This window comes from Amblyraja radiata, chromosome 20, assembly GCF_010909765.2.
Source record: "Amblyraja radiata isolate CabotCenter1 chromosome 20, sAmbRad1.1.pri, whole genome shotgun sequence".
NCBI classification, from domain to species: Eukaryota; Metazoa; Chordata; class Chondrichthyes; order Rajiformes; family Rajidae; genus Amblyraja; species Amblyraja radiata.
The window spans coordinates 13,858,463-13,930,551 of NC_045975.1; the positions used below are offsets into that span (position 1 = coordinate 13,858,463).

General features: G+C 41.9%; 2 protein-coding genes across 4 annotated transcripts; both read right to left on the bottom strand.

The window, feature by feature from the left end:
• Nucleotides 1-5,385: 5,385 nt before the first annotated feature.
• Nucleotides 5,386-7,684, bottom strand: c20h11orf96 (chromosome 20 C11orf96 homolog). The gene has a single exon (XM_033038885.1). It carries the CDS (start codon nt 7,567-7,569, stop codon nt 7,201-7,203), a length of 369 nt encoding a protein of 122 aa, XP_032894776.1. The 5' UTR covers nt 7,570-7,684; the 3' UTR covers nt 5,386-7,200.
• Nucleotides 7,685-28,791: 21,107 nt separating this feature from the next.
• alkbh3 (alkB homolog 3, alpha-ketoglutarate dependent dioxygenase) lies at nt 28,792-59,763 on the bottom strand. 3 transcript variants are annotated; one of them, XM_033038886.1, is made up of 10 exons: nt 59,658-59,761; nt 54,798-54,914; nt 52,573-52,670; nt 50,151-50,185; nt 46,209-46,256; nt 44,695-44,798; nt 42,710-42,798; nt 42,387-42,596; nt 33,901-33,999; nt 28,792-29,535 (listed from the first exon to the last, which is right to left on the bottom strand). In XM_033038886.1, exons 2-10 carry the CDS (start codon nt 54,874-54,876, stop codon nt 29,449-29,451), a joined length of 849 nt encoding a protein of 282 aa, XP_032894777.1. In that variant the 5' UTR covers nt 54,877-54,914; nt 59,658-59,761; the 3' UTR covers nt 28,792-29,448. The 3 variants fall into 3 exon arrangements, with proteins under 3 accessions (XP_032894777.1, XP_032894779.1, XP_032894778.1); XM_033038887.1 differs by lacking the exon at nt 28,792-29,535 and adding an exon at nt 31,260-31,345 and having other exon boundaries at nt 59,658-59,763; XM_033038888.1 differs by lacking the exon at nt 46,209-46,256.
• Nucleotides 59,764-72,089: the final 12,326 nt, after the last annotated feature.

Genomic DNA, 72,089 nt, shown 5'->3' on the forward strand with positions numbered 1-72,089 from the left:
GGTCAATTTTGTAATTAGCTACAATTAGGTAACTAACTAATTATATGCTTTAATTTCAGGTCATCCAAGGAAGATGTTTTATATTTGTTTCAGAATACTTCAATCTATAATAACTGAAAATTTCATTCAGTTCTCTTAATTTTTAAGAAAGTTATTGTCTTTTGACTGTCCTCGATCACAGCTTTTGTGTTAAGTAAATGGAAAAGCAATTAGCAACAAGATGCTAATTTCAGAGTATGAAAATGGCCATAACTTTTATAATACTGAAGATATGAAAGTGAATTAGGTATCAAATTAAAGCTCTTTTTATGCTTTATCTGATGGGATAAATTACATGCTTGATTTTTAAAATCTCAAAATTTTGTAACATCCCTACTAACTTCACACAGGAGGGCTGGTCCCCCAACGCAATATTCCACCTCCACCCATTCTGGATCACTAGCATGGGTGTTGTGGACCGAAGGGAGTGATTTCCATAGGGCTGGTATATGGACATTGTGGGCCGAATGGATTCTTGGGCTCAGTCACTCAGGCCTGGCAGCTCGGTCACTCATGCCCAGTGGGATAGCAGCTCACTTACTCTTAGCAGTTTCTCTGCCAGAAATTCTGCCCAAAACAGGTGACAGACTCTGTGAGAGAGAAGGGGAAGTGGGTGGAGAATCAATTTTAGACATTTTCATCTTATTTTACAGACCACAGCAATGAAGGAGGAAAGTCTATCCTTGCGTGGATCTCTGGAGTGCTAGTATGGGCGTTGTGGGCTGAAGGAACTGGTTTCCAGAGGGCTTTATGGACATTGTGGACTGAATGGATTCTTGGACTCACAGTTCAGTGAGTCACGGCTGGTGGGCTGGCAGTTCACTCAGTCACGGCTGGTGGGCTGGCACTTTAGTCACTTACAGCTGGTGGGCTGGCAGTCCAGCGACTTACGGCTGGTAGTTTACTCAGTCATCCCTCCTCCCTTCACCCCCCACCGCCCCCCCCCCCCCCAACTCAGCTCCTTGCCATTTCCATCCCCGCCCCCACCCCATGCATTCAGTCCATCTCCCCAAAATCTCCCCACCCCCCCCTCATGCACTCCATCTTTCCTCGGCTAAGAGCCACATATAGTTGTCCATGCTGAAATACCGGTTTGTCGAGGTAGATCAACACCTTCTGCATTGTTTGTCCTTGCGCTTTATGGATCGTCATAGCAAAACTTGATTGAATGGGGAATTGGGTCCGTTGAAGGGTAATGTCTTCACCTTCTGTTAAATTGAGTGCTATCCTAGGAATGAGAACAATGTCATCTTTGTAGGCTCCCATGTTGATTATTGCAATGATCAGATGATTGTGTAGCTATTCCACAATCAACCTCGTTCCATTTCATAGCTTTGGCGGTTCCACGTTTCTCATTAATATGATTGGAGATCCTTTTTTCAACTCCAATTTTTGTGGTGGTAATCCAGAGATCTTGAGTGAATCGAGGAATTCTGTTGGGAAATGAGTAGCACGAGTTCCGTCAGTGACAGCATTGAAAGAAAATTACTCCTTAATGATTCCAGGGAAGCGTCTGATGCATGTAGAATTGATCCTTCTCATCGTATTGTTGTGTGGAACCAAGATACAATTGTTGGAGAATAATTCTGCAGGGTTGTCAAATGTGGGATAGATGAAATCAATACAATCCTCCAATGTTTTTGCTGATTGAAATGCCATAGGACATGCTTCTATTTCATCATCTTCATTCTTTAAAATGTTGTCTTCTCCAACATTCAACAAAAATTGAGAATACTCGCCTTGTCCCTCTGTCAATCGCATATTTGTCTGCAATTGAAACTTGGTGAAAGGTCTCCACAAGTAGGATTTCTTGATGCAGGCATTTTCAACATCAGCATCGGAGCCCCCTTTTCACCACAGGAAGGAGTTGTCAAAAATCGCCACAACAAACGATAAGAATGCCACCAAAAGGCTTAGTTGCTGCGTGCATCTTGAAGAGTTCTGTCCACTGCTTCAAAGCTTTCTCTCCTAATCATTGGACATTCATCCCAAACAATGAGTTTCGCTTGCCTCATCAAATGTGTCGTGTTAGAGTTCTTCTCAATGTTGCAGAATGTACCCTCGGCCACTTGGATGGGAATCTTGAATCGAGAATATGCAGTTCTTCCACCAGGCATTAATGTAGCTGCTATCCCAGAGGATGCTACAGCAATAGCCACATCACCTTGACCTCTAACTTTGGAGAGGATCAAATTGGTGATACATGTTTTTCCTGTTCCTCCTGGTGAATCAATGAAAAACATTGAAGGGAGATTCCTTTTCAATGAGTTGCACACCTGGTCATACACTGCTCTCTGCATTCAGCAGAGACTCATTCACCTCAACAAATTGCTGTTGTTCAGTTCTATCGTGTTGCAATTCCTGCAGCAATTCTGGATTGTCATCATCAAGGTGTATACATCCATTTCCTGGTTATGGCAAATTAAAGAATTCCATTGTTTTGTTGTAACTCCCAAGCTTGTCTTGAATATACAATCGAGCCTGATCATGATGTTTCTCATCAATGTGATATTAGGATCATTCATTGTTCTCCGTTCTTTATCAAGGTAATCTTCAGACATTGAATTCTTGAAGTGATCCCATAATTGTCGAGGATTGTTGATCTCAGTATTCGTCAGCAAAACAACAAACACATCTCTCATTGCACTGGGGAGTCTTGTGTTCACAGCATCTTCCATTGTTAGTTGCCAATGGTCATCAGTCTGCAACAAACCTCTTTGTCTGAAGATGTCTTTGAAGAAAGGATGAATTTGTCCATCATGTGCCTTCAATGAATCAAAGGATACTGGCCCCTTTATGTGATGGAGAAGCAGTCTCAAGTAGTAGTGGTCACCACATTTTGGAGACACGGTATACACTCGTCCCAGAACGTTAGATTAAAAAATACCTGAATGATCTTCCACTCTCTTACCAACCTTCCTTCTTTGCCATCTCTTATTGTTCCATGTGTAAAATTGGTTGAGTCCTTGTCCTCAACTTCCACCCCATCAGCCATCGCATACAGCATATAATCCTCCAACATTTTTGCCACCTCCAACGGGATCCCACGACTGGCCACATCTTCCTATCTCCACCCCTTTCAGCAGAAACCGTTCAATCCGCAACTCCCTCATCCCTTCCCACCCAAACCACTTCCTGCACCTTGCCCAACAATGTTATGCAGTCATACCTTTGATATTACCAAAGATTCACCACTGTCTGCGAGAAGAAATTTCTAAATGATTGGCCCTTATCTTGAAACTGTATCCCTCATTAAAGAATTTCACACTGATGAAAATATCCAAACATCTCTCCTGTCATGCCTCCTTAGAATCTGATCTGTTTCAACAAGATCACACCTCATTCTTCAAAGCTCCAGAATAAAAATTATCAATGTGACACGACTCCATTTAGCTTTTAGTGACCAGTTATGTACTTATGGCTTGTCACACATTGACATCACCCATCAGCTGGATTATAACCCATGACAGAAATGTTACTTGCTGTACTCATGCAGAATAATGGAGGGATGCAGTTACATCCTATATCATATTACACAGACTGTTAAATGTGCTTAATGTCTAAATACGAAATAAATCAATGAATAGGTTGGCACTGTAGCCTTGTGATGTAACAGACATTTCCAGAGTTAAATTATTTACAAAAAATTGTGGATTATGCACAAGTGCATAGTAGATGTCAGGATTAATGTTTGAAGATGCATCTGAGATTACACAACACTTAGTTTATGCATTTTACAAAAAAATTATTGTATGAATTTACCATTTGCTGTCATGGAACTAATACATCAGAAACTATGTTCATTACTGTATTAGAATAGAATAGAATGTTATTTATTGTCATTCAAAACCTGGGTTTGAACGAAATTCCATTTCTACAGTTTTTTTACATTACAAACACAATCCAAGATCCACACTTAACACAGTTTACATAAACATCCATCACAGTGAGTCTCCAACATCTCCTCACTGTGATGGAAGGCAAAGTCTTTATCTCTTCCCTTTGTTCCTTCTCCCATGGTCCAGCAGTCCAACTGCAATGTCGAGGAGAACTGGGGCTCCGATGTTAAAGCCCCCGTTGGCGATGGTAAGTCCTGAGGCAGTTTAAGCCATGCCGGGCGATGTTAGGATCCCGGCTCCATGTCCCTAAACCCGCGATTCCAGTGGGAGAAGTCGCCGTTGCGGAGCTCGGAAAAGCGGTTTCCTACCAGGGACCTGCGAGCTCCCGATGTTCCCGTCCACCAGGTCTGCGGCCGGTGCCTCCGAACTCCAAAAGTCAGGTCGCAGCCGCACGCCACCACAGCTCTTCCCGCTCCAAAGTTGGCCAGCTCCGCGATGTCAGTTCCGCAGGCTCTGCAACTGGAGCCCTCAGGTTAGTCCCGGCCGGAGGTCGCCGCCAGCTCCACGATGTTAGGCCCAACGACATCCGAGACCCGACAGGGAATAGTCGGGTCCCCGCACAGGGAAGAGATTAACGGTTTCCCCAACAGCCCCCCCCCCCCCCACATACACAGCTAAAAAAAATAATAAAAACAGACTCAAAGACATACATTTAACAAGACAAAAAATAAAAAAAGACAGACGACTGTAGTGGAGCCACTGCCATTAGGCGTCCCCACTCCCAAATTCATCACACACCATTGGATTGTCCAACATAAGTTTATGGAGAGATGCTTAAATATAGTCTAGATTTAAGATATTTTGCTGTTTAGGCAAAACTACAGTTTCTCAAACATACACAATCCGACAGTTCAAATTAGTTTGTACAAATTTTGCCTTGTTGAACATAAACAAATGCTACCCACAGTCAGCTGTGAAACAAAATCCATCATTTACATTTGCTACAATGATATTCAATGGAATTTGCCGATAGTAGCCACAACTAAATAATTCTTTAGATAACTGAACTATAATATTTTTGTTTTAAATCAGAAATAATTTTAATGCATAATTAGAAGGAACTATTGTCCACATGCATAAAAAGAATTTATAGCTGTAGAATTTGGAAAGCAGTAATTACAACTTAGTACACCATTAAAAATACAAATCCCATGCAACGGAAAGTAACATTCACCGTATGGTACTGTAAAAGGAGTTCATACATACTTTAAGCTTACATTAATTTTACATTTCCCGATTTTACACACGGCGTCTGCAACACAACTCAGCCAGCAGCTTGAGATTTTTTTTACCATTATTGCAACTGCAAAATATGGGACATTACATAATATTCAGGAATACATTCCTTAGGGATTCAGATAACAAAGTTATGTAATCATTTAGCTCAGTTTACAATCACAGGAAGTCTCCAATTTCTCCACAGGAATTAAGGGTTTTTTTAAAATATAATTTCCCACAGGGATGAGGTATAGATACACAAAATGGCAAGAATCCATGGTGAACATTAGGAGAGTGAGCAAATTTGAGTTATAAAATGCTCTTGCAGATTATTTGATTTAGCATTTGGTCTTTAAAAAAAACAGTATTTGACATATTAGTATTTTGACTGGTTATAAACACGCCCTGGCCATATCCTTCCAATTTAGCTATTACATGCGAATGATTCAGACAGGTTTAAAGCACTATTTTTAATGGGGTTGCAAGTTTTTACCTGTTACCTGCGGTAATGTCTGTGGTGGAAAACTACAAATCCCGGCGAGCCTCTCGGCGGCCACATGATCCTGGGATGACGTCAGCGCGGGGTTGGCGGTGCGGGGTCGCTCCATATTAGGGATGGGTCGCCCGTCACTGGGGTCGATCTCATGCCCTGCACCGTCCAACATGGTAGCAACCAGGCAGCACCTTGGTGGGGCTGCACCCACCCACCCAACACTCGTCAACATCAGCCGGATTAATGGGAGAGGGACGGGGTGGGGAAGTCAAACAGACTTCAGCTGCATTTCAATGGGAAACATTGCACACGTTGCAACAGTGCAATGTGTAGAGAAGGAACTGCAGATGCTGGTTTACATGGAAGATAGACACAGAATGCTGGAGTAACTCAGCGGGACAGGCAGCATCTCTGGAGGGACAGTGGGGTGGGAATGAGCGGAGGGGATCAAGGCTGGAGCCGGCTAGTGGACAAACGCGTATCTGCAGTGATTTCAATCTCTAAAAATCTTTACAGCACACACACACACACACACACACGCGCCATTCGGCCCTACTGCTTTAGCCTTCCCTCGTCTGCTGCCCTCACCGAAAGCAGCGAGTTACACGGGAGTCAATGCAAGAGTGACAAGCTACATTTCCAACACTAATGAGAAACACGCGATTTTAAAAGGCAGACGGTGGAAGTTGGGCGAGAGTGTCGCGCAGATCCAAAGTGCATGCACCAATTCTAATGTTATCGATTGCCACCAAGTGGAAAGCGCTAATCCGGCAAAACATGATCTAACTGTTGGCTCTAGAGGAAGACAAATTCTCACGCCATTATAAACGTGAAATCCAAGCCCGTGACGGTGGTCGATACCCATCAATTTAAACGATCAGAGTAGGTCATACTCATCACAGACTGGTCTCACCGAGATAAACCTCAAACGTCTTCTTTGTGCGAGCAAAAGGAAAAAAAATTTTAGTACGATTTTAAGTGTGCAATCATTTTTATTAATCACGAGGCAATACAATTTCGGATTGTTGCAAATTTCACAAAGTACAAACATATAAATTACTGATTTGAGTAGTAAAAGCATTACATCGGTGAAATTTGGCAAGAGCCGAGCTATTGAGTCACGCTTCGAGCATCTGCTGTGCAATCCGACAACGTTTAGGAAGGAAACGTACCGCGAATTGCATCTCGCATTTTAATAACTCTATAGCGGAGGGAAACAAACATCGGTTAAAACTTGAGTTGCATTTATATCCACATCGCAACTTCGGTGATGTCCTATGAAGGAATCGGCGGCTCCTTTTCCAACGCTGCCCTCTCTCCGTCGACTCGGATAGAGGCCACAGCGATTCTGCGAACAGCTTTCACCCGCGGCTTCAAACATCCAGCACAGAGCAACATCCCACATCAGTACTTATTCCTGGTTTGCGCCAGGCAATGCGTAAACGTTTCCCCTTTGAAAATAGATGTCTTTTTATAAAATAGCTTCTTTTTTTAAAAAAACACTTCATTGTGAAGCACAGTACTTTTAAAGGCGACTCAGTCCTCAATCTATCAGTGTGCCGAGTCCGAATCGCTCGAGTCCAGACTATATCTCAGCTTTGAGTTGCTTAAAGTTGCCTTCTGGGCGCAGGAGTTCTGGGCGCTCCTCCGGAGACATTCGAGCGACTGCAGGAACGACTTCTTGGCTTTCTCCTCCTCCAGCGCCGAGACCCCTTCCTCCTCCACCTCTTGGATCTCATCGAAGGTGACCGGCTGCGTTTTGAACCTGGCCTCCCGGGGTCTCCTCTGCTTCAGCTTGGACTTTTGCAGCTGGCGCCGGAGCGACTGCGGGAACTCCTCCGTTATTCCGGCGTAGTTGGGCATCACCGCCTGGTAACTGGTGCAGATTCCCACCACCTCGCCCTGCTTGCCTGATGCCATCCGCTCTCAATCGCCGCGCTCTGCTCTGCCTTCGCCGGGCTCCGTCTCTCAGAGTTGCCGCAACTTTGACTCAATCTGCGTTGGGGAGACAATATATACAGGCACTCCGGCCCACGTGGGCGCAGACTCTGATGACACAGTTGCCTTTTAAAGCGATCCTGTCCTGCCCGCACACGTTTTATTTTGGTTGACGTACTTGAAATGATTTTATTAATGCCCAAGCCTTTTTGTTTGTGGACGCGATTTCCCGCTGACCCTGAAATGGAGTGATTGTTAGCAAAGCGCGGCGTTGCAAAGACAGCTTTATATGTGGTGCGAAGCTTCGTTTAATACATAAAACGTTCTGCGAGGCAGTAACATGGGGAAAGAGGCTGAAATAATGCAAGATCAACTCCATATGGGTTGGAAGGAACTGCAGATGCTGGTTTAACCCGAAGATAGATCCAAAATGCTGGAGTAACTTCAGACTGAAGAAGGGTCTCGACCCGAAACCCGAAACGTCACATATTCCTTTTTTTCCAGAGATGCTGTCTGGCCCGCTGAGTTACTCCAGCATTTTGTGTCTGTCAACTCCATATGAGTTTTGCTGAACAGTTTCCTAAAATACAGCCATATTCTATTTGCCAACAGACACAAGTTGACACCGTACTGACCATAACCAAAGTCGAACCTGCCAGCCAAGTCGGATGAAGCCGTCGGCATCCCATAGTATAGGAGTACCTTGCAGAATGCATTATGATGTTCATCTTGCGGCTTCCTGTGGTGTTACAGTGAGGGAGTTTCGCTGATGTGTTGAACCCGCTGGTGAGTGCAACAAGAACGGTAACGGGAACTGCTTCACTGCAGGCCAACAATATTTATCCACACCATTGCTTATTGTAACCAGCAGATGTTCCGAAGCACTGTTCGAGCGAGCTTCAAATCTAAAGGGAGTTGAAATAATAATGACTATCGCAGGAGTCGGGGAAAAGGCAGAAGGATGGGGTTAGGAGGGAGAGAGATAGGTCAGCCGTGATTGAATGGCGCAGTAAAGTTGATGGGCCGAATGGCCCAATTCTGCTCCTACCACTTATGAATATAAACAACTTCTGATGCGTGTGACGTCCCCTCTAAAATGCAAAGTATCGGCGCTCTAGTGTTTCGGGCGAGATTTTTCTGAACATTCTTTAGGTCAAACTCAAATATCAATTTTGAGTGTTCTCAGTCAATTCGCCAATGACCCAGGGAACAGTGTATTTTTGCCCTGTTAATTGGTAAATCTGCCTTGGAATTCGCTGCCATTGTCTGCTAATAACATCTGGATGTGCACATAGGGAATTTCCTCTGGGAATTCGATTACCTCCTTTATGAGCTGGACGCATATGTCTTGCCGTAGCTTACATCAAACCTGGTGTTCATGTTGATTGAAGGAAATCCCTGTGCACACGGACAGTTCATTAGTTTTGTTCAAATCTCTCCAGCCCCACAAATGGCCAGATGTGAATGGAAGCTTACATTCCATTCCCGTCTGAGAAGGCCACCTCCGAGCAGATACAAGACACATGGCAAATAGCGAAACTCAGGCTCATGACATACTTCTTATTCCATTGTATTTGTGGTCAAATGAAGAACAGGAGAAGAATAGCAGGTGTGAGATTACACCTCAGTAATATCACCCCAGTCAAGTGCCTGGTTCAATTGTGTACATTACAACTGCAGCTGTCGACATTGAAACGTGGTACAGTCCCATCTTGCTCAATTTCCAGTTAGCGGGAGATCTCTTCACTGCCATGATTCCGTTTTCTGTTTACTTGGAAGATTTTACATTGTTTTCAAAGCACACGAGAGTGGCACACTGAAGCAGCAATTGTAAAGCACTTTCACACGAAGAGTGGTGGGTGTATGGAACCAGCTACCAGATGAGGTGGTTGAGGCAGGGACTATAGGGTGATTTCACGAAAGGTCACTGGATCATAGATCCTCACCCACGTGACCGCAAAATCCAACTGGGGTACAATCGTCACTTCCGGTACATGTTATTGATGCTGAAAACACGAACATTCACACCCGTTAAAAACTGCGAAAACGGCCCGTTTTTGAGCTGTAAATAACTGTGCCAGTCGGGGTGACCGTGAGACACAGTTATCTTACTTTACAGTCCAGAAGATAGATAAAAACGATGGTAAATACAAGAGGGAGCTGAAGGGGCAACAACAGCGGAAGTGGTTAGCGGACATTCGCCGTGGAGATATAAATATTGAAAATATCGGGAATTATCGCGTTTGCTCGCTGCATTTCATCAAAAGTAAGGCATTATTGACGTTTTATCTTTATTCATTTGTTATATGAAAAGTTGTAAAAGTGAAAAATCCGTCAGTAAAATAAATAAGTAGTTTGGGTGATTGTGCAGGCTTTAAACAAGAAACATTGAGAAATATATTTTGGCAAATAATTAAATGTCCTGATTTTGTCCAATTAACAGCTGACAATTATCCCATTCCTTAGCTTGCATCTGAGTAAAATTTATTTCAAAACGCATTGATAGTTTACGATTATTTAAATGGTAAATGTAGCTTCAGAAGCGTTTTCATTTTGCATGTTAAAACCCACCTGAGAACCATGGGCGATTTTGCAATTTTACTGACGGATTTTTCACTTTTACAACTTTTTATGTAACAAATGAATAAAGATAAAACGTCAATAATGCCTTACTTTTGATGAAATGCAGCGAGCAAACGCGATAATTCCCGATATTTTCGATCTTTATATCTCCACAGCGAATGTCCGCTAACCACTTCTGCTGTTGTTGCCCCTTCAGCTCCCTCTTGTATTTACCTTCGTTTTTATCTATCTTCTGTACTGTAAAGTAAGATAACTGTGTCTCACGGTCACCCCAACTGGCACAGTAATTTACAGCTCAAAAACGGGCCGTTTTCGCGGTTTTTAACGGGTGTGAAAGTGCGCGTTTTCAGCATCAATAACATGTACCGGAAGTGACGCTTGTACCCCAGTTGGATTTTGCGGTCACGTGGGTGAGGATCTATGATCCAGTGACCTTTCGTGAAATCACCCTATTGCGACATTTAAGAAACAATTAGACAGGTAGTTGGGTTGGATAAGTGGAGAGGGATTTGGGCAAACGCAGGCAGGTGGGACTAGTGTAGATGAGACATATGAGCAAGCTGGTGTGGGCAAGTTGTGCCGAACAGGGCCTGTTTCCATGCTGCATGACTCTGCTTCCATTCATTTGGTTAATGCTCTTTAGTCTTTGCATATGTTGGGTCTGCATATCATACGATGGTATAGAGAAGCAGCCAAGAATATTACCTTTCTTAGTTAAGACAGCATTTTCTAACGTTACCATATAATCTGAAAATCGGCAATTTCTAACATTACCAATGTGATCTCACTGACTTCTTAATTCTGAAGTGATAATATTTACTTCTCAGCACCTTGCTCACCAGATCATTTTTCTTTCATGATCAAGAATCGGACACATACGATTCATTTATTTATAAATATTGTTTATGACACTTTATAAATATTCTTGTTTTGTTTTTTGTTTTTTATGCTGTTTCACACTTGCTTTTTATTTTTTTAATCTGTTCAAAATAAAGAAGAATATTATTATTATTATTATTATTATTATTATTATTATTATTATTATTATATAATTGTTCTATTTAACACATCCATGTTAACCAGAAATTTGAGGAAACTGTTGCATTAACTTCTTCCCAAACATCATTACAGTTAAAGGTGTCACATGAAATTGAGTTTCAGGAAGGGTGATTAGTGGGATACTTTGAGAACCATGGGTCAATGTAACAGAGAGCCAGGATAAAGAGAGGGAGGTTCATACCCACCCACAAACTAGCTGCACACCCATTCCACCTTGGAAGAGTTTGCAATGGGTCTCAAGAGTCATATCAGAATCCATGCAATCAGAGTGGAAGCAAGTCAGACACAATCCCAAGGGAAGAAGAAACATCTGTCTATGCCACCTGATATTCTACATTCTTCACTCCAGGCTCCTGGCTCCATTACAATCGAACGGCATTGAGAGAGCAGCAGTGTAAAGCACACTGAAAGGGAAGGTCACCAAATCAGAGAGCTGGAGGAAAAAACATGCACAATGGTCCATCTTTTAAAATAAGACATGCAATAACTAATCCATCCTCGCTATATTTCTGTACATGTAAAATGAATAGTTTTATTAATTCCACATCAGTTATTTGTTCAGGAAGCATGTGCTAGTATGAATTGTTATATCTCTGATTTATATTTTTTTGAACTACTATTTTTTTTTTTAATTGCCATTGTTGAAAGGAGTATGAAAAACATTAAACCTTTAAACTGGTACTAAACCAAGTTGCAGCTGATAGTAATCAGATGTTTTACATGAATCAGTAACACTTGCAACATACTAGATCAGATCCTGTTTTGGTCTCTCATTCAATAACATTTTTTTTTAAATCTACATATATGAAAGGACATTTTATGGACAGCAGGATTATCAAGTTATCACCAACAATATACAGAACTTGCTTTAATAAGTAGAATCTGAACAGGGGTGTTTCCATTAATAAATAATTACAGATTCCAAGAAAGAAAGGTAAACGCTGGAATAAAAACAGCATCCCCAGGCTATCCAGGCATGGGCGTATTTCATTTTTATATTATTGCTGGCTATTGATATTAACAGAGGCATTCTTTTGAGGTACATCGTAATTTCTAATAAACGAGAAAGAGAATAGGTTTAGGATTGTGAATTAAGTCAGCCCACAGTCAGTTCATTGACAGTCATGCCCTGCATTTGTCAGCCTGGTAAGTCCATCTGCTCTCTCACAAAGCTATCACCTTACGAAAGGAAATCACCCTAATGACAGTAATAATGTCAGCATCTAAAATTAATCATCTTACAAGAAGACACCCAGGGGGGTTTTCTTAGTTACTGTCAACACTGACCTAATATCCATAAATAATTGAAGTATAAATCATTGAAACATTCAAAACTGATCCACAAAAGAGAATTGCAAATATAAATTATTTGCTTCCACTCAGGTGAAGGTGTAAAGTAATCAGACAGTTTCAATGAATGATGATATTCTGAATTCAACCATTATTATTCTTCAGCTAAATACACTTATGGATAGAGTTATAAAATATTTGCAATATGATGGATTGTATTAAATATAAATAATCTTTAGCAGGACAAGAACAATCAGCATTTTAAATATGAACATATTCTATATATAAATTCTCCTGCATTGTAACACAGCTTTGCTCATAAATACCCAAACTTGAAAAATTAAGTTTTCAAATCTTTTACACTGTCAAGTATTTCCCCCCACACCTACTTATGAAAAGAGCTCCATCTATTGCTCAAGAGAAATAATTCATATTTTTTAAGTGTATGGGTTTCTTACTTTAACCTCTCTCCCCCCCGAACGTACAGCCCTCCACTCACTCTGCAACAACCCCGACAGGGTGATCAAACATGCCGACAAGGGAGGTGCCGCGGTAGTCTGGCGCGCTGATCTCTACTGCTCTGAGGCCAGGCGCCAACTTTCAGACATCTCCTCCTACTTATCCTTGGACCATGACCCCACAGACGAGTACCAGGCCATTATCTCAAACACTATCACTGGCTTCATTACTTCCGGCTCCCAGCCCTCCCAAGCCTCCATCCTCATCATTCCCCAACCCCACACATCCCGATTTTACCATCTCCCCAAAATCCACTAACCTGACTGTCCTGGCAGACCCATTGTTTCTGCTTGTTCCACCAAACTTATTTTCACATACCTCAACTTCATCCTATCCCCCCTGGTCAAATCCCTCCCTACCTATGTCCAAGACACCTCACACGCTCTTCATCTCCTCCATGACCTGTTTTTCAGACCCCACTCCCTCATCTTCGCCATGGATATCCAATCACTCTATACCTCCATCACTCAGCAGGAGTGTCTTAAAGCCCTCCATTTCTTCCTCAACCGCAGAACCAACCGATCCCTGTTACCAATACTCTCCTCTACCTAGCGGAGCTGGTCCTCACCCTTAACAACTTTTCCTTTAACTCCTCCCATTTCCTCCAAATCCAAGGCGTAGCCATGGGCACGCACATGGGCCCCAGCTATGCCTGCCCCTTTGTAGGGTACGTCGAACAATCCTTGTTCGAGGCGTACCGTGGCCCTATCCCGAACTCTACCTCTGATACATTGACGGCTGCATTGGTGCTACCTCCTGCACCAATGTAGAACTCACTGGCTTGCCACTCCCTTGCCACTCATGTGGCCCACTGGCGTGGAATCCCTTCCCTTATTTCGAGGGGCGTCTCCACCACATCCAGCCCCCCATGTCCAGCAGCGGAAGGACCCTAGACTGTGGTCCTCCCCCACTGAGCCTTGGCGTTGGCTGCACCGAGCTTCAGTGCGTCCCTCAGCACGTACTCCTGCAGTCTGCAGCGGGCCAGTCGGCAACATTCCCCGACGGACATCTCGCTCCGCTGGGTGGTCAACAACGCTCGGGCAGACCAAAAAGCGTCTTTCACCGAGTTAATGACATCCGTCACAGAAGACTCTGTTTGCATTAACCAACCTGATCTCCCGGTGGCTCAGCACTTCAACTCCCCCTCCCATTCCGAATCCGACCTTTCTCTCCTGGGCCTCCTCCATGGCCAGAGTGAGGACCACCGTAAATTGGAGGAGCAGCATCTCATATTTTGCTTGGGTAGTTTACACCCCATGAACATTGACTTCTCCAATTTCAGGTAGTCCTTGCTCTCTCCCTCCTTCCCCTCTCCTCCCGAGCTCTCCCACAGCCTACTGTCTCCGCCTCTTCCTTTCTTCTTCCCACCCCCCCCCCCTCCCCCACCCTTACATCAGTCTGAAGAAGGGCCTCGACCCGAAACATCACCTATTCCTTCGCTCCATAGATGCTGCCTCACCCGCTGAGTTTCTCCAACATTTTTGTCTACCTTCTTCTAAGTGTATGGGTGCTCTGTTTCAATTTTCTGCCATCTCAGTAAATCCCTGGTTTAACTCGGTTGCAAGCTTTTTCTCAGCTAATGACACATTTAAAATCCACGTGTTGCAGCAGAACATTGAGGGCTGTATAGGATCAGCGATGGCGGTGGATGCTGAACGAAAGGCAGGTGAGGAGAACCTTCTGCGTCCTCATGGTCGGCTGTTGGAGCCCCCCCCCCCGCCCCCGCCCCCCCGGGGCACAATGGCTGAAGGCTACAGGCTGGGTGAAGAGAGGGATGACAATTCACTGGCGATCCGGATGCAGGCAATGGCTGCAATGGGCCCTCATTGAAAATGGCGTAAAAACCAGGGCGAATCTTGCTAATGGACTCAGTGGGCTGTTTCTATGCATTCTGTACTTAATCAGGGATTGTACTTATGTATGGCAAAAATCTAATGGGGCTGACCCACTGTACGAGCTAATTCAAGAGTTCTCCCGAGTTTCGCCTGATTCGAACTCGGAGAATTATGGTAATAGCCGCTCGTTGGTACTTGGAGTTCTCGTGGACATTTTTCAACATGTTGAAAAGTCTTCACGAGTCTTCACGAGCTTACCGCGTTTCCCGAGTACCTGCCGTTAAGAGACATCCCGAGCTCCGACGTACCCGCTATGTACATTCTACGTGCCTACCACGAGTTTGATTTTATTTTAAACTCAGGAGAGCTCTTGAATTACCTCGTACAGTGGGATAGACCCTTTACTGATCTGTATGCAAAACTAAAGAATTTCACTGTACTATAGAACTAATAAAAGAACTATTGGAAAGCATAGCAGTGGAGGCGTTTCTTTGATTAAAAACAAAATGCTGTGAATATTCAGCAGGTCAGGCAGCATCTGTGGAGAAATACAGGGTTTATGCTTTCTGTGCAGAAGGCTGTCAAGGAGAGAAATCAATGTTACTGGTACTATAGTTATAATTGGTTAGATATGTGGAATTCATTAAGGGCAGTCATATAATTTTACAGCACGGAAAAGGCCATTCGCCCCTCCACATTTATGCTGACCAACAAATATATCTTCTAACACTTGGCCTGATGCCTTCAATGCCACAATGATTCAAGTGCTCATCTAGTCCCCTCTTGCTGGATAATGATGTGGGTTTTGAAGTGAGCTGACTCTTGTCAAGCGCTGTCAAGAGGCAAGATGTCTGAGGCGCCTTCACGCCCACGTTGGTTTTGCTTACAGCCTGTTAGCGCTGGCGACTCGCCAGCATCCTCACGTGGAGGTCCAGCCACAAGAGCTGCAATAACAACTCCAAGGTCAGACGCACTAATTGGGCTTATCTGTACACAGGTTATGATTAGTGAGAATGAAGGTAATAGAGGCTTCTGGAATAAACGAGCCACAACGTGTCTGGCTCAGCTAAGTATCGTTTGTTCATTACTTTCTGTCGTGGGATTTAGTAGATTCTACATGTCCAGTTGGATAACCTGGACTGATTCATCACTGTGAAAGAGATACATTCCCAGTGATTTTAAAAAATCCAACATGAGAACTGAGGGCATAAGTTGGGGAGAAGACAACACAATATACCACTTTAGAGTGGAGATGGAGTGGTGGTTAAACAAAATGGCTTCATTTTCAAGGGAGAGGAAAGCTCATTAATGTCAGCTAGAATGGAATTTGGATACATTGAATAAAGTCTTACAGAGAGGGGGGAAAAACCCCAAGTAGGAGGAGTTCGCGGAAGCAGTCACGGACTTCATCGCAACAGTAAACGACAACATCGTCCCCACGGTCAGGGTAAGCACCTTTCCGAACCAAAAACCCTGGGTAGACAGGTCTGTTCGTGTGGCCCTGAATGCTCGCACCGCTGCCTACAACTCGGGCCTGGCATCAGGAAACATGGACGTCTACAAGGCAGAGTCCTACCGACTGCGAAGGGCGGTGAAGGACGCAAAGAGGAGGTACAGAGACAAGATGGAGTTACAGATGGAGCAGCAGGACACCAGAAGCCTGTGGCAGGGGCTACGGATTGTAACCAACTACCGGAGCACCCCTCCCTCATTCGCAAGTGCCGGCACCTCCCTAGCTGATGACCTGAACTCCTTTTACGCTCGTTTCGAGAGGGGCAACACCACTCCAGGTCTGCCGACTATCGACAATACCGCCAGCGGGCTGGCTACCGAAGCTGAAGTGAGGAATGTGCACATATTCTCGCTGTCCGAGCACGAAGTGAACACGGGTGAACACGAGAAAAGCTGCAGGCCCCGATGGCATCTCGGGGCGAATACTCAAGTCCTGTGCTACGCAGCTAGCTCCAGTGCTCACTACATTATTCAACCTCTCCCTGGACAAGTCCGTGGTCCCTGCCTGCTTCAAAAAATCCATCATTGTACCGGTACCAAAAAATGCCTCCCCAGCCTGTCTGAATGACTACCGTCCGGTGGCCCTTACCTCGGTAGTCATGAAATGCTTTGAGAGGCTGGTGAAGAAACACATCTGCTCCTTCCTCCCTCGGAACATGGACCCGTTGCAGTTCGCATACCATCCGAACAGATCCACGGACGATGCGGTCTCCCAGGTCTTGCACACCGCTCTCTCCCATCTGGACAGCCAGAAGGGGGGCTACGTGAGGATGCTGTTCATAGACTACAGTTCAGCCTTCAACACGATAGTCCCCACCAGACTGGCCGAGAAGCTAATGGAATTGGGGCTCAACACCTCCCTGTGTGCCTGGGTCCTGGACTTTCTCACCGCCAGGCCCCAGGTAGTCAAGATGGGAGGGAATACATCGAAGTCCCTCACCCTGAGCACAGGATCGCCCCAGGGTTGCGTCCTCAGCCCCCTATTGTACTCCCTGTACACACATGACTGTGTGGCTAGGTTCAGCTCCAACTCATTAATTAAGTTTGCTGATGACACTGTGGTGGTGGGCCTGATCTCAGACAATGATGAGAAGGCCTACCGGGAGGAGGTGGCTGGTCTAGCACTCTGGTGCCAGGATAACAGCCTCCTCTTGAACATCAAAAAAACGAAGGAGCTGATCATGGACTTTAGGAGGGCACATCATCCGAGGACGTACACTCCATTGAGGATAAATGGGGATCCTGTGGATAGGGTGAACTGTTTTAAATATCTGGGAGTCCACATCTCCGAGGATATGACATGGGCATCACATGCCTCAGCACTCGTGAGTAAGGCAAGGCAGCGCCTTTACCACCTCAGGCAATTGAGGAAATTCAGAGTGTCTCCGAGGATCCTCCAGTGCTTCTACGCAGCGGCGGTGGAAAGCATCTTGTCCGGGAACATTACCATCTGGTTTGGGAATTGCTCTGCCAAGGACAAGAAGGCTCTGCAGCGAGTAGTGCGTTCGGCCGAACGCACTATGGGAACTTCACTTGCCCCCCTGCAGGAACTATACATCAGGAGGTGCAACTCCAGAGCCAACAATATCATGAGAGACCCCTTCCACCCCTGCAACGGACTGTTCCAGCTGCTGCGGTCAGGCAAACGCCTCCGTTGCCATGCGGTGAGAACGGAGAGGTTGAGAAGGAGTTTCTTCCCAGAGGCTATTCGGACTGTAAACGCCTATCTCACCAGGGACTAACTCTACTGAACGTTTTTCCTTCCATTATTTATTATGTAAAAGAATATGTGTGTTATGATTGTGTTTATAGTTTGTTTGGTTGTTTGGTTGTTTGTCTTTTGCACAAAAGTCCACGAGCATTGCCACTTTCATTTCACTGCACATCTCGTATGTGTATGTGACAAATAAACTTGACTTGACTTGACTTGAGATACTAGAAAATGACAGGAGAAAGCCTGCGGAGAGGTTTGGGTCCATGGGCTCTGTAGCTTTCAATCAGCTGAATTCTGGAAGAGGATATAGGATAACAAATGTCCATCATTGTCACAAATGTAACGCAAGCAAAATACACGTCCAGTTTATCAGCAACTGTGAGGTAAAACACGGACAAATGCACAAAGAGCAGTGTTTGATAATGCTGACAGCTTGATAGAGAAGCAGGGCTCTGATAAGTAATCATGTCGATGAGAAAATTAAACATCATTAATTTTCTTTCCATATTTAGGGACTACATCCAAAATATTTTGTACCAGTGAATATTTTCTAAATATTTCAATCATAAATCCAAAAGCTGGAGTTTTATATTCCATGCTTTGAACAGTTTATTTTGTTGGGAATAACATTGTTTTATTGGGAAAACCTGTCACGTATTTTGAGGTTTGCTATTTCTCCAGCTACATCACCAAGAATAAATAAACACGCTTGGAAAACACGATAGCTTAAAAATGTTCTGGATCATTCTGCTGCCAAACCAGCTATTTCCAAGCGTCATAGCAGAAGGCAGGATTTGCTGCAATGAAGGAGACCTTGATATTTGGAGTTCTCCTAATGCTTTTAATTAAAATAACTGATACAAGGACATGTTTGAGAATGCCAACGATGAAGTCATTATTAATAAGCTGAGACTTGAGCAACATGTGCATGCCTGACTCACGTTGTTATTGCCCAGTAACATTTTTAAGTGCATATCCGAGCAGCAAGTGATTTCATATATTGCATGATAGCAATTTGATGACGTTTGCCAGCTGTTAGAAAATGTTTAATGTAGAATTTTAGCACAGCCAAAGTTCGCCAGACTGACCGCTGGAATGGTGGGCTTGTTGTATGAGAGCAGGTCAAGTTCTTAGAATAAAGGGGAGGTCATTTAAGACTGAGGTGAGAAAAAACGTTTTCACCCAGAGAGTTGTGAATTTATGGAATTCCCTGCCACAGAGGGCAGTGGAGGCCAAATCACTGGATGGATTTAAGAGAGATAGAGCTCTAGGGGCTAGTGGAGTCAAGGGATATGGGGAGAAGGCAGGCACGGGTTATTGATATGGGACAATCAGCCATGATCACAATGAATGGCGGTGCTGGCTCGAAGGGTCGAATGGCCTCCTCCTGCACTTATTTTCTATGTTTCTATGTTTCTAAGTAGACTAGGCTGGTAGGGTCATAGAGTCACAGTCTTACAGCGTGGAACCAGGCCCTTCAGTCCAACATGCCCACAATGGCCAGCATGTCTCATCTACGCTAGTCCCACCTGCCTGTGTTTGGCCCATATCCCTCTAAATCTGTCCTATCCATGTACCTGTCTAAATGTTTCTTAAACATTGTGACAGTCCCTGACTCAACTACCTACTCCAGCAGCTTGTTCCATACACCTACCACCCTTTATGTGAAAAATTACCCCTCAGATTCCTATTAAATCATTCCCCCCTCACCTTAAACCTATGTCCTCTGGTTCTCGATTCCACGACTCTGGCAAGAGGCTACATCTACCCCGATCTATTCCTCTCATGACTTTGTACACTGTATACCTGATTGAATGAGAAGCAATCTCATTGAAAAGTACAACATTCTTTGGTAGATTTGGTAGGGCAATTTCAGTGATGATATTTCTCTTGGTTTGAGTATCTAAATCCAGGAACCACAGTCTTAATATGTGGGATCAACCATGTCGGATGGATATGGGAAGACATTTTTGTGGGCAGCGGATAGTGAATATTTGGGATTCTCTACCCAAGGCTATATATATATGATATATGCCTGGTTGAGGTATATATTCTAGAATATTTTAGATATTGTGGAATAGTGCAGGGAAAGAGGTCAAAGATCAGCAATGGTCTTAAGGGCCTGTCCCACTTACGCGACCTTGGCTCGCAAATTACGCGACCTCGTGGTCGCTTGAGGCGTACGGGCACTGTATGGCCGCGCGTGGCCGGTCCCACTTAGAAGCGCGGAGGGTTATGGAGTTAAGCGGGGCTGGTCCTGACATCATGCGGGGCTCCGAAATTCTAGCAGACCGAAATCTTTGCGCGCCAATGGCCTGTCGGCCCGCGTACACACGCAGGCGCATTGCGGTTGTACACAGCGTCTTGACGTCGTACGCAGTGTCTTGACGGCGTACGCAGCGTCTTGACGGCGTACGCCTAGCGCGTGGCGTTGCGTGATGACGTCATCGCCCGAAGCCGTGCGGCGCCCAAATTCAGTTGGCACGCCTCCCGCCCAGCTGATTTGTAAGCATGACGTAAATGACATCATGCGCGCACTTAGCGCGACCTCCGCTTCTGGTTGGTCGGCCAAACGCACGCAATCGCATGCAAGTGGGACAGGCCCTTTAATGAGTGGTAGAGAAGGTGTGAGGGACTAAATGCTTCTCTTTCATACGTCCAGGTAACTGCAGCTCCCAACATACTGGATGTTTTGGAAAGACTGGGCAATTGAAATGTTTATTATCAAAAACATTCTGCCAGGGCTCCCTTGTGTGCAGGAGATCTGTCAATTCTTTGTCTACCTGGGTTAAGATGTGATTCCCCACTGCCTACACTACAACAGGTTTATGCTTGAAACAGGAAATATCACCAGGAAACTATTTAAATATCGAAAGATACTCTTTGCTGCAAGACCGGGAAGACTGCTGCAGTGAATGTTATAATTCAGCTGCAGCAAGAACACTGCAGTAAGAATTTAAAGCCAGAATTTCAAAACGCTTGTGCTCCAGTTTGTAATGTGGAGGCTAAACATTACCACCACCTTTGAAATAAAAATCAAAACCAACACAAAACTAATTACAATTAATTAATCTACCAGTATTGTTCACAGCACAATGAACACTTTCCTTCAGTGTTTAACTGAATTGACAATCTGAAGTAGATGAACCAATGGCAAATATAATAATTAACTAAGCATGGCTTTTGTTTCACTGCTGATACGAATTGTTAGGCTCACCATCCTTTCAAATCTTAAAATAAATATAATAAGTCCAAAGATTTATAGTTATTTAAATTTTTTTAAATAAAGAACATGATAAATAAGAGCAGGAATATACAAGTTGATCCCTCGTGGCTGCTCAGCTGTTTATATCATGGCTAATCTTTTAACTCCATGCCATCGCTCTGCTCCAAACATGCATTTCTTTACTTGTTTAATATCTAAAATTGTATAAAGCCTGTTATGAACATACTTGGTAACGGAGCCTCAACAGCCATGTAGAGAAACAAATTCACTGCCTTCCGTGCAAAGAAACGTCTTAATCCCTGCCCTAATGGCCGACCCTTTATTTTGAGAATGTGATACTGGTGCCAGATCCCCAGCTACGGGAAATGTCAATTCCACAATTCCTGTCAAGTCCCTTAAGGACTTTGGGTTCAAAAAGGAACTGCAGATGCTGGAAGATCGAAGGTACACAAAATTGCTGGGGAAACTCAGCGGGTGCAGCAGCATCTATGGAGCGAAGGAAATAGGCGACGTTTCGGGCCGAAACCCTTCTTCAGACTGGTGCAGCAGTCTGAAGAAGGGTTTCGGCACGAAACGTCGCCTATTTCCTTCGCTCCATAGATGCTGCTGCACCCGCTGAGTTTCCCCAGCAATTTTGTGTACCCTTAAGGACTTTGTTATGTTTCAATGAGACCACCTCCACTTCCTTCAAAATCAAGAGAGGACAGGCCTAGTTTGTGCCATCACTTAAGGAAACAAAACATCAGGAAGATGGACACAAAATGCTGGAGTAGCTCAGCGGGTCAGACAGCATCGCTGGAGAAAAGGAATACGTAACGTTTCGGGTCGAGACCCTTCTTCATCCCAGGAATCTGCAAAGAGACGGGTAAAATCAGATAGATAAAGGTAGCTGAGATGAATGGTTTATATACAGTGTTTTGGAATGTGTTTCTGAGACCAACACATTCTGGAGCAAACTAGGGAGTGGTCTGTACTAGATTTTAAGTTCTGCGTTGAGATAGGATTTGATAATAAAATGATTGTTTCCTTTTGTGCAAAAATCTAGAATTAGGGGTCACTTTTCACAAATAGGTGGTCACATGTTTCAGAAGGTTACTGAGAATGAGCAGGAGTGCAAAGTTGAAGTTAAAATCAAATAGGCCAAGATCTTATTTGATAGCAAAGTAGATTCAATACAATGAGTGGTCCAATGCTATTCCTAATTTATACATTTGTATGAATCATTCTGGTAAATCTTCATCGCACACACCCAGCATGTATACCCTTCTTAAGATAGGGATATCTTATATATCTAGGGAATAAACAATATTCCAAATGTGGTCTCACAAATATTCAACAAAAAATGAATTGTTGCTATTCTACATAAAATGTTGGCCTATAGAGCAAGATTTTATATTATATACCTTTAGGTGTTAAATAAATATTATATATTTAATACCTAAAGTATCTTGAAAGTTGGCTACAGTGGGAGCATTAGAAAAGGCAGTAGCTATACTGTAAAAATATCAGAACTGCAACTAAAAGGTCCAATTTTACATTTACAGATGTTAACTCTCAGCCAAGTGTAAGAATTAACTTGTCGCATTTTACTGATCTGGGAAGATGATTCTCATGAAGCTCGTTCATTCTGCTAATCTGCCTTTCACCATTAAAAGCTGAACAGCTGCTGTAGGAGAAAATAGAGCGTCGAGCTTGCAAACGAATGAAATGGTAACATTTAAATGCAGTTAATTAAATAATGGACCAATCCATCTCGTGAAAATGTCATTTCCTAAAAATGATCACGTGTAAACCGATATAAAATTCAAACATTGGCTTTGGTTTTCAATCCTAATTAAATCCTGGAAAAGTGGACATTCATTGGTATATTTATTTATTAATTAGATTCTTGTATGCTCCTTAACTTTCTTTCAAGGGCTAACTTTTGGCCTCCATTAAAGTAACTATTTTTTCAGATTGTTTTCATTCTTTTGGTATCATGTTTAACATTGACTAGTGAAGCTGTAATATTAATGGTGTACTGCATTGGTACACATGGATTTTGTACAGAGTAATGGGCTATTTTCTAGTATATTGCTGCCTTTTCCCCCCCTCACCCCCAAAATACTCAGTTAAAAATACTGTACACTTATTTTAGCACACAGTTAAAGTACTGAATAAATATCTAATTATTTTTCCTATTAATTCAATTTGCTTTAGCCTCTGATCAAATTTTATCATTTCGACGAATCAAGAAAGCAGATATCTCTGCACAACCTCAACTCTCAATGAGCAGCAGATCACATTCCTACAATTTGTGGCAATTTACCCAGTCAACCTTTCAAAATCTTTCCGGGAGACAGAACACCCACGCTGATGCCAATACCCGAGTGTAGATGGTAAACCTACAACGTCAGCCTCTAAAATTAAGTTTTAAATTGTTGGGGATGATCCAGCCAACTATTAATCACTATGGTGAACAACTGGAGCTAGTTACACGTAACATTTCCTAATATATTTATTACATTGCAGTTATCAATCTGCTTGGCTTTTAACGTATGATTTCACAGATCTTAGGGGACAAAAAAACCCTGTTAAGTAATTGTCTGAATTTGCAGAGTTACCAGTTAATATTAATTAAGGTCCTGATCTCAGTGCCATCCAGGTGGCGTTTGCACATTCTTTGTGACTGACAATATCTTCTGGGCATTCTGGTTTCCTCCCACTTCACAAAGATCTGCTGGTTGGTTTATTGGCTGTAAATTACTCCATGGTGTAGGTAAAGGACAAAAAACAATCAAAAGGGAGATAATGGGCATGTATGGGAGATTAAATTGCAGGGGAAATGGGACTAATGAGGTTACCCTCCTCAGAGCAGATGTGGACCCAATGGTCTACATGCCTCCATCATAATAACTAGACAGTAATGCCCCTGTCCCACTTAGGAAACATGAATGGAAACCTCTGGAGACTTTGCGCCCCACCCAAGGTTTCCGTGCGGTTCCCGGAGGTTGCAGGTGGTTGCCGGAGGTTTCAGGTAGTGGAAGCAGTTAGGGATACTGACAAAAACCTCCGGGAACCGCACGGAAACCTTGGGTGGGGCGCAAAGTCTCCAGAGGTTTCCGTTCAGGTTTCCTAAGTGGGACAGGGGCATAACATACTTAAAATTAAAATATATCAGAATGAAAACCAAATTATCTGTATTCAGGTTGATAGTGTACAATATATAAACAATATGAAAATAAATGAGGATCTTGAGAGAACAGATCCTTTGTCAGTATCTTGAAAAAAAAATAAGGAAATTAAAGCAGAGATTTAGAATTGTGTTATCATCAGACGTTGGCGTTTAAAAATCAAACAAAAACATAACCGGTTATTGATAATCACAAGGTTATTTTAGATCAGAATCTTACTTTGTAAATTGTACTTAATTCAATGTGGTGTTGGATTTGGCAATTGCATTGCACCATGGTGCAAAACTGATGCGGGGTGCTGGCAGTAATACAGCACTCTCTTGAATGAGACTTTAACAAAGATACTTTGGAACAAAGAGCTGTAGGTTTTTTCTTGATACCTTGTGCATCATTTTTCACTCCTTCAACACCCCAGAATTCGAGTGACTGGACAGTTGTTATTACTGGGGCTTTGGCAACATGTTATGCACCAATTCAATGTCTTTGAAGCATCCAGGTGGTGTGACAGGTGCTTTGTAAGCTTCATCTTTTTTTAAATTTACAAAAAGCTTGAAGCTTGGAAAAGAAAGTGCCAAATAACCTGTTGCCAAATTGCGAGGAATTGTTGATAATGATGTGTCTCTCCACTGAATCAGTGTTTTCAATGCTCCTGCTGAGATCTTGAATCTGCCAAAATAGGTACTTTGCCTTTTCCTGTTGCAAATGCATCACATTACTATAATTTCACTAATCCATCAAATACAACATTTTCTATAAAAGGGGTGGAATCACCACATTATATCATAAAAATGCATTTAATTTGATGGTAGTTGAAGCCTAGTTAAAGCCTAGTTTTATGCATAGCTTTACAGAGTAAGAAAACGATTCTAGTCTGTTTCCAAGGCAAATGTTATTCTTCAACAGTCTTCAAATGGGAACATTTACCGACATCTATTTCCACTGTAGATCACTGCATCTTAAAAGATGCTCACAACATAACAATACTTTCGTTTTGAAACTGTCCATAATGATAGGGTTTGAAAATGACTAGCTCTGACCGTCCTAACTTCTATTCCTCTTTATTCTTCGAGAGCTCTGCACCTTTCCACAGTGCCATGGATGAGGCTGTTAATTCAGTTCATAACCAATTACAAATCTTAACCCAATCTGAACACCAGATTGTTCAGGAAGATGACCTTGAGAATAATAGATGGATAAGATCAACATACTGAATCAAAAATAACATGTGACAGATGTAAGTGATAACACCAGTATAAGAAACTGCATTTCAAGGTGAGATTATTCGATGGGAAGAAATTGTAGCCGCTACCACAACTAGACCCTTGGTCCTTGAAAAACTAAGAACCAATTGGGAATGTTAATGGGTGACTCTGTAGTTATTCTGGGAGCAGAAGAGATTGAATGACGTACCTCACCTCTAATGATCGGATGTTCTATCAGTATTGAATGATGGGTTTATGCACGGGATAAAGAGAATTGCTTTGAAATTCTGTACGTGCAAGGAACTGCAGATGCTAGTTTACAAATAAAGACAAAATGCTGGAGTAACTCTGGAGGTCAGGCAGCATCTCTGGAGGACATGAGTAGGCAAGATGGATCCCAGTCCAAATCTGGTCAGGATGGATCCCAATCCAAATTATTGCTATTCATGTCCTCCACAGATGCTGCAAGATATGCTGAGTTACTCCAGAACTTTGTGTCTTGATTAGAAATTCGGGATGATTCAAAAGGCTATGCCAGATAGTGTTGCAATGGAATGCTTTGACCATTTTGGGTGTGGGGCACTGCTACTGATTTCAGCAATGATCGAGTGAGGATTGCATTTTCCCCGTTGTGGGAGATGTGCCATTTGGGACATTGATGGTTCCGGTTAGTAGGAATGCAGCTATGGGGGAAGAAAGGCCGGTGGCCACACAATTAGGGATCATGTTGGAGGGAAGGTGGATGATGGGAAAGGAAGGTAATACCTGACAGAATCATGGCCCCAGGGCAGGATGGAGGCAAATGACCATGGATAGAGAACAGAAGCAAGAGGGAACGAGGTGTTGATCCGTGCGGCATGTGAGGGAAGAGGCCCAAAGGTCCCTTGTTATAACCATTCTGCATTCAATAACTCTGATTCCCAAACTTCAACAGTACAAGAAAAACAGGGCTGTATACTCAATATTCCAGCAATGAAACGTGGTGGTTAGTGTCATTGATATGGATGCACAACAAGTGAATCATTTTCCAATGCTAATCCTTATAGAAATCCAAAGCATCAAAGTTAAACGTGAACACTCAATTTTATCAACAATGTCTATTAAGTCGCAATACTGAAAAACCCCCATCTATTGCCAAATATGGGAGCTTTGTAGCCATGGGAAGGAACTGCAGATGCTGGTTTACACCGAAGGTCTGAAGAAAGGTCGAACCGAAACATCACCCATTCCTTCTATCCAGAGATGCTACCTGTCCCGCTGAGTTACTCCAGCATTTTGTGACTATCTTCAGCTATGTAGCTATGCTTTGTTTAGATTGGCAAATAGCATAGAAACAAATAACATTGTTTGAAATAATGGTCTTGCAACGATGAGCATTTCTCTGGAATACTGATGAATAAATGTGTAGGAAGGAACTGCAGATGCTGGTTTACACCGAAGATATTCTTCCTTCTTCTGACTGAGAGACAGGGGAGAGGGAGACATAGAGATAAGGAAGGGCAAGTTGTGAAAACGAGACATCAAAGGAGATGGGAATCCAGGAAAATGTAGAATAGATCAATGTTAGCTCGGTGACAACGAAGTATACCGAGATTAAATATAATCGGGGGACAGTCAGTCTGGTCAGAGAACTAGGAAGGGTGAGGGTTGGAGAGAGAGGAAAAGCAAGTTACTTGAAGTTAGAGGTCAATATTCATGCCGCTGTGATGCAAACTGCCCAAGAGAAATATGAGGCGCTTTTCGTCCAATTTGAGCTGGGCCTCAATCTGACAGTGGAGCAGGCCCAGGACAGAACGGTCAGTATGGGAATGGGAGGGGGAGTTAAAATGTTTAGCAACTGGGAGATCAGGTAGGTTTAGGCAGACTGAGGAGAGGTGTTCAGCGAAATGATCGCTGAGCCTGCGCTTGGTCACGCCGATATACAGAAGTCCACACCTGGAACAGTGGATACAGTAGCTGAGGTTGGAGGAGGTGCAAGTGAACCACTGCCTCACCTGAACAGATGTCGGGGTCCTTGGAAGGACTCGAGGGGGTGAGGTATAGGGACAGGTGCTGCACCTCCTGCGGTTGAAAGGAAAGTACCTTGGGAGGGGGTGGTTTAGGTGGGAAGGGACGAGTTAACCAGGGAGTTGTGGAGGGAACGGTCTCTGCAGAAAGCGGAAAGCGGTGGAGATGGGAAGACGTGGCTGTGGTGGGATCCCATTGCAGGTGGCAAAAATGTTGGAGGATTATGTGCTGCATGCGACAGCTGATGGGGTGAAAGGTGAGGACTAGGGGGACTCTAGTCACAACTTGGGGGAGGGGGAGCAAGAGCAGAGCTGCTGGATAACACGGAGACCGCTGTGAGGTCCTCATCGATGATGGAAGAGGGGAACCCCCGTTCGCTAAGGAATGAGGACATCTCAGGACATCTGGTACGGAATACCTCATCTTGGGCGTAGACGGAGGAATTGGGAGATGGGGTTAGCGTCTTTGCAGGAGGCAGGGTAGGAGGAATTGTCTAGATAGCTGTGGGAGTCAATGGGTTTGTAATAGATGTCAGTCGATAGTCTATCTGCTGTGGTGGAGATGGTGAGATCAAGAAACGGTAGGGAGATGTCGGAGATGGTCCAGGTGAATTTGAGTGCAGGATGGCAATTAGTAGTGAAGTTAATGAAGTCTGAGTTCTGCATGGGTGCAGGAGGTAGTCCCGATGCAGTTGTTATTGTAGCGGAGATAGAGTTCGGGGATAGGGCCAGTGTACGCCTGGAACAGGTATTGTTTGGCGTACCCTACAAAGAGGCAGGCATAGCTGGGACCCATGGCTACGCCTTGGATTTGGAAGAAGTGGGAGGACTTAAAGGAGATGTTGTTAAGAGTAAGGAAAAGCACTGCCGGACAGAGGAGAGTGTTGATAGTGGGAAATTGGCTGGTTCTGCGGTCGAGGAAGAAACGGAGGACTTTAAGACCTTCCTGATGGGGGATGGTATGGAGTGAGTGAACATCCATAGTAAAGATGAGGGAGTGGGGCCCTGGAAAACGGAAGTAATTGAAGAATAAATGATGAATAAATGTTCACTGCATCAAGCTGTAGTAAAAGGTCAGATCACAGTTTGGATTAGCATAATCCATTTATTTAGCATGTACATATTGCGCTGCTTGGTATCATTAATTCTATCCCATTTGAAGACTATGCTTTCATTATAATCTTTCCTGGACAATTAACTCAAGAGTTAAACACGTTTTCAAACTTATAGTGCATAATCTTTAAGAAACTATTTTTACAAATAATAATCAATCAACAGTTTGTTTTCTAACACCAAAATTATTCCTTTCTCACGCTTGGTCATTTATTATTTATTTATTTAAAAAAAATGTTTTGAAGCTAAGTTGGAGGGAGATATTAGTAAAGTACATGAATAATTGTACTGACTTTCAAACATCTAAGCCTTCAGTGTATATTGATTGGATCCAAGCACTCATTGACACAATTCTCTCTGTAACTTTCCAGATTAGTATGCAATCACATTTTGAATTATTTTTTCTTCAAATAATTAAAAATGCATTTACATAGTTTAGAAATAACTTCCAATTGGCTCCCAATTTAGTATTCAAACTACATTTTTCCAAAACTTGCAATAATGAAACTTTCTAGAATTCTTCTTTAATAAATGTTCAATATCTTAGAATTGTAAACATTAACAGACAACATCTCTTGTTCTTTCATTTATTTTCACACAGTTCTGCTGCAGATTTTCACACGTTATCTTCAGTTTAATCTTGCCTCGGGATAAACTGTTCTAAATGTCAGATTTATTCGTGGATTTCTATCATGGTATTCTTTTGGCACTCGATGCTGAAAATAATGGTAAAATATATTCAAATATTAATACTGTTGTTGTTAAGATCCTTTATTTTCTATATTCTTTTCTAATAACACCTCTATTTACTTTTGAATTACTATTCAGTCCTCCCAAGGAATTTTCTTCTCCTTTCTGATTTCACTTTCCACCTTAATTCAAGTAATCCCCTTCAATGATTCCCTCATCCTCTGCCATTAACTTCTCCCTTCAAATAAATCCACTTGGGCTTACCCACTCTGTCATAACAACATTTCTATTACTACTTCCCTACTACTTACAGGAGCTGCATGTACCTCATTCCCCATATCCCTCTCCATCTCAATTTTTTCTACATTTAGCACTTGGACAAAATATTCATCCTTATACTCTCTTCCCCTCCCAAGTTATTTATAATTGCCCATTGCACTCTCAAATGCCTAGACTTTGGCTCTTGACTGAAAAACTACTATTTATATTCATTAACCTTTTCTATTAAACCCATACGTTCTCGATCTGCTCGTCATTCTCTCACCTTCCTCTCAAAGACTACCTTCTTCCATTGTTTCAACTTGATCATACTCTACCTGTTTGCTTATGGAATTCTCTTCTCAGCCTTTAGCACCTCAAGGTTTCCTTTTTCCTAAAGCTTTGGGGTTGGTGTACACAATCCTCAGGTGAGCTAAAATGCCTGTATTCTAACCCTTACGTTTTAATTGCGCATCACTTAACTGCTCCCTGACTTTCATCAGCTCTAGCCGCCAAGAAAATCTCACATCTCTTCAATTATTTGCTTCTTCCAATTTTTAGGTAAATCTGTAGATCTTTGGATATTAAAGAATCAATTTGGATCAGGCAGGAAAGTGACACCAAATTGATTAAAAGGCACAGAATGGAACCGCCCACCATGTCCACACCAAGCATCGATCACCCGTTCACACTAGTTCTATGTTATTCCACTTTCCCATCCACTCCCTCAACACTCGGGACAATTTACAAAGGCCAATTAACCTACAAACCTACATGTCTCTGGGAAACCAGAACACCTGGAAGAAACCCACATGGTCACAGGGAGAACGTGCAAACTCCATGCAGACAGCTCCTGGGGTCAGGGTCGATTTTACTGAATGGCGTGGTAGGAACGAGGAATCAAACAGTCTATTCCTGCTGTGTAGAAAGGAACTGCTGATGCTAGTATAAACTGAAGATAGACAAAAAGCTGGAGTAACTCAGCGGGTCAAACAGCAACTCTAGAGAAAAGGAATAGGTGACGTTTCGGATCTCGACTTCAAACATCACCTATTACTTATCTCCAGAGATGCTGTCCAACCTGCTGAGTTACTCTTGCTTTTTGTGTCTATCTTCAGCTTATTCCTGCTGCTATTTCTTACATTCTTATTTTTCTCTCTCTAATTCTAGTCTGGTTTCTTTAACACTCTCTCTGCAGAACTGCACTCCCAACTTCTGGAATTTCCCCAAACCTCTGACTCTCACCCCTCCTTTATAACCCACAATACAATCTACTTTTTCAAAAACAGGTTTTTAGTCAACAGTTAGTTGTATCTTAAATGGCTTGAATCAAATGTTGTCTAATTGTGCTCTCTGAAGCATACTGGATTACTTTCCTGTGTTAATATTGTTGTATACATTTTGGCGGGTACGCAATTAAAAATTAATTGTGATTAGTATGACAATTTAGTATGTTTAATCTTAGTTTTAATCAGCGCAGTACATTACCCTGCAGACTGTGAATGCAGATTTTTAGAGCAGCTTATCTGGTGGGGCCCCAAGAGCAAATGAGAGACACTTTGCATTTGCCCTCAGGATCTGTGAAGCACATTATCGAAAGATACAACGTCACTGCACACTGCCATCGCTTGCTATACCATACATGTGCAAAAAGCTGAATCTCAAATTTTATTGAAGGACTTTAAAGGTATTCTCAGTGTAATTTATGCATTTGATTGACACTAAAATACTAATCTGAAGAAAATCAATGCATTAATCACAATGGTTAACTGCAATTAATTGGCAGTCTGAATATAAAGGAAAGTTATTGGGTTTTTTTTCACTGTGAAGATGAATAATTGAGTTGGAGATTTAATATTACTTTATTTGTGCCTAGAATGCACAGGGTAGTTTGAATTGTTTACTTAATCACATTCCCTTGAAAATGTTGCATTCCAGTCAGCCATTGAATAAGAACTAACAGCTATGAGAGAGCATATTGTCAGACTTTAAATATCCTTCAAAACAATGTGTAGGAAGGAACTGCAGATGCTGGTTCACACCGAAGATAGACACAAACTGCCGGAGTAACTCAGCGGGTCAGGCAGCATTTCTGGAGAAAAGGAATAGGTGACGTTTCGGGTCCAAAGAAGGGTCTCAACCCGAAAAGTCACATTTCTTTTCTCCAAAGATGCTGCCTGACAAACTGAGTTACTCCAGCATTTTGTGTCGTTCTTCAAAACAATAATATTAATCAAACATTTTAACATCATTTCAATGCATTTTAGTAAGGATTAAATGAATTGGGAGTAATTTTCTGTTAACTCTAATAATAAAAAAATTGTTTTATAAAGTCTTAGTAACACATACAAGATAATTACATTTTAAGTAAAACTAAAAATAATTATTTAGTTGTTGAAAAACAGAATGCGTTACCAGCTGTGGGTAAGGTTACAATGAAATTATTATGGGGAACAAAGAAATGTCAGGTACTTCTGATCTGTCTTCACTAAGGAAGACACAAACAATCTCCCAGAAGTACTGGAGGACAGAGGATCTAAGGGGGTAGAGGAACTGAAAGAAATTTTCATTAGGCGAGAAATAGTATTGGGTAGGCTAATGGGACTGAAGGATGATAAATCCCCTGGGCCTGATGGTCTGCATCTCAGGGTCCTCGGGGAGGTGGCTCTGGAAATAGTGGATGCATTGGTGATTGTTTTCCAATGTTCAATAGATTCAGGATCAGTTCCTGTGGATTGGAGGATAGCTAATGTTATCCTACTTTTCAAGAAAGGAGCGAGAGAGAAAACGGGGAATTACATACCAGTTAGCCTGACCGGTGGTGGGAAAGATGCTGGAGTCAATTAATAAATAGGTAATAATGGAGCATTTGGATAGCAGTAAAAGGATTAGTCCAAGTCAGCATGGATTTATGAAAGGAAAATCATGCTTGACTAATCTTCTGGAACTTTTTGAGGATGTGACAAGTAAAATAGATGAGGATGTGACAAGTAAACAAGGAGAGGGATGGGTACTAAATATTCCTGTAATCATCCATGACATAGGCAAGGTACCGGCTAAAGTCTCAGCAAAGTAAGATGTTGTTTAAATATGAAAATGGGCTCACAACTGATATAGAGGACATGATGAAAAGATTTGCTGTATTTCAAATGTGGACAGACTGTAGAAGTTGGGTGGGAAGAGGGTGAAGTTCTTCTTGGAACATGAGGTTGCAAGGGGCTATGATTGATATATTTAAAACCATAAGGGTCTAAACAGAGCCAAACAGTTCCCACCTACAGAGGTGAGCACTGAAGATCACCTCCAAAAGAATCAAAGTGACAGGTGGAAACACTTTCTGCAGCAAGAAGCTAGAATGTGAAATGGACGGCCAGGGATGGGGCTGTGGAGGTATGTTCAATTGTGCATTCAAAAGGGAAGTGGATAAAAGTTGGATTACTCTTGCAGAATTGGAACACCCTTCATGGGCTAAACCAACCTCCTTCCATGCTAGTAATTGTACTTTGCAGGCAGTGCAACAAATCATGTTCTGAGGAGCAGCAGGAATTCTGGAGAAATGTCCTGACCCGAGAAGTCACCTATACATGTTCTCCAGAGATGGTGCCTGAGCCGCTGAGTTACTCCAGCACTGTGTAAGCCAGTATCTACAGTTCCTTTCTTTCCTCATTTTCCTTCATCCAGTTTTTCTCTATACGAGTCGCACATGACCTGTCATTGACCTTTAAGGCTAATGACAATGTTAAGCTGGTGTATGGCAAAATGCGAATACAGGCACGATAAAGCTGAATCAGGAAGCTCATTCCTCCTCAGTCATGTTTGGCTTTACCATACATGAGATTGGCTATGTACAAAATAGATGTGCATAATATTTCCTATTTTTAGAAAAGCATCTATTCCTATAATTAAAATTTCATTTCATCTGTGCATCCTGAGATCATTAGGATGTACAATTTCTTCTTTCTTTATTTGTCTCTACTAACAACCATTTGCCCTTCTCTTCAGATAAAAGTGAAACTATGAAATATATTGGTCTTTGAGTGGAGGAAATTGATTTGAGTCAAGATAAAGAAAGAATATCTATTTAAGAAATATCCTGCACTGCAATATCTGCTGTTGGGCTTAGAGGACCTCACCTGCCAATCCTTCTGGGTCTTCCCTTCCATTACCAACAGACACCCATGGTTTAACGGGATACGAATTCTTTCGGCATAGGTATAATCACCTTTCTCTTCCTGGATGAAGCAATAGAAAGACGATGAAACAATTTAAGAATCTTGTAATTATTCCTGATATTTTCAGAAGTGATAGGTCATCAGTTCGGGTTACCTCGAGACTTCATCATACCCTAGTCAAACAGTTCTTTATCTCAAATATCATTTTTTAATACGTGAAATACTCAAATGTGCAAAGAAATGACATAGAGAAAATATTTATTTTCCTGAGTCACTATAATTTTCCCCCTGGATTAACCACAGCTGTATTCAGGAAATTAATCTTCAATTTTTTATTTTTAGTCAGGAGGTCATGTTGCAGCATTATAAAACTTTGGTTAAATCCCATGTGGAGTATTGATTGCAGTTCTGGTTGTCCCATTACAGGACGTGGAGGCTATGGAGAGTGCGCAGATGATTACCAGGATGCTGCCTGGATTAGAGGGTATTAGCGACAAGGAGAGGTTGGATAAACTTGGATTGTTTTCTCTAGTGTCAGAGGTTAACGGGGAGACTTGATAGAAGTATATAAAATTATGAGAGGCATAGATAAGTCAGAATCTCTTTCCCAGGGTGGAATTGTCAAAGACTTGAGGGCATAGCTTTGTTAGATGGGTAAATTTTAAAATATTTTAAAGTAGATATGTGGAGGACAATTTTATGTTTTTACACAGAGAGCATTTGATGCCTGGCATGTGCTGCAGGAACAGCGGGGGAAGCAGATATGATAGTGGATAGTGGCATTTAAGAGGCTTTTAAATAGGAACATGGATATGGGGACGGGACATAGATCACATGCAGTCAGAGCAGATTAACTTGGCAACATTATGTTTGGCACAGACATTGTGTGCTGATGGCCTGTTCCTGTGCTGTACTATTCTATTTTCTATGAAATTCTCGAGGCATGGAGTCTAACAATGTTAACCTTTGAAAAGTTTTGGAGAATTCAGAACCAAGTAATATCGATGGTACGATCTGTCCATGAATCTACCCCCACCCCCCGGCTCATAGTTAAATACCTATGAAATTTGTTACGGGTCTAACCTGATTTCCTTCATGAAAAGGGCTTATTGTTTAATATTTTGGGCCATCTGTTCAATGTGAGATATTCTGGAAACATTGCAATGAAATGTATCATTACTAAACTTTTTTTTTCCTACCATAATTTCATCGACCTGCCAAGGAAATATGAAGAGTGCAGATCATAAGATGATTGATTGTCGAATAAAGCTTTGGTAAGACATTTTTGTAAGAAATAACATAAAATGTACAATCTTAACAGACATCCATGTATTTAAAATAAGTGCATCAACTCCAAACACATGTTGTTAATGATGGAAAAGATTCCCTTAAAAAATAACAACAGCTGTATGAACTGCAGATAATGAATTTCTGAACTTCAATTTCTTAATTTATTTTTATATAACTTACATTTTGACATCCTAATAAAACAAAATTGCATTTTAATACTTGTCATAATGTCCAGTTTATTGTTGCCACTTATCACAAAACCATCCTACATAGTAAAATCAATATTGGAGAATTAATCAAACAAAATACACTTTTGTAGCAAGCTTTAGCTCCAAGTTTCTCCTCTTCTGAGCCTTAAACATTCTGTTAATGTGACCCCTCAGCCAGGGAAAACATTCTGTCCGCATCCAATCTGTGAAGTCGTTTAAACTAGAGATAATGCAATTATATTCAATTGTATAGAGAATACAATTGTACAGAATACAATCTTGGTCTATGAAACATGTCCTCTTACAGCAAGCTCACCATCAATACAGTGAACCTTTACTGACTCCTTCTTAGGCAAGAGCAACCGTTCCATGGCAAGGAGATCAAAACTCCAGAATACTCCATGTGCGATCTCAGTAAGTCCTTATACAAATGCAGCAAGACTTCCATACTCCTGCACAAATCCTTGCACAATCAATGCAAACATTATTTGCCTTCTTAATTGTTCGTTTCGCCTGCATGTTGGCGCTTAGTGATACACACAGGTGCCTTCGATCAACACTACCCAATGCCATTTGAAACAGAACTGTCTTTCTAAAGAAAACTAAAATGAATGACTTTAGATTTCTCCACATTATATTTCTTATTCTTACCCACTCACTCACGATGTCTATATCCTTTGAAACCTTTGCATTTTCACTTTGCTCTCTCTAATCTCATCTAGTTGCATATCAGCACCACACTGGGTAATATGGTGTTTAGTTTGCCCAGATAAATTATTGATATTGTGAAGAGGGAGGCCCGTATTGATTAATGATACTAGATCAATGCCTGTAAACCTAAGAAAGCCATGTATTCTCACTTTTTGCTTTCTGCTGACAACCAATTCTCAAACCATGTTAGCATATCAACCTCAGTTCTGCATGTTCTAACCTTGCTGACTATCCTCCAACCTGGGATCATATTGGAAGCCTACCAAAAATCCAAATGCACCACATCCATTGGTTTCTCCCTTATTTTGTTAGTATAAGCTTGTTACGGTATGAAAGTTGGGCAGAGTACTGCTGGCTGTAGGTCTGTACAATACTGGAATTCTGTATTGCTGGGCAAAGGTACGTCACTACATAACATTAAGGTATAATCCTGCTGGGTATGTCTATCACTGTATTACATTGGGTACAATACTAGTGGATTCCTACATCACTGTATAGCATCAGAGGGTGAAGCTAGTGAACAGAGATCCTGTGAGGTGGGAAGTTACATTGGAGATATAGTAGTGTAGCACCAAGAACTACAGCATTTGTTTCTTAAAACATGACTAGAAATATGCCACCTGGTTAAATTTAATATTTTTCGTATGACTGGTCCCTGAAAATGATTTGAGGGCCTGTCCCACTGCGGCGACCTAATTCGCAAGTTTAGAAGAGTTTGCCCTCGACTCATACTCGCAGCATGATCGACACGAGGTCCTAGGAGGTCTTTGTAACTCTCCTTCATGCTCGAGAGTAGTCCCCGCGTATTCGAGGCCTCAGTTAGGTCGTGGCGTTTTTTTCTGCAAGGTGAAAAATGCCCGCGAGTAAAAAAAGGTTGTCATGGAAAAAATCTATGTTTTTTTACTCGTAGGTTTAGTCGAGGTAGGTCATAGTAGGTCGTAATACTATCGTAGGTAATCAAAGGCAATCGAAGATAATCGAAGATAGTCGAAGGTAAAGCTCGTTGAGAAAAAAAAGCTAAAGGGCCTGTCCCACTTGGGAGACCTAATCCGTGAGTCCAGAAGATTGCCTTCAAACTTCAAGCTCGAGGGCACTCGCCTGGAAAGCCTCGAGCTGGATCGACCGGCCGCGTTGAAACCGCGAGCTTGATCGACAGAACCGCGAGCTGCATCTACCGACCGCACACACACACACACACACAAACACATCGCGAAGGTGGGGGCCAGGGACAGCGGAGGAGCACTGTCTGCGCGATGAAGAGGAAGGTAAACGGCTGCCACAGAGTACTGTAAGTCCTTTAGAGAGCACGGAGGGGGAGGGGGAGGGGGGTGGGGGTAGAGAAGTAGAGAGAATGGGACAGAAGGGAGAGAGAAGGGGAGGAGAAGGGGTGAGAAGGGGGGGAGAAGAGGGTGGAGAGGGGGGAGATCCTTGCTCTCTTTTTCGTCTTTTGCTTCCCTTTTGTCTCCCTGTTTCTCTCCTTTCTCTCTCCGGCGACTCTCTTTTTTCTTGAGAGAAACAACCAATCCACTGTCATATGAGAGTAAGAAAAGATACAGCTACATACCTTACATTCAGCCATTCAACAACATTAAGATTTTGCAGTTACAAACACACTTATTCCTGAACAAATAACTGAGAGACAAGTGAATCTCTGTAATTTAATCTTGCATCAAAAATAATGAGCTTGATTACAGCCAGCCTGACATTTTGTTTTGTGATCTGCAATGTGACTATTGCCTCTCCTTTCACCCTCAGAAAAACGCTGCCACGAGGTGCACCCGAAAGTCAACGGAGGTCAAACTTTCAGCAAGCTTCAAATGTCATGGCTCATGACCATCACTAACTTTGGATTACACGGAGAGAGGAGTCAATTCATTACAAGGGTATGCTTCGTCAGCGATTTGTCTGAAAAATGTTTGCAGTTCTCTTGACCGCCCCTTCAATTTAGGAAATCTTATACAATAGCCAGTGTTGCAAACTTCCCATTTCCTTTCCAATGGAGGAATTCTGCACGGACCTTTTATTTGAATCCAGCTCGTAGTTACTTAAATCATGTAATTTATAAGACAACTTCAATTAACAATGATGGATATTATGTTCCTTGTAAAACCACAATGTTATGAATATAAATTTTAAGGACCCCTAACTTCTGATCATTCCTTACGTCTATAACTATGTGTTGCAAAACTAAACAGGCACTACGCTGCAATTCTTAAAGTCTTAGACATTATTAGGTGTAATTGATTTAACCGCAGGATGCGACAAATTCTTGTTTTTTTTTTAATCCTCGAGCCTTTTCAAAGATATCTGTACATACATTTTAAACTGGCATTTAAGCAGTTGCCATGGGAACCATCAGAACCATGTTAGATTTTCCCTGTATTGTCAGAGCCACCCACACAATGTCTAGTAGAGCCAATACTACCACAATTATTTAAACCAAACAACATGTTTATTTATTGTTTTAAAAGCACTTTTGTCATGAATGTAGAAGTTTGAAGCTTTGATCTATTAAGATTTTCAAAATGGGCTGCAAATATAGATTATGTGAATCAATTCAATTTTTGATAAATGCATCTTGAGATCAATACAAAGATAACTAATAAATGCAAGGACAACAGCTCACGCAGCAAACCTGCTTTTAGTGCATTTTAAATTGTTAATTAACAAAAATCAATTTCAAAAGAAATGCCAAAAAGATGGCTCTGTGGAGAGGATGAGTTTCTGATAAACAGGTCATCCAGTGACAGCATACTTTGGAGATTCTAGCATTAAAGCTTTAAGAGTTATGATGTGGAATATCAAAATGAGATTGATTGCAAAGCACTCCCAGACTTTGGAATTTTAATAAAGAATTGATAAATGAGAGAACAATAACAGGAGAAAGAGAAAGAGAAGGAAAAGCATGGAAAGCCAAATGTGATATTTTATTTTAACGGTTCCCGAAAATAGAACCAGTGTCATCAGAAATTTATTGGCCCTCTTAATGGGGCACCCTTTCTAATCACATCAAAATAATAAAATCTTGGAAATTAGGGATTGTCAGCAAACAAAGCTCAGATAATCTCTCAATGTTTGGTGTCCTGTAATCAACCTCAAAGTAGTGAGTCAACCAGTTATTATCAAAGACATTTGTAGCTTTCCCATATGACCCAGGTATCTCTTTATGAATTCTAACTATCGATTACGATGACCTTTTGAAAGTCCATAGCAGCCAGTAATCACTTTTTGTGTAAAGTATTTTGTGAGTTAAATCCTGAATTTCCCTTATAATTAAACATAATCAGTGTAATGATGATGACATTTTCAGTGTTCACTCTGGTTGCATCTTGACACTGCGATTCAAGGAATAGCAATGAGGATATCCAGAAATCAGCCTCAGTACATCAGCCCTCTGCATAGGCGTCAATGCTCTCAAGTTTCCTTCAATAGAATGACGGAAGTCAGGTGAACTGAAAGGATCACTTTGCTGGAAAAGGATCACTTTGCTGACTGTTCAGCTCGCATAATGACCAGAGAGATTTCATTTGTATTTAACCTCAGAGAAAGGAATTCAAAACCACAGAGTTCACCCCATTTTTGTGGCCAGCTTTGCTTTCGGAAATCAGTGGTGAATACCATTATTTATCGCAATATACCGCAAAATCCGAACAAGATTTCTTCATCTAATTCATGATGCAATTTGAATTAGTGCACACAAATGTATTTTATTCTACTTTGTATCATTTACCTCTCGAAAGCACCCCCTCCCGTTTGGCCCATTTTAAATCTGAAGCAGTGACTTTTATTGGATTTCTATGATATCCAATTCAAATATCTAATAGGTTCTGCTGTTCAATCCTAGACTCATAGAGGTACACAGTAGTACAGCATGGAAACAGGTCCCTCAGCCCAACTCATCCCTTATCTTTTTCTATCCATGAACCTGTCAAATGTTTTTTGAACATTGTAAATATACCCATCACTACTACTTACTCTGTCAGCTCATTTCACGTACCTGCCTCCCTGTGAGTGTAAAAACTTGCCACTCAAGTCTCCTTTAAATCTTTCCCCTCTCACCTTAAACCCATATCTTCTATGTTTTGACTCTCCTACCTTGGGGAAAAAGATTAACCATCCGATTTACCAATGCCCTTCATGATTTTATAAACCTCTATGTGATCACCACACCACATTCTTCACTCTAGGGTGAACAATTCCAGACTAACCAATCCTTATAACTCAAGCTCTTCAGTCCTGGTAGTATTGTTGTGAATCATTTCTGCATCCTCTCAATGGCATGACAACCAGAAGTACACACAATATTCCAAGCCCACTCTCACCAAAGTTCTTTGCAGCTGAAAAATGACATCCCAACTCTTGTACTCATTGTCTCATCTGATAAAGACAAGCATGGCATTTGTCTTCTTTACTATCTTGTCTACCTGTGTTGCCACTTTTAGGGATTTATGTACTTTAACTACTAGGCCTCCTTGTCCTACAACAGTCCGCCGGGCCTTGTCATTTATTGTAGAAAGCCCTACTCGGGTTTAACGTATCAAAATGAATCACTTTGCACTTGTTTGAGTTAAATTTAATACGCCATTCTTTTGCCCAGGTTCCCAATTGATCCATGGATAACCTTCATCACTCTCATACATTGATCTACCCTGTCCTCCTGTTCCTAGCCTGACTGTTCACCAGACTGATTCCTGGGATGTCAGGACTTTCATATGAAGAAAGACTGGATAGACTCGACTTGTACTCGCTAGAATTTAGAAGATTGAGGGGGAATCTTACAAAATTCTTAAGGGATTGGACAGGCTAGATGCAGGAAGATTGTTCCCGATGTTGGGGAAGTCCAGAACATGGGGTCACAGTTTAAGGATAAGGGGGAAGTCTTTTAGGACCGAGATGAGAAAAACATTTTTCACACAGTGGTGCATCTGTGGAATTCTCTGCCACAGAAGGTAGTTGAGGCCAGTTCATTGGCTATATTTAAGAGGGAGTTAGATGTGGCCCTTGTGGCTAAAGGGATCAGGGGGTATGGAGAGAAGGCAGGTACAGGATACTGAGTTGGATGATCAGCCATGATCATATTGAATGGCGGTGCAGGCTCGAAGGGCCGAATGGCCTACTCCTGCACCTATTTTCTATGTTTACCACATGAGACCGGGAGTAATCCAGAGATTACAACCCTTGAGGTACTGTTTTAAAATCAGCCTAACTCCTTATATTCATAAAGCAGGAATATGCTATATTCATAAAGCATACACACACTCATACACATACACACACACACACACACACACACGTATACGTGTACACATATATATGAATGGTCTCGACCCGAAATGTAACCCATACCTTCTCTCCACACATGCTGCATGTCCCGCTCAGTTACTCCAGCATTTTTTGTTTATCTTCGGTTTAAACCAGCATCTGCAGTTCCTTCCTACACATATATGTACATCCCTGCACCTGGGAGGCACAGAGCTGGTTGTTGTGCCAAAGACCTGCCTACTGCTGCAACTCTCCTCCAAGAGCCGTCATCTTTCCCCCCACCCACCTAATTGGCCACAAACTTATCAAATTTTTACCATTTTATACTATTTTTGCATTCTCAAATCTAATCACTCACTCACAGGTAAACCACACCCTCTGACTCACTTTGAATAATGCCACTAGATATACATCCGTATTATTGCTAAACTGGGGCCAAGGAAAGAGCGTTCACGTCGCGGCCCTGTTTCAACCAATCTTTCCACCACCACGCACAAGAAGCACAAGAAGCGCAAGACAGACACCATTGTGCAGATGCCGAGAAGTGTGTTCAGCTCTGGTTGAACAACTTCTAATCTTGTGTGTGGACTCGATAAGAAGAAGAAGATTGCTAAACTGTAACACGTATGGCTCTGTAATATAGTGATAGTGCACTGTTCAATAATTAATCTTAATTTTGTGAGAATTTGCCAAGCAAACAAATAAGAGATGAAATGTCTCATATTTTATTAACTATTATTCTTAATTCATGAAAATTTCTTAATCTCTCTCTCTCTATCTATCTATCTATATATATATATATATATATAGAGAGAGAGAGAGAGATATATATATATATTACTATATATTATAAGGTAATTATGTGATTTTACTACAGCCATATTAAGAAAACATTTTGCTAAAACAAATAACACACAATTCTAATGTCATATTGTGTCTGCAAAGCAAATTATTTTTGTTTAAATGTGTACTTACTGGAGGTAATTTTTTTCTCATTTCAAAGTTCCTGGTTTCTCCATAGCTGAGGGATGCAATAACTGGGTCTATTCCCAACGATGGCTCATCATCACTGTGCCAATCAATGCTGTCCTTACAATGTCGGTACAGATTGCAAAGAAGAGAATTAAAGGTGTATCCAGTTACTTCCGCAATTAGATCCTTTAGCATAGACAACAGAGGATGCCACTAAATGGAACATAATAGCTTATTATAAAATCATACATGAAAAATGTTCTGACGTGTTCAAAGACAGTATTACAAACTGTTTTTGTTTTTTTAATGAGGGTGAAATAACGTACATGAGGGTTTGATTTCATTGTTGAGTTGGAGTATGTGTAGGGGAGATCTCCATACCACGATGTGAGTCTTGGTTCCTTGTATGATCCATCTATAAAGATTTAATGTTGAAAATGAGAATCATGTCCTTCTGAATTAATAATCCATGGATAATATGGATGAATAATCCATATATTTGTTCTGACCTCTTAAAAAAAAAAAAGGATATATATAACATCAAGCAAAGCTTAATTGGGGAAAACAGCAATAATTCTCAATCAAATACACAGCAAACTACTGTTATTGGAGATTGTTATACTGTTACTGGAGATAGTCCAGTATTTTGTGTCTTCCTTCGATTTAAACCAGCATCTGCGGTTCTTCCCTATACAGCAAACTATTACAGATTGCAAGAGTTATGGATGTTTTCTGAGGAAAGGCTATAGTTCAGCTGCAAAATCAAAACAGTGATATTACAAGGCGTTCAAAAGGGAACTGCAGATGCTGGAATATCGAAGGTACACAAAATTGCTGGGGAAACTCAGCGGGTGCAGCAGCATCTATGGAGCAAGGCTCCTGATATCAGCCATAAACTCAATTAAGGCCCCTTTAAGTAATATTGAAATATTAAACAAAACAGCATGCATACCAGTAAATATCATATTGCAGTTGTTTGAAAACATCAGGATCGGGACACTTTTCAAATACATGTAATTCCAACAACCAATCCAGCAGTACTCTCTCAAAACATTGCATTCTTTAGGATAGTTCACCCATGCTTTACATTGAAAGGAACATTATGGAGTGCTTTCTTTAAAATGCTGCAACAACTAAAATTATTCACTAAGAACATCCAGAATGATGAGAGCAGCACACAATGTTAAGCTTGTTTCATGGAACATTGTTATATCGTATAATACAACCCTGCTTCAAAACAAAAATCAGAACATATATTTATAAAAGGGAAGTTCACACCAGTTAACTGTACGACATAAAACTGCTTTGGGCTGATCTTATTAATGTCAATGTTGTACAGTAACAGTATTAACACATTAATTTAAAAGTACCTAACAGAATTGGACATTATTTTGCTCATTCAAACAAAGTGAAAAGAATTAGGGCCAGCCACATTCTATTTTTTCTAAATCTATGGCAAATTATTCAGAAACAAGGAATGCAGATGCTGGTTTATAAAAGACACAAAATGCTGGAGTAACTCAGCCGGTCAGGCAGCATCTCTGGAGAACATGGAGATGTGGCATCTCGAGTCAGGACCCTTCTTCAAACTGTTACTTAAATTATTCAGATTTGTTGAATGTTTATTTGTTTGTAAGTGGAAGAAAATCCTAAAATCTGAAATTTCAACTCATTAGGATGTGTAAATATAGAATAATCTTGAAGGGTATCATTTCTCAGAGCCATTGGATAAAAGCATTAAGATGTGCTCACATACAAAGTTCATTCACCCTTCATCTTGGGATCCAACACAGACAGTTCCCACTACAATTCATTACAACTCTTTATAATAGGCAGAGGAAGTCCTGCAAATGAAATAAATGATTAAATATGGTGAAAAAGAACATGAGCAGCCAATGAAAGTGAATTCTTCTCCATGAATGCACAAGGTTGCTTGGTAGGAAAGCATCATTAGCAATCAATGCCATTGAGTGAATCTCAGCAGGGAACATCAAGTAGCATAGCATGGTGAGGGGGCTGGAGATTTATGATGCCATGTTGCATTAATGATAGGGAGTAGTGAATTCTGCAATGGCAAACCAAAGTGGTGAAAAGTGAAATTCCCACATCATTCACAGCTTCAAGTAAATGATTTAGAATTGGTGTTATTGAAATCGTGGACACAATTCACTTGCATGGGGAAGAAACCAATGAAACTAAACAAATCTCCATATTTTAATTTTGGTGAACCAGCATATGCAGTTCCTTGTGTCTACACCTCTATATTTTGTACATTTGAGACACTAAGATTATATTCTAAGATAAAACCAACCCGGTCCAATGTTAGATTTTTGCTGCCAAGGTATTTCCCTGTACAATTGTTCAAACATCCAATCAGCTTCTTTTGGGTCAATGAAAGCAGGTTTCAGATGAAGTCTGAAAACAAAAAATAGGAAAGTAAAAATGAGAAAATACAACAGTGATGTTTCCCCTGTCTGGCTTGCAAGGCCTAGACATTTGGAGATAGGTTTATTCAAATGTTTATATCGTTTGGTGCAGTGTTTTCATTTTCATCTATCTATCTATCTATCTGTCTGTCTGTCTGTCTGTCTGTCTGTCTGTCTGTCTGTCTGTCTATCTATCTATCTTTGTTTGTTTCTACCTATCTATCTTTGTGTGTATTTATCTATCTATCTTTGTATCTATCTATCTATCTATCTATCTATCTATCTATCTATCTATCTATCTATCTATCTATCTATCTATCTTTGTTTCTATGTATCTACCTATCTATCTTTGTTTGTTTCTATCTATCTATCTTTGTTTGTACCTATCTATCTATCTTTGTTTTACCTATCTATCTATCTTTGTTTGTACCTATCTATCTATCTATCTATCTTTGTTTGTACCTATCTATCTATCTTTTTTGTACCTATCTATCTATCTATCTATCTTTGTTTGTATCTATCTATCTATCTATCTATCTATCTATCTATCTATCTATCTATCTATCTATCTATCTATCTATCTATCTATCTATCTATCTATTTATTTTGGGGGACGGGCATCATTGGAAAGGCTCATTGCTCATCCATAATTACCCCTTGAAAAGATGATCACGTGCTAGGCCATTTCAGGTGATAAACATTCTTTCAGAATCTTTGGATCTAAATCCTGGAATTCCTGGAATTCCTTTCCTAATGTTATATGAATACCCTGTCCAAAATGGCTAATCACCTCTTCCTCAAAGGCAATTAGAGATGGGCAACAAATGCTGAGCAACTCACCAATGTCCTGTTCCAAAAAATGAATTTGAGTAAAATACTAAATTGAGCCTTCATCAAGAAAAATATAATATAACTCCAGAAACATTGAGGAGAATTTTATGTGAAGCCCCAAATAAAAGGCAGTTTTGGAAAAATAATCTGCCCGTAAGGACAATTTCAGAAAATAATGACACGGAGAAGTAGGTACTGATCCCTGGAAACTTTACAGGAGAAAATATAACTACTGCCTTAACCCATGACAATTAAAGTTGGTGTACTTGTATGCATGAATATCGTGCAACACAAGATCTTGTTGCCAAATTGGCAGCATAACAGTGGCTTTTGTGTGCCTGAGCTACAACTCACCAAAGTTCACAATGGGCAATGACTCCTTTTGGAAGGTTGTGTTCAGAAACTTAAAAATTGAGGTTATAAATCGGTATTACAATGAAAAGTTCCAAATGTTTCTTATACTATATTGTCCTGGACACAAAATATGCAAATTCATTAAATCAACAAAATGTTTTATTCTACCTTTATGTTTAATGCATAGAACAGTGGAAAAATCTTCATTTCCTACCTGGAAACACCTGTTGGCCCACTGCTGATTTCATATAAACCTTCTTTGCTTATGAACAAAGAATAAATTAAGATATAATTTCACAATTAAGGCATAATCTCACAATTTTATAAACTAAACACGATAACTTCATTCTCTTCTCACGCCCCATAAATTAATCCACTAAACATTTGCTGCACTCCCTCTAAGTTACATGGAGCTTTCAAAAGAACTGCCATTCGACACATTCTAAAACAGTATGAAACTAATTAAACTTTAAATTTTACTAAAAAGAATAAACCTGAAAATAAATTTCTGAACGTGATCACATCCCATGCTATCTATCTATATAACTAAAAGTCTCATCTTGACCACTTCCTGCTTGCACTGTATATTGATTTTAGAAAAAAACTGCCATATATCGCTATGATTTTTGGCCATCTTACTCACAGTCCTCCTCCGATCTGCTGAGGCAGCCCTGAGGATTTTACCATTCGATGAAAAATAAAAAAGTTATGAGTGTTTAAAAAAATGAGTGATCTTAAAAAAGTGTTTGAGATCAGCCGATTGGTCCTCTCGCCTGTCAATCACCACCATGAAGGTAACGCCCCTTCCGAGGGTGCGGCCGGACTATAAAACCCAGGAGCCCTGGACGTGAGTCAGTCACTCTGGAAGGTCGCGAGGGAGAGTCCACGACTGTCATTCTAAGCTGTGAATCAACTGAACTGTGAGTCTGCAATGTACTTGAAATGTTATGAAATTGAATTTGCGGGCCTGCACTCTGCTAGAAATGCTTTGAGATTGAATTTGCTGGCCTGCACTCTGCTTGAAATGCTATGAAATTGAATCTGCTGGCTAGCGGTCTGCTTGAAATGCTATGAAATTGAATTTGCTGGCCTACGCTCTGCTTGAAATGCTATGAAATTGAATTTGCTGGTCTGCACTCTGCTTGAAATGCTATGAAATTGAAAGTGAGTCAGTCAGTGAGTCCACAAGCTGTGAGTCAGTCAATCAGTCCAGAGGCCATGAGTGAGTGAGTGAGTCAGTCCTGAGGCCATGAGTTAGTCCAGAGGCCGTGAGTAGATCGCTCACCGCCCCCCCCCCCCCCCACTGACATCCCCCACCTCAAGGCGCTGCATGAGTGAGTTGCCAGCCCACCAGCCCTGAGTGACTGAGCTGCCAGCCCACCAGCCCTGAGCTGCCAGCCCACCAGCCATGAGTGACTGAGCTGCCAGCCCACCAGACCTGAGTGACTGAGCTGCCAACCCACCAGGTCTGGGTGACTGAGCTGCCAGCCTACCAGGCCTGAGTGACTGAGCTGCCAGCCCACCAGGCCTGAGTGACTGAGCTGCCAGCTCAAGAATTCATTTGACCCAAAATGTCCATACTAGCCCTCTGGAAACCAGTCCCTTTGGCCACCCAACACCCATGCTAGCGCTCCGGAAAGCCCCCCCCCCCCCCCCCCCCCCCCCCCCCACTGGCCAGCAATATTGGAATTGGTGGAGAGATGGAATATTGCGTTGGGGGACCAGCCCTCCCGTGTGAACGCGGGACCCAACGGGTCCCACTTAGTCTAGTCAATTATTATATACCAAATTGAAAAATTTATTAAATAGTGACAATGCTAAACAAAAATACTTTAATGCAACCGTATAGTGTAGTGTGTCCATATTTATACTTTCAGTCAGAGTCCTTATGAAGGATGTTTTCAGTTTCACATATGCTAAAGGATTTATTGAGCACTTCCAGTATTTTGTTATGTTATTTCAGATTTCCAACAACTGCATTAAGTTACAAGGAACTGCAAATGCTGGAATCTTGCTTAGAACACACAAAATGCTGGAATCACTCAGCAGGTAAGGTAGCATCTTTGCAGGACATGCATTGGCAACCTTTCAGGTCGTGACCCTTCTTCAGTCATTAACATTAAGGCTTTCATTTACGAATGAATGTGCTTGACAGTGTAGATACTGTGAGGATGTTTACTTGAATGGAGAAATCAAGAACCCTGAGGCAGTCTCAGGATAAAGGCTCAGTCACTATGACTTAGATGAGATGGATTTTTTCTTTCAAATGTTTGTGAAACGTTGGAATTCTCTAGACTCGAAAGTTGCAGAGTTAAATATATTCTGGTCTGAAGTAGGTAAGCTTTTGCAATAAAGGGGAATAAAGTGTTATCAGTGTTTTCCAGGCCACCACTCCCTCATTTTTACTATGGATATCCAGTCACTCTGCACCTCCATCCCCCACCAGGAAGATCTTAAAGCCCGTCGTTTCTTCGTCAACCGCAGAACCAGCCAATTATCGTCTACTAATACTCTCCTCCGCCTAGCAGAGCTGGTCCTTATCCTCAACAACTTCTCCTTCGACTCATCCCACTTCCTCCAAATCCAAGGTGTAGGTATGGGCGCTCGCATGGGCCCTAGCTATGCCTGCCTCTTTGTAGGGTACGTCGAACAATCACTATGCCAGGCGTAGACTGGCCCTATCCCCGAACTCTACCTCTGCTGCATTGACGACTGCATCGGTGCTACCTCCTGCACGCATGCAGAACTCACTGACCATCAACTTCATGACCAATTTCCATCCTGCACTCAAATTCACTTGGACCATCTCCGACATCTCCCTACCATTTCTAGATCTCACCGTCTCCATCACAGGAGACAGATTATTGACAAACATCTACTAAATACCCACTGACTCCCATAGCTATCTAGACTACACTTCTTCCCACTCTGCTTCCTGTAAAGACTCTATCCCCGACTCCCAATTCCTCAGCCTACGCCGCATCTGCGACCAGGATGAGGTTTTCCATACCAGGTTATCGGAGATGTCCTCATTCGTTAGGAATCGGGGGTTCCCCTCTTCCATTATAGATGAGGCTCTCACTAGGGTCTCCTCGATATCCTCCAGCTCTGCTTTTGCTCCCCCACCCTCCATTCATAACAAGGACAGACTCCCCCTTGTCCTCACCTTCCACCCCATCAGCCATCGCATAGAGCATATAATCCTCCAACATTTTTGCCACCTCGAATGAGATCCCACCTCTGGCCACATCATCCCATCTCCACCCCTTTCAGCTTTCCGCAGAGACCGTTTCTTCCGCAACTCCCTGGTCAACTCGTCCCTTCCCACCCAACCCCCCCCCCCCCCCCCCAGGTACTTTCCCCTGCAACCGCAGGAGATGCAACACCTGTCCCTTGACCTCCCCCCTCGACTCTATCCAAGGACCCCAACTCTTTTCAGGTGAGGCACAGGTTCACTTGCACCTCCTCCAACCTCATCTACTGTATCCGCTGTTCCAGGTGTCCACTAAAGTACATCAGCAAGACGAAGCGCACTCGGCGATCGTTTCGCTGAACACCTCCGCTCAGTCTGCCTTAACCTTCCTGATCTCCCGGTTGCTCAGCACTTTAACTCCTCCTCCCATTCCAAATCTGACCTTTCTGTCTTGGGTCTCCTCCATTGTCAGAGTGAGGCCCAACGCAAATTGGAGGAACAGCACCTCATATTTCACTTGGGTAGCTTACACCCCAGCGGTATGAACATTGACTTCTCTAACTTGAAATAGCCCTGGCTTTCCCTCTCTCCATCCCCTCCCTATTCCCAGTTCTCCCACTAGTCTTGCTGTCTCTGACTACATTCTATCTCTGTTCCGCCCACTCCCCTGACGTTAGTTTGAAGAAGGGTCTTGACCCGAAACATCACCCATTCCTTCTCTTCAGAGATGCTGCCTGTTCCGTTGAGTTACTCCAGCATTTTGTGTCTACCTAAAGTGTTATAAGAATTAGGCAGAGATTGAGTTGAGGCCAAAGATCTACTTGGCCTCAATCTTAGTGAATGGTAGGAGACTCTCCCATTTCTATGTTTACTATAGTATTTTTCATCAGTGTGAGAAAGGTTATAGCGCAAGGTTTATGTTGTCTTACTAAGAATGATATTAAGTAACATTTATGTACTTACTCAATGATTCTTACTTCCGGAATCTTACGTTGAACCTATGATGTAAACAAGTTCCACAAGAAGAATTATAGAGTACTATACATCTAATTTTTAAATAGATCAATGCATTTGAGTAATATTGACTAATAAGGTAATTCAGGTTTTGTCATGAGAAGAATATATTACAAATCTTCTTCTTAGAATATATAACAAATAGTACGACCGTAAATCTGGAAATTACAATTGGTAAAATCTTTTTACTGGCAGGGTGTTGTATAGTGGATTAGACAATGTGAGAGATAAGGGTCATTGATCTTATTCTTAAATCTGATGAAGTTCAGTTAATATATCTTGGATTCAAAGTTATATTTGTTAGTAAGACATTTGCTGGTCATAATGAATCTGCAGCCCATCTTATATCACATCTGATTTTCTTTTCCACATGTAGTGAAATGATTTTGCTGTATTAAAGGTAAGCATTAGTTGTAAGTTAATGAGAAAGAATCGGGCTTATTAAAAAGTGATTGGTCACAATCCTATTTCAGTGCTACTGGTGAAAAATCAATCTTGCTATCCCTTTCTTTGCAGTAACGAGACAGATGAATTTTTGTTTAAAAAGATAGAGAGCTCGTCAATCAAAGACAAGCAGTTATTTTCTGAAATGTTTGGCTTCATAGTTTATGAAATAAAAATTGCTGCATCAAAATACCAGTATGTTATAATCAAACTAACACCTAGCAAGTTTATTACTGCTATAAATAAACTTGTATTATAATTTTATAATTTGTCGTCTTATAATTTGTTGAAACCTCAGCACTAATTATCCCCCTCAATGAACAAATTCTTAAATTATTTGGGGGCTAAAGTTTGAACCATGCAAATAAACTATATTTGGCTATGTTGGCTATATTTAAGAGGGAGTTAGATGTGGCCCTTGTGGCTAAAGGGATCAGGGGGTATGGAGAGAAGGCAGGTAGGTACAGGATACTGAGTTGGATGATCAGCCATGATCATATTGAATGGCGGTGCAGGCTCGAAGGGCCGAATGGCCTACTCCTGCACCTATTTTCTATGTTTCTATGAAACAGAGCAATGTAGTGCTGACCTCCTGGCACCTCACTTCCACCATCCCAATTAATGATTATTTATCCTGACTGCTTTTTTGTTTTGCAGCCAGCTAGTCATCCAGTCTGATATTTATCCCATGACTACAAATGTACCGACTTTATTATGTATTGTTTAAGAAAGAACTGCAGATGCTGGAAAAATCGAAGATAGACAAAAATGTTGGAGGCACACAGCGGGTGAGGCAGCATCTATGGAGAGAAGGAATAGGCGACGTTAAGGGTCGAGATCCTTCTTCATACTGGTCGGGGGGGGAGAGGGGTGGCAGGCAAAAGAAAGGAAGATGCGGAGACAGTAGGCTTTGTGGGAGAGCTGGGAAGGGGGAGGGGAAGGAGAGAGAAAGCAAGGGCTATGTAAAATTAGAGGTCAATATTCATACCGCTGGGGTGTAAACTACCTAAGCAAAATATGAGGTGCTGTTCCTCCAATTTGCGCTGGGCCTCACTCTGGCAATGGAGGAGGCCCAGGACAGAAAGGTCAGATTGGGAATGGGAGGGGGAGTTCAAGTGCTGAGCAGCCGGGAGATCAGGTTGGTTAGTACGAAGTGAGCGGAGGTGTTGGGCGAAGCGATCGCCGAGCCTGCGCTTGGTCTCGCCGATGTAGAGAAGTTGACACCTGGAACAGCGGATGCAGTAGATGAGGTTGGAGGAGGTGCAGGTGAACCTCTGCCTCACCTGGAAAGACTGATTGGGTCTTTGGATGGAGTCGAAGGGGGAGTAAAAGCAAGAAGTGTAGCATTTCCTGCGGTTGCAAGGGAAAGTATCCGGGGAGGGGCTGGTTTGGGTAGGAAGGGACAAATTGACCAGGGTCATTTCACTGGTCAATTCATCCCTTCCTATCCAAATGCTTTTCAAACGCTTTGTAAAACATTAATTTAATTATTTAAATCAATGTTTCCCAACAATGTGTTCATCACAAAAATGAATTGAATTGAGTCGATCTGGAGCTAATAAAATACGATATTATGTTGTGCTTCGAGAATGAAAACTGTAATGAGCATTTTACAGTGAAATAAAACACACTTCCTTTTAACAACATTTTACGGTACTTGCAACAATCATCCTGTTTTAGGTAGATGTGTATTTCCCCTGCCTTCTTCATTACATGTGTTATTTGTGGAGTGAATGCCTTATTGGTCTGTATCAAACAAATATAAAAAGGTGACCTTTTCTTGTGAAAGGCAGATGTGATTTTTTTGCTCTTTGACCATTAGTGGTATCTACGTCAATGGATTGCATCACTCTGCCTGTAAAATTGGACCCGATGTACTCAGCTAGATAGAATCACACAATTAAAAACATTCCATTCTTTGTATTACCTCAGTTGGATCTTGGAAGACAAATCGCCCATCAGCTGCAGCCTGTTCTTTTGGTGACCGCTGTGTACTTGCAACATTTTGTGTAGAGTGTCTGCCAGCTAAAAATAGATGGATTGCATGACATTTTCAAATTAATTCATCACAAACATAGAATGTTTCTCTCTATTATAGATTAAATTATTATAACATTTACTTAAAAGAAAGATGTCCCAGCAATGCTCTAATCCAGAAATTAAAAAAAATCAAAGTTTCCTTTCTGAAATATGTTCCAGTAAGACCATATTTCAATGTAGGCATATCAGTCAGACAGTAAAGTTATCAATAAACAGGTTCATTTTTCTTTAATAAATGGTGTAAATTCAATAATTTTGATAACAACAGACTCATTTCATTGGAGTCACTTAACTGCTTTTGTGGAAGATGTCATTTGAGGCTGAAAATATACTGAAAATGACAGTGGAAAAAAATGTCTACATTCTGCGTAATTAACCTCTCTGCTCGCAATTCACTTTGTTCTCACCCCCTCTCTATCATAGTTCACTCCCTCTTCAAGTTTTTCTACTTGTCAGATATTTCACTCCAAATTCTGCTATTATTGTCCTTAAAATGGGCTTCATGAACTCCAGTGGTCACAGACAAAACTACTTACAAATATTATAATTTATCATATGGGGAATCTACTCTATACTGATTATTTCAGATTGCTTTGTTTTAATAAAAGGGAAATGTTGTAAGATAATTAAAAATAATGTATGTCCATGGTAACCCTGCACAGTGAACATCAAAGTTGGGATATGGCTTCACTTACACTGCATTTCATTCTCTTTGTTGTGCATATTCTCTGCCTTGTAGAATTGTGGATAAGTACAAGAAGAGAAAAAAGAAAGAAAAAAGTAGAAAGGAGAATCTTGGCCCTGATGGTTTTGAATAATAAACTAATCAAGGGAAGTATATGGAATCCATGTAGGAACAAACATCTTTTAGCAATGGACACTGTAGATCAGGAGACTCAGCTGAGGAGTTTTTAAATAAGATTGGTATTTTCATAACTACAAAAATGTAAAACATGGTGAGAACAGATATCTCTCAACTCTTGACATAACAGAACACTAAAAATACTAACCAAAGCAAAAAAAAAAGATTTGTTCAGGCACAGCTGTGCTAGGTTCTTATGCTGTGCATGGGCACCACTGAATGATAAAACAAACCTGATTTGCACATTTTGTCATTACTATTGCTAAGCATGTGCTGCCCTCATCTGGATATACTCTGTAGTCAAGCAAGACCTATTGAATAGAATGAAGCATGATTGGGAGAGGGATTACTGACTTGGTCAAATAAGTTCTATATTTCATTATGTTGCTGAAATACTACTAAGTCGACGGTAGATCCACTTGTGTCATTTGGACTCCTGGATTTGTATTCATCTAATTTGTTTGAAAACAAAATCCATAATAGCATTTGTCCTTAAGCCAAGGGACTAAAAGAAAACACACAGCAACAGCACGAAGAGCGCCAGAAAGAATTTATGTCACTATCATTTTACATTGTAAAATAAGTAGTTAACCGTTTGGGTACTTGAAAACATTAAAACCGACACATTGTTTGGGTTGCATGTGCGGGATCAATATCCTATTAATTTATCATGAAATGTTAGAAGTTTTTACTCTTAAATCTGTTTTATTTCTCTAACCAATCTGCAGTTCATGTGTATTATTGATGATCAGAAGAGCAAATGTTCCATCTTCATCACATAACTGTCATCTTGCAAACTATGTCCTTAAACCACAGGATCCATGTGGAAAGAGAATGAAGTCAATCAAATTAATCTTCCCCTGGTAATCCAAATGAGAAGGGTTAATTCAATGAGCAAACCCTGAAATCTACCAGTTGAGACCGAGATGTAAATTTGAGCAACTCAACCCAGAATCCCAGAGCACCGAGCTCCAAGCTGTGTAAAACTCTGCGCAGCTGCTGTTCAGCAAATCCTAACTTGCTGAGTACAAATGTTCTGTTCCACAACATTTATTATTTTAAATTATTTATTATTTTATGTTTATTATTAAGATTCCATACCTCTTGATATCTTTAAAGTATTAAAATGCACTAACTTAAGGCAGTGTGGGCAGGTGCGGAAATCGCTATCAAAACATGGGGGGGGCATTGACTTGTGGGCCGAAGGGCCTGTTCATGTGCTTTTTTTTCGATGATCTTAGTTCTCATACCTTGAAACACGGTTGCTGCTGTCTTACTGTGGCCTGCCCATGAACCCTGCACTCTTGCCCGCTGCCTTTTGTCTGCCATGAATATTGTTTATCTCACTTCTTCATTGTCACAGCATTCTGAAGTACAAGAACACAACATCAGAACAATGGCAAACATTCATAATAAATATATTGTAATAAATCTGTAATAAATAAATATAGCAAAACAACTGGGCAAGTACATTAAAAAACAATATGAATATCTCAAGTTAGGATTGTGTATCTGCATGTATTGGCAAGAAGAAAAGTTTATAACTTTGGTCCCAATCAACTGAAGCCATGGTAATTAATACTGCAATGATTAAAAGTGGCATCAGGCAAAAGACCAATATTGGAGTGTAAAGATCTTCATGGATTGTTGAACTAGAAGCGGTCTTAGGGATAGTGTGGCCAAAAGTCATAGAGGGATTTCTAAAAAAAGATGAAAATTTTACAATCAAAGCAGAGGCAATGGGCGGCACTGATCGTAGATAGAATGAGAGACTTGGAAGAGGGCAGCAGAATTGTGGATAAACTCAAAGTTGACTCCAGGCCTGCAATGAAAAAGTCTAGTCTCGGGTGAAAGGTATAAGCACGTGAAGGTTTCAGCAACAGATGTACTGAGGCAGATGTGGTAAGAGACAATGTTACATAGGTAAAAGAAGTGATTACTTGGTCAAAAGAACAATCTTCATCATTTTTTTAGACTGAATAAAAGGGAATGGATATGCTGTCTTGACAATGGAGTCTGTGGAGAAAAATAAAAACAATGACTATCATGACTCAATGCCAGAATCTCAGCTACTAGCTTTTTTTTTTTGTTCAATCATCACTGATATTACTTATCTTTGAGGACCAGTGAGGATGCTATATATTACTGGGTGCTAAAGCAGAGGAAGGGTACAATGTGGAATAAGGTTAAAAAAAATGAGAGTATAGTTTGTATATAGTGATAGAAAATCAGAGGACTCAAAAAATGAATTATTGAAGGAAGTCTGGTTCGCCTTTTAGAACATTTCAGACATATTGCATGTAAAACGGAAGGGCTAATTGTATTGCTAGGAAATGTGTTCTGATGTTATTGAAGTGGCGGTCTTACACAGCCAGTAAATTGCTAAGTTTGCCAAAGCTGTTGCCATGAAAGCCTGGTAAAAAATAATCTTTCCCGTGGGCGATACAGCAAGTTTACCCACCACTGTTAGCTCTACGTATGCTCGTGTCTGGCAGCAGAAACACTATAAAAAACAATTACCATATAAGCTTTTTCTGCTGCACATTGTATAGAATCAGTTTCTGCCTCCATTACCTGATGCATTACCCTGAGATAATGGATGGGATCAGAGATACTGGGTCAACCTACTATGATTCGTATACCAGTAGCACAAATGTACCTTCAATAAATCTGCACTTCTATTGAATATGAGATCAAGGGAGGGAGGCCATTCGGCTCCCTCTGTGGCTGTGCCACCATTCAACATGATCAAGGCTGATTTTTTTTTACTTAGTACTATTTTGCTCCACTAACCCAATTTTGCTCGATTCCCTTAACATCCAATAAATCCATCAATCTATTTCCTGAATGTAGTCAATGGCCAAGCCTTTGCAGCACTTTTGAATAGAGAATTCCAAATATTCACCATCTTCAGGATGATGATTTTTCTCAGCAGTCTCCTGAATGATCGAACCTTCATTATGAATCCCCAGAGAAAACGTCAACTCTCCCTTGCTCAATATGAAATTTCGACTATTCAATGTGATCCATTCTCGCTCTTCTGAACTTAAGATAGAACTGGTCTAATCATTTATCCTCATTCAACAAATCTGCTATCACAAGAATCAATCTGGCGGCCCTTTGCTGCACTGTTTTGCATATACTTTCATGCTTAGATAGGGAGACCAGAACTGCACATTATATTTCCTTGTGATCGCACAGGGCAATACATAATTGGGAAAAGCTTCTTGGGAAATAATAGTAGCATTCGACAGGCTCTACTCTTGTTTTCAAATCCTCTTTCAATAAAGGCTAGCATCTTGTATGCTTCCAAATTGCTTGTGGAACCAACATATTGGCTTTCAGTGATACATTAACATCCAGGTCTCTCTGAATAGAACACTGATCAATCTCTCACTATCTAAAAAATAAATCATTGTACCTTTCAGAATTTTTTCTCACAAAGTGGATGACCTTACATTTTTCACATTATATTTTATTTACCATGTCCATAATAGTCCACATTGAAGTCTCTCTGCATCTTCCTCACAGTGCACACTTCCATTAAGCTTGGAGATACTATACTTGATCCCTTTTATCCAAATCACTGATATAAATATAAATGTTTTTAAAAAACAATATAAATGGTCACGACCCCAGCACCGATCTCCGTGGCAATCCTTTAGTCACAGCTTCCCAAGCTTTCTGTCCATTTATCAGTCCTTACTGATAACTTCCAGGATCATAAACTCCAATTTAGTTTTAAGAATCCAAATATACCTCACTGGTTGGTTTGCCCTTATTTATTCTAATAAAACCATTAAAAAATCTAACAGATAATATTAAAAAATGATTGAGGAAAAACTTTTTTACCTGGAGAGTTGTGAATCTGTGGAATTCTCTGCCACAGAAGGCAGTGGAGGCTAATTCACTGGATGTATTCAAGAGAGTTAGATATAGCTCTTAGGACTAACGGAGTCAAGTGATATGCGGACAAAGCAGGAACAGGGCACTGATTTTGGATTATCAGCCATGATCATATTGAACGGTGGTGCTGTCTTAAAGGGCCGAAAGGAACTACTTCACCTATTTTCTATGTTTCTATGTCCCAATCACAAATTTACATTGGCTGTCTAACCACTCTATTAAATGTTAACTCTATTGAATCCTATTATTATTTTCCATGTGCCTTATTACACTTCCTTAACAAGAGATTCTGGCACTTCCCTTACAGTTGATGTAAGCCTTTTTGAAATAGGAGGTAACATTTGTTGCATCCCAATCTGTGGCAACTGTTCTGGAATCTGTTCTGAAAGATAACAGTGCAAGCATCACTGTCCTAATCATCTGTTTCAAAACTCTCAGATGCAGGTCATCAAATCCTGGAAACATTCAATCCTATTAATTTCTGCCATACTAGTTTTTTGACTGGTGCCCATTGCTTCGAAATTCACATTTATTGTGAATCTGTAATTCTCTACCATTTCCAGAAGGTTTCCTGAGTATTTTTCCTGAGATAGGTACAATATATTTAATTCCCCCAGTGTATGAAAGAACTGCAGATGTCGGTTTAAATCTAAGGTAGACACAAAATGCTGGATGAAACTCAGCAGGCAGGCAGCATCTCTGGAGAGAAGGAATGGGTGATGTTTTGGGTCAAGACCCTTCTTCAGACTGACATTTATACTAATCTCATTTATCAGTAGTTGACCGACGGTATCTTGGTAATTTTGGTGCTCATACCTAAATGTCGTGTCTGCATCCAATGTGTTCCAGATTCCAAATACTTGTTGGGTGAAAAAAAAATCTTCCTCAGATCTCAACTAAATGATAACCTTTGCCCTCTGCTGTAGGAAATGTTATTTCTATTTTTGGCTCTCATAATTTTGTATACCTCAATCAGGTTTCCCTCCCAAGGAAAACAAACCTAGTCTATCCAGCTTCTCTTCATAAATGAAATACTACATTCTCTCAACTGCTCGGGGGAATGTATAACACACTGTAGGCTATTAGATCTCTATTCCAAAGCTTGCACCACCATTCAGTAAGATGATTGTTTTTTTTTTAACTGCAGCACCATTCTCATGCATTAACACCATATTCCTTTACTCCCTGCTTCTCCCCAGATAGACATCAATTTTACCAGGCGAGCACATATGTCTTCTTATTAAATAGGTGTATTCCCATTTACAATGGAATTGCTCATATTCTTTAACTGGGGAGGAGTTTTCTCGCTGCTTATTAGGGGCAGAGCGCTTCTCCAGTTACTGTCACCCTGGAGGGTCGTCTCTGGTTGTGGAGAGAGCACACCACGTTTAGAATGAGTCAAGAATATTCATTTGGAACGACATCGGAACAATGAAAATCTTACTTGCAGCAATAAAACAGGGCTGTAAACACAATATACATAGGTAATATATTTTTAAAAATCAAATCAATAACCACAAAACTAGTGTATGAGAAAGAACTGCAGATCCTGGATAAAATCGAAGGTGGACACAAAATGCTGGAGTAACTCAGCAGACGAGGCAGCATCTATGGAGAGATATATATCCATGCAAGACCCTTGGGTCTTGATCCGAAACGTCACCCAATCCTGCTCTCCAGAAGCGTGCGTGTAGGGTTTTTTTCCGATTGCTTTGAACAACTTCACTTAAGTTGCTGCAACAACTGGGAGGATTTTTTTCATATATAACTGTTCATATATAGGTACCTGTACTGCAAATGGTGATTAATACTAAAGATAGGCACAGAATGCTGGAGTAACTCAGCGGATCACGCCGCAACTCTGGAGAATGTGTAGGAAGGAACGGCAGATATTGGTTTACGCCAAAGGTAGACACAAAAAGCTGGAGTAAAGGGCCTGTCCCACTTGGCCGTCATTTACGCGACAGGCCGGTGGTGACGACGCGCGACGGTCGCGCGCGTCACCATGCGTCCGCACAGCCGTCTGGAGCGCGTGAGGTCATTTGGAGATTGACACGAAATGCAGGAGTAACTCAGCGGGACCGGCAGCATCAAAGAAACTAGAGGAGCTCCTCTATAATCTTTGGGCAGCATCTCTGGAGAGAAGGAATGGGTGACATATCCTGTGTCTTATATCGTCCCTCCCCCCCCGCCCGAGCTCTCACCCACCTCGCCGTCTTCCTTCCGCTGTGTCACAGCGCCGAGTCCGGCTGGCTCCCGCACCGAGGGAGTGCGGTGAATCGTTCCCACCCTGCCCCCGCGCCCACTCCGGACGAGCTGAACCTGCAGCAAGCAGCGCAGGCGGCCGGGGAATCCGCTGCTTTCACCTGGGATCAGCTCCGGCAATGCGAGGGAGACCACACCGTGGGCAATGTAAATAAAGCGCGAGGGAGAAAATAAAACAGGAGAAGAGAGACAGAGGCAGGAACGAAAAATAGAGCAATAAAGTCGCAGAGTTCCAAAAACAGTTCTGTTCTTGCTGCAATGAGAACCAATCTTTAACCATATAACCATATAACCATATAACAATTACAGCACGGAAACAGGCCATCTCGACCCCTCTAGTCCGTGCCGAACACATAGTCTCCCCTAGTCCCATATACCTGCGCTCAGACCATAACCCTCCATTCCTTTCCCATCCATATAACTATCCAATTTATTTTTAAATGATAAAAACGAACCTGCCTCCACCACCTTCACTGGAAGCTCATTCCACACAGCTACCACTCTCTGAGTAAAGAAGTTCCCCCTCATGTTACCCCTAAACTTCAGTCCCTTAACTCTCAAGTCATGTCCCCTTGTTTGAATCTTCCCTACTCTCAGTGGGAAAAGCTTTTCCACGTCAACTCTGTCTATCCCTCTCATCATTTTAAAAACCTCTATCAAGTCCCCCCTTAACCTTCTGCGCTCCAAAGAATAAAGCCCTAACTTGTTCAACCTTTCTCTGTAACTTAGTTGCTGAAACCCAGGCAACATTCTAGTAAATCTCCTCTGTACTCTCTCTATTTTGTTGACATCCTTCCTATAATTAGGCGACCAAAATTGTACACCATACTCCAGAATTGGCCTCACCAATGCCTTGTACAATTTTAACATTACATCCCAACTTCTATACTCAGTGATGAGAACATCTCCTCTTTGATGAGAACATACATCTGTTTCCAAACTTTTGGCCTCCCCGCACTCTGTTAATCCTTCTGAAGGAAGGATACACTTGCCCTACACACTCGCAAAGGTCTACCAGACCGATTGTTTCTTTTTTGGAGTGTGGCGGGGAGTTTAAAATCTATCCATAACAAATGTTGTTATCAAATTGCTCCATTTGACATGTAATAAATAACAAGGCATCCATCTCCATTGCATTTTATTGTGTATTAATCAATGTAATTTCTGTTTCTGCCATAATGCCACCATTGCAGTCAGGGGGACAATTGTTAAAGATCATTGTGTTTAATGATGTGGGATCGGCTCCAGGGTGACCAAGGCTGGGAGCTGAACATCCAGGGATATTCAATATTCAGGGTTGGAGAGAAAGGAAAAGGAGGTGGGGTAGCGTTGCTGATTAGAGAGGAGATTAACGCAATGGAAAGGAAGGACATTAGTTTGGAGGATGTGGAATCGGTATGGGTAGAGCTGCGAAACACTAAGGGGCAGAAAACGCTGGTGGGTGTTGTGTACAGGCCACCTAACAGTAGTAGTGAAGTTGGAGATGGTATCAAACAGGAAATTAGAAATGCGTGCGACAAAGGCAAAACCGTTATAATGGGTGACTTCAATCTACATATAGATTGGGTGAATCAAATTGGCAGGGGTGCTGAGGAAGAGGATTTCTTGGAATGTATGCGGGATAGTTATCTAAATCAACATGTAGAGGAACCAACGAGAGAGCAGGCTATTTTAGACTGGGTATTGAGTAATGAGGAAGGGTTAGTTAGCAGTCTTGTTGTACGTGCCCCCTTGGGCAAGAGTGACCATAATATGGTTGAGTTCTTCATTAGGATGGAGAGTGACATTGTTAATTCAGAAACAATGGTTCTGAACTTAAAGAAAGGTAACTTTGAGGGTATGAGACGTGAATTGGCCAAGATTGACTGGCAATTAATTCTAAAAGGGTTGACGGCGGATATGCAATGGAAGACATTTAAAGACTGCATGGATGAACTACAAAAATTGTTCATCCCAGTTTGGCAAAAGAATAAATCAGGGAAGGTAGTGCATCCGTGGATAACAAGGGAAATCCGGGATAGTATCAAAGCGAAGGATGATGCGTACAAATTAGCCAGAAAAAGCAGCATACCGGAGGACTGGGAGAAATTCAGAGACCAGCAGAGGAGGACAAAGGGCTTAATTAGGAAAGGAAAAATAGATTATGAAAGAAAACTGGCAGGGAACATAAAAACTGACTGCAAAAGTTTTTATAGGTATGTGAAAAGAAAGAGATTAGTTAAAACAAATGTAGGTCCCTTGCAGTCAGAAACAGGTGAGTTGATCATGGGGAACAAGGATATGGCGGACCAATTGAATAACTACTTTGGTTCCGTCTTCACTAAGGAAGACATAAATAATCTGCCGGAAATAGCAGGGGACCGCGGGTCAAAGGAGTTGGAGGAATTGAGTGAAATCCAGGTTAGCCGGGAAGTGGTGTTGGGTAAATTGAATGGATTAAAGGCCGATAAATCCCCAGGGCCAGATAGGCTGCATCCCAGAGTACTTAAGGAAGTAGCTCCAGAAATAGTGGATGCATTAGTAATAATCTTTCAAAACTCTTTAGATTCTGGAGTAGTTCCTGAGGATTGGCGGGTAGCAAACGTAACCCCACTTTTTAAGAAGGGAGGGAGAGAGAAAACGGGGAATTACAGACCAGTTAGTCTAACATCGGTAGTGGGGAAACTGCTAGAGTCAGTTATTAAAGATGGGATAGCAGCACATTTGGAAAGTGGTGAAATCATTGGACAAAGTCAGCATGGATTTACAAAAGGTAAATCATGTCTGACGAATCTTATAGAATTTTTCGAGGATGTAACTAGTAGCGTGGATAGGGGAGAACCAGTGGATGTGGTGTATCTGGACTTCCAGAAGGCTTTCGACAAGGTCCCACATAAGAGATTAGTTTACAAACTTAAAGCACACGGCATTGGGGGTTCAGTATTGATGTGGATAGAGAACTGGCTGGCAAACAGGAAGCAAAGAGTAGGAGTAAACGGGTCCTTTTCACAATGGCAGGCAGTGACTAGTGGGGTACCGCAAGGCTCAGTGCTGGGACCCCAGCTATTTACAATATATATTAATGATCTGGATGAGGGAATTGAAGGCAATATCTCCAAGTTTGCGGATGACACGAAGCTGGGGGGCAGTGTTAGCTGTGAGGAGGATGCTAGGAGACTGCAAGGTGACTTGGATAGGCTGGGTGAGTGGGTAAATGTTTGGCAGATGCAGTATAATGTGGATAAATGTGAGGTTATCCATTTTGGTGGCAAAAACAGGAAAGCAGACTATTATCTAAATGGTGGCCGACTAGGAAAAGGGGAGATGCAGCGAGACCTGGGTGTCATGGTACACCAGTCATTGAAAGTGGGCATGCAGGTGCAGCAGGCAGTAAAGAAAGCGAATGGTATGTTAGCTTCCATAGCAAAAGGATTTGAGTATAGGAGCAGGGAGGTTCTACTGCAGTTGTACAGGGTCTTGATGAGACCACACCTGGAGTATTGCGTACAGTTTTGGTCTCCAAATCTGAGGAAGGACATTATTGCCATAGAGGGAGTGCAGAGAAGGTTCACCAGACTGATTCCTGGGATGTCAGGACTGTCTTATGAAGAAAGACTGGATAGACTTGGTTTATACTCTCTAGAATTTAGGAGATTGAGAGGGGATCTTATAGAAACTTACAAAATTCTTAAGGGGTTGGACAGGCTAGATGCAGGAAGATTGCTCCCGATGTTGGGGAAGTCCAGGACAAGGGGTCACAGCTTAAGGATAAGGGGGAAATCCTTTAAAACCGAGATGAGAAGAACTTTTTTCACACAGAGAGTGGTGAATCTCTGGAACTCTCTGCCACAGAGGGTAGTCGAGGCCAGTTCATTTGCTATATTTAAGAGGGAGTTAGATGTGGCCCTTGTGGCTAAGGGGATCAGAGGGTATGGAGAGAAGGCAGGTACGGGATACTGAGTTGGATGATCAGCCATGATCATATTGAATGGCGGTGCAGGCTCGAAGGGCCGAATGGCCTACTCCTGCACCTAATTTCTATGTTAAGAAGGAACTGCAGATGCTGGAAAATCGAAAGCACACAAAAATGCTGGAGAAACTCAGCGGGTGCAGCAGCATCTATGGAGCGAAGGAAATAGGCAACGTTTCGGGCCAAAACCCTTCTTCAGACCTCCTGTTAAAGATCATTGTTGTTTCTATTCAAAACAGCTAAACACGGCCTTTTAGTACTTTGCTGTACCAGGAACTATACTGTTGCAACTGAATTTACATCAGAAATATATTGGACACAAGCTTGGCAGCAGCCTTCAGAAGTGATAGAAGAACTAGGCCATTCGGCCCATCATGTCTACTCCGCCTGAACCCGACACCAATTCAATTTAAAAGGCTCCTGGAGCACATGGTCCCATAATAATCTGGTTTTTGTTATATTAAAAAAATGCACATCTCTGGAGAGAAATGAAAGAGAGAACATTTTGGGTTAGGATCCTTCCTCAAAACTGGAGTCAACCGGTGATAGCTGATGGGGAGAGGCAAGCAATACAAATGACATTTATTATCACATACACCAATTGGTGTAGTGAAATTTGACTTGCCATGCAGCACACAGATAAAGATAAGACACAACATTAAAGAATTTAACAATAAACATAAAAACATCCCCCCACAATGGTTCCCACTGTGAGGGAAGGCACAAAGTCCAGTCCCCATCCCCATGTCCACCCATAGTCAGGCCTATTGAGGCCTCCGCTGTCGCCGCTACAGGGGCCGATGTTACAGGCCCTTCTTCGCCAGGTGATGGTGCTCCGGCGTCGGGAGAACCCTCTCAGCGGCTTGAGATGCTAGTGATAGGTGGATTCAGGTAAGGAGCAGTTGATTGGCAGATGAATCAGAAGTGGGAGTGAAGGGTACAAATAGTCAAAGGCTGGAGGTGATACGTGGAGAAGAAAAAAGTTATTGTGGATGGAACCTAATATGAAACAAATGAGAGAAATGTGGAACCAGAGGAAGGAAGTGTGTAGATGGGTACCAAGCAAGGGGATAGGAACTGGGAAGAGCTGGGCGGGTGGTAAGAAAGGTGTGCATTGGAGGACCTATGCAGATAAGTGGGAGTTTTACTTGAAAGTGAAGAATTCAACATTTATGTTCTTTGGTTGTCAGCTACCCAAGTGAAATGCGAGGTGTTATTCTTCCAGTTTGTGCCTGGTCTTACTTTGGCAATGGAGGAGTGTGCAGGCAGACACTTTGGTATGGGAACAGGAATTGAAATGGCTTGCAACTGAGAACTCTCGACAGAGCACAAATGTTTTTGAAAGTAGTCGCCTGGTCTATGTTTGGTCTCACTGATGAAGCGGTCACATTGAGAGCACCAAATGTAATAGATGAGGTTGGAGGAGGCGCATGTAAATCTCATGCTATTCGTCATAACAGAAGCAGATTTGTTTAAAAAAAGGACAGTGCTAAAATATTGAAGGTGTCATATCAGATTCAGATTCAGATTCAATTTTAATTGTCAGTGTACAATACAGAGACAACGAAATGCATTTAGCATCTCCCTGGAAGAGCGACATAGCAAATGATTTGAATAAATAATAAGTGTCCGGGGGGGGGGTGATTGGCAGTCACCGAGGTACGTTGTTGAGTAGAGTTACAGCCGCCGGGAAGAAGCTGTTCCTGGACCTGCTGGTTCGGCAACGGAGAGACCTGTAGCGCCTCCCGGATGGTAGGAGGGTAAACAGTCCATGGTTGGGGTGAGAGCAGTCCTTGGCGATGCTGAGCGCCTTCCGCAGACAACGCTTGCTTTGGACAGACTCAATGGAGGGGAGCGAGGAACCGGTGATGCGTTGGGCAATTTTCACCACCCTCTGCAATGCCTTCCGGTCGGAGACAGAGCAGTTGCCATACCATACTGTGATGCAGTTGGTAAGGATGCTCTCGATGGTGCAGCGGTAGAAGTTCACCAGGATCTGAGGAGACAGATGGACCTTCTTCGTCTCCTCAGGAAGAAGAGACGCTGGTGAGCCTTCTGATCAGAGTTGAGGTATTGTGGGTCATAGAGAGGTCATCGGAGATGTTGACTCCCAGGAACCTGAAGCTAGAAACACGTTCCACCTCCAGTCCCGTTAATGTGGATGGGGGTGTGCGTGCCGCCCCTGGACTTCCTGAAGTCTACAATGAGCTCCTTGGTCTTCTTGGAGTTAAAGGCCAGGTTGTTGTCAGCGCACCATGCTGCTAAGTGCTGGACCTCTTCCCTGTAGGCCGACTCATCGTTGTTGCTGATGAGGCCAATCACCGTTGTATCATCTGCATACTTGATGATGGTGTTAGTACCATGTACAGGTGTGCAGTCATAGGTGAAGAGGGAGTAGAGGAGGGGGCTCAGCACACAGCCCTGTGGACTGCCGGTGTTCAGGGTGAGGGTTGAAGAGGTGTGCTTGTCTAACCTAACAGACTGGGGTCTGTTGGTTAGAAAGTCCAGTATCCAGTTGCAGAGGGAGGGGTCGATGCCCAGGTTACCGAGTTTGGTGATCAGTTTTGATGGTATAATGGTGTTGAATGCTGAGCTGTAATCGATGAACAGCATTCTTACATAAGTGTCTCTGTTGTCGAGGTGGGAGAGGGCGGAGTGAAGTGCCGTTGAGATGGCATCCTCCGTACTCCTGTTCTTGCGGTAGGCAAACTGATAGGGATCCAGTGTGGGGGGTAGGCAGCTTTTGAGGTGTGCCAGGACCAGCCTCTCGAAGCACTTGGTGATGATGGGGGTAAGTGCAACTGGGCGGAAGTTGTTGAGGCTTGCCGCAGTGGAGTGTTTTGGCACTAGCACGATGGAGGTATGATTCATAAAATTAACTTTTATTTCATGTTAAGATTCAAAGACCTGATACAGAAATGTTACAACAAAATCAGTGTTTTCATAAATCAGCTGCTTTATTGTGTTAGGTGCACGCATTAATTATAGCTCTAAACAGTGAAAACAGTCAAGTTCTGCAATATAGTTACAACTGAATTGACAAAATTCATTTCACTCTCTTGCACACCTTGAACAGAAAGACAACCCTTCATTTATTCAGCTTACCAAATCTGCATATGAACCAAACTTCTATTCAACCAGTTCAGCACCATCGTATCGGTATTGCATGTTTAGATCTATATCTAGAACTTTGAATGCCACCAGAATTTATTTTACACACACTAAAGAATACCATGATGAGCCATAGATGAACATATACCAATATCTCATTTCAGGTTTACTTTGAGTGAATCTAAAATTTGTTAGTCAGTTATATGTAAAGCAAAAGACAATTCTACTATTCGTGTTTGCAGTTAATAGCTTAATTCAGAACCCACAAATCTACCAGTTTAGTTTAGTGAGTGATACAGCTTGGAAACAGGCTGACTTTGACCCACCGTCTATGCTGACCATCGATTGCTCATTCACACTAGTTCAATGTTATCCCACTTTCACAATCACTCCCTACATATTTGGAGCAAATAACCGATGCTAATTAACCCATAAATCCACCCGTTTTTGGGATAAAGGAGGAAACCGGAGCACCCCGAGGTTAAAACTACGCAGTCACAGGGAGAACCCAAAATTGCGGAGTATTTTTATAACTTAGATTACTATGACCTAGAACTTAGCTTAGAGTTTGCAGAAGTTCATAGACTGGATGAAGAACTCCATACAATATTTTGTTCATCATCTCACATCTTGGCTGACACTGGGGTAACAGAAATGCTTTTAATAACACTTTGGGAAGGATGAGAGTAATCAGTAACTTAATTGTGATAATTCCATTATGAGAAGTGCTTCCAGAATTTAGCATAAATATATAGGCAAGCTAGTGTTAAAACATGGAGACATTTGTAAACAAATCATCTCTCTCTCTCTTCCAATCGTACTTTCTAATTTATGAAGTTTGTGTTTTAGGATCAAATACCTTTGCAGAAAATCTGATATGAATGTTTTGATCATAAGGAACTAAACAAGTTAACAAGTGTTTATACCAAAATGCAAGAAATCTACTAGTTGTTTTACACAATTCACATTTGTCACATTTTTCTATGCATAGATTCTTCTGTTCCAATTCACACTAGTCACATTTTTCATGTGTTACTAATATTTGTTATTTGCGCTAATCCAGACATGCATTAAAAAAAGTAATGGATTTTAAAAGCTTCAACAATTGTTTAAATACTAGCTACAAACTGCAATACAATACCTGTTTGTTTGATTTCAAATGTAATTCCAACAGTAAGAGCTGTGCGTAAACTGGCCAACATTGGTGGCAGCTTAAAAACTGGGCAGCAATTAGCATATAGTTTAGGTGTATATAAAGTAACCAATCATCTTTGGAAATACAATTTACAATAGATCGTGAAATATTTGCAGCACTGCCAAATGACTCAATAAGTCTCGAGTTGGAAGTCACGACAATTGCATTGTGATTAAGCATTTCTTTAAACAACTTTCATTGAATCTGAGATCTATTCAATACCACTTAATAGAAAAATTCTTAAATACATTAAACTCTCATCACAATAATTGCAGACAAATCATTAATTATTTTTTTCCTTTTGTTTAGAGATAGAGTATGTAAACTGGCCCTTCGGCCACTGAGTCATCGCCGAATAGCGAACCCCGAACACAAGTTCTATCCTACACAATAGGGACAATTTACAGATGCCAATTAACCTATAAGCCTGCACGTCTTTGGAATGTGGGAGGAAACCAGAGCACTCAAGAGAAAACCCACAAGGTCACATGGAGAACGTACTAAAAGCACCCGTAGTCAAGATAGAACCCGATCTCTCTGGCACTGCAAGGCAACAATTCTACGGCTGCATCACTGTCCTGCCCCATTTAATGTTTATTGCTGGAACGGGGAACTCTGAAAACAAAATTAGTTTTCTATGTGACTAACAGTGTTAACTGGATTCTGCTAGTATTGGAAATACAGCCAGTAAAAGGTTACCGCCAGCAACTTGCAACCAAGGAAAATCAGCTGTAGTAATTTAAAAAAATCCCTTTCAATGTATGCTTTGATCTGTGCTAATAACTAACATTGGCTTTGTCATAGGGGCAAATTAAATATACATTAGTGGAAACACATCTGGCAAAGGGTTTTGGCCCGAAACGTCGCCTATTTCCTTCGCTCCATAGATGCTGCTGCACCCGCTGAGTTTCCCCAGCAATTTTGTGTACCCTGGCAAAGCACAACTTTGTTACATTTCCCTGCCACTCAAAAGGACACAAAGTGCTGGGTCAGGCATCATCTCTACAAAACATGGATAAGTGACATTTTGAGTCAAAAGTCTGAGGAAGTGTCGTGACCTGTAACGTCACCTGTCCATGTTCTCCAGATATGCTGCCTGTCCTGCTGAGTTCCTCTGGCACTGTGCCTTTTTGTGTAAACCAGCATTTGAATTTCCTTGCTTTTAACTCAATTACTCAACATTGTTTTTTAACAGTGTTTTAACGTCTCATTTGGGAATTCCATGACTGGAAAGTTCTTAAATAATTATGTTTATTTTAAAATTATTATGTTTTTTATTGTGTCAGAATATGGACAGACAGGTGACACTTGTGGGAGAAATGCAAGTCATACTAAAGAGGTTTAAAAAAATCAATTTCTGGACATGACAGCAGCTAATGGGGTTTTCTCACGGGGCGACTTGATGCAAGATGTAACAAGAGTGAAGTGGTCGTAGTCTAGCACGATATCACACGATATAGAAACATAGAAACATAGAAATTAGGTGCAGGAGTAGGCCATTCGGCCCTTCGAGCCTGCACCGCCATTCAATATGATCATGGCTGATCATCCAACTCAGTATCCCGTACCTGCCTTCTCTCCATACCCTCTGATCCCCTTAGCCACCAGGGCCACATCTAACTCCCTCTTAAATATAGCCAATGAACTGGCCTCGACTACCATCTGTGGCAGGGAGTTCCAGAGATTCACCACTCTCTGTGTGAAAAAAGTTCTTCTCATCTCGGTTTTAAAGGATTTCCCCCTTATCCTTAAGCTGTGACCCCTTGTCCTGGACTTCCCCAACATCGGGAGCAATCTTCCTGCATCTAGCCTGTCCAACCCCTTAAGAATTTTGTAAGTTTCTATAAGATCCCCTCTCAATCTCCTAAATTCTAGAGAGTATAAACCAAGTCTATCCAGTCTTTCTTCATAAGACAGTCCTGACATCCCAGGAATCAGTCTGGTGAACCTTCTCTGCACTCCCTCTATGGCAATAATGTCCTTCCTCAGATTTGGTGACCAAAACTGTACGCAATACTCCAGGTGTGGTCTCACCAAGACCCTGTACAACTGCAGTAGAACCTCCCTGCTCCTATACTCAAATCCTTTTGCTATGAAAGCTAACATACCATTCGCTTTCTTCACTGCCTGCTGCACCTGCATGCCCACTTTCAATGACTGGTGTACCATGACACCCAGGTCTCGCTGCATCTCCCCTTTTCCTAGTCGGCCACCATTTAGATAATAGTCTGCTTTCCTGTTTTTGCCACCAAAATGGATAACCTCACATTTATCCACATTATACTGCATCTGCCAAACATTTGCCCACTCACCCAGCCTATCCAAGTCACCTTGCAGTCTCCTAGCATCCTCCTCACAGCTAACACTGCCCCCCAGCTTAGTGTCATCCGCAAACTTGGAGATATTGCCTTCAATTCCCTCATCCAGATCATTAATATATATTGTAAATAGCTGGGGGTAGATAAAGAGTTCCCACGGGTACTCGGCATTTCTGTTATTTGTGCGAGTGACTTGTCCGTCTCCCGAGCTTTCCCGTTAAATCTTGAATGAACATTGTGAATCCCCATTCATAAAAGAGAAGGTAATTGCGCGGGAGGGTTAATAATTGACAATCTGCTGCTGCCTGCCCGCTGAGTTAAAAAGTTCCCACGGTCACGATATACAGTGTATCGTGAGTCTTGCGTGGGAACTTTTTAACTCAGCGGGCAGGCAGCTGCAGATTGTCGCTCCCTTCAGTTTCACCCCACCTACACCCCTCTGCTTCCCGGCCATGTGTGTGACCCCTTCCCTCCCCTCTTCAGCTCCCCGCCCATTGCACCGGCGCGGGGGTTTTGCACTGTCTTCACGTCGGCGATGCCAGCAGGTCAGTGCCAGTCACCGGAGACGTCAGGACCAACGGGACACTGACCCCCAGGCCCACTGCAAGCACTGAGATCCCAGACCCACAGCCAGCAGCAGCGCAGCCCCGTTCCAACTCCAGAGGAACACGCTCCCCGTAGGGACAGAAGCTGATGGTGTGCAAGGTACGTCTTGTTCTTGGGGTTGCGGATGAGGGGGCGCAGCTCGGGCTGTGACGTCTCCGGCCACCCCCCCGTACAGGAGCTGAGACTGGGAACTGTGGGGTTGTTTGCAGTTGCAGAGGGAGAGGGCAAGGGCGGTACAGTTCAGTCTCAGCTCCAGTCCAAGGGGGTGGCCGGAGACGTTAGGACCAACGGGACACCGACTGCAAGCACGGAGATCCCAGAGACTCACAGCCAGCAGCAACTCTAGCCCAGCCCCGCTCCAACTCCAGAGGAACCCGGGTTGCAGATGAGGGGGCGCGGATTCCTCTGGAGTTGGAGGGACAGGGAGACACAGCGGCTTTTGAGAATGGTGGGCAATCACTTCCAAAGTTCTGCCCACAGTCAGTACACCTCTCCTACACTTGTCTCCCGCACTAAGATCATCTCGCAGAGAATGATCCCAGCCTAACAGCATGTTCATTCCAGATTACTCACCTTCTGTCCCCTCTGTCCAGCTTCCGGGTTCACCGTTCGCAGGAGTTCCCACGGTAAACGCAAGAGTTAATACGGATATCGCACTGGCCACTACGTGCATATAATGTTGCAATCTTCAACCACAAGTGTACAAGTCATTCTTGGAGAAATTCAAACTTGCTTGAATTTTCTCCCGAGTCACCAAGTTACACGAGTACCTGCCGTTAGCGCCACGGTGGTCCACGAATGCCGTACGGTTATCGCACGGGGTTCCCACGATGTTCAACTCTGGTTAACTCTTGCGTCAAGTCGCCCCGTGAGAAAGCTGCTTTACAGTGCTTTCTGTTAATATGATGTCTGTTTTAAACACACTTAAATGAACAGATACAAAAAAAAATGTGAATTATAGTTTTACCGTATGCCTGGAAGATAAGAATGTAGCCCTGACATGATAGAAGATGCAATTGCTTCTGAGGAATTGGTAAAATGTGTACAATATGGAACATAAGTAATTGCAATGTGAATACAGAAATCTGCAAAAATGCAATTTCCTTTTAATTTCACAGGTAAAGTTTATGCTGTAGAAATTACATTTTAATATAATTTGAGTAAAAATTAAGCAAAGTATTTTCTTTGGACA

Coding starts and splice junctions, on each gene's coding strand:
- c20h11orf96 (XM_033038885.1), bottom strand. CDS start 7,569: ATGGCATCAGGCAAGCAGGGCGAGGTGGTGGGAATCTGCACCAGTTAC.
- alkbh3 (XM_033038886.1), bottom strand. CDS start 54,876: ATGGCAGACAAAAGGCAGCGGGCAAGAGTGCAGGGTTCATGGGCAGGC. Junction 42,799..44,694: donor AAAATCTAACATTGGACCGG/GTTGGTTTTATC, acceptor AAATCTTTATAG/ATGGATCATACAAGGAACCA. Junction 42,597..42,709: donor CAATGAAATCAAACCCTCAT/GTACGTTATTTC, acceptor TGTTCCATTTAG/TGGCATCCTCTGTTGTCTAT.